Raw genomic sequence first — 72089 nt, 5'->3', positions numbered from 1 at the left:
ATCTGAACCGGCTCAACCACCGGCCCAACCGGAATCAACAAACCATTATTTCTTTTATTATTCTTCGTATTATCATCTTCATTAGGGCTATTTACAACACCACCACAATCCATTCTTGCTTTGCAGTCAATGTACAGCTGTCCGTCTGGTCCAGCCGACCGGTAAAACCGAACCGCATCACCAGCCCGGAGGCTCTTCTCCTTAACGAACCGGCTCCACCCTTTCGTGAGCACGTAGCTCTGGCTACTGTTCCAATACGAGTAACGGAACCGCCACACTTTCCCTCCAACGTCTTCGAAATTCAACAGCACTCCTTTCGCCGCTGCGGCGCAACCGTTTCCCTGTATCGGAAAGTGCTTCTCCGCGTGCTGTTTCGGTATAACTAACCGATTCAGTTTACCAACATCGCTAGGCGTAACCGTTTTCTCGAACAGCTGTTCACGCGCGCGAAGATTGCACGCGCCCTCAAAGCCGAAGGAGGACTCGTCGAAGTTGTCGCCGTTGCCTCGTCGGTGCCTCTTTCCGCCGCACGCGCCACCTCGCTTGCTCTGACGAAGCTCTTCCTCGTAGGTGTGCTTCCTCAGCATGTCCACGATCTCGGACTTGGAATGCGAATTCAGAAACTCGGTTTCTGAGCCGTCGTCGGATTCGTCGGAGTCACCGTCGGCTACGGTGAGGTGCTTGAAGTTGGTGACGGCGTCCTTGCCGCGGAATCTGACCGCCGCGATGTCGTAGGCCCTGGCGGCTTCGTCCTCCTCGTTGAAGGTACCAAGCCACACGCGCTGGTGCTTCTCGTAAATCTGCGCGCCCCAGCGGCCGTTGGGCTGAGGCACCACGCCTTTGTACTTGGACGACGGTAGCTTCCGGGATTCAACCTCGGCGGCGACGCCGCATCCGTCGGCAGTATTGTTGTTGGCTGTCGGCGGCGGAGGAGGAGATTTAGCCGGGGATAGGGTTATGGAAAGTGAGTCGCTGGTTGTGGCGGTTTCCTCAGTTGAAGTAGTAACTGCTTCCATTTTGTTTTTCTGTTAGGTTTTCGTAACTAACTTTGGTTTTTCTGTGTGGAGAAAGAGGGAGTTATGGGTTTTTTTAAGGATGCTATAGCTTCATGAAATGTGTGAGAGAGTAAAGGAAAGAAAGAAAGAGTGCTAAGGGGTTCTTTTGAGGGTGGAGAGATATATATAGAAAGAAATTTACTTATCTACCTGTGGTGTGTTGTTTGTATGGAAAAGGAAAAATGGCATAATTTTTGGGATAATCTAATTATTTTGAATTAAAGGAAGATGGGTCATGAGTGGGTAATTACAATTGATTTTAATTTTTGTTGTTATTTATTTGAGTATGATGCTGTGGGGGAAATGATGTGGGCACATAACATACATATAGTGGGTCAACTCAATATATATAGGAGATGGAAGGAAGATTCATGGTGCGTGCCACCAGTATATGAGGGAGAGAGGGAGCAGTTATAAATCCACAAGAAAAATAAAATTAAATAAGAAATTCTTATGTTCTCTCAGTTTCACATATATATTAGTCATATTAATAAGTAATTATTTTTGTTTTATGCTAAATTTTTAAAATTTTTATAAAAATATTACTTACAATTTAAAATAATAAATTTATATTACTGATATATCAAACAATAAATAACATATATAGAGCAAATAACTTAATTTAATTCAAAACATATTAAAATTTTTCAAAATGAATATACATAAGAGATTTACTTCACACCTACATGCGGTGTATGTGAACTATATATGAAGCTAGCTAAGGCATTTTTTTTATCTTATAAACTTGTACATACTATTCCTTTGATTATAAAATAGAAAATAACTAGCTGTAACTCGTAATTTTATATTCACCACATGCATGTTCACGTGAGATATAAATGTACACACACACATTATATTTTGACAAGTTGTGATGAGGTATTAACATACAAATATTAGCTATAAATAATGAAATAAATTTAAACTTTAAATGTGCACATTATGAATAATGTATATGGAAAAAAATAGATAAAGGTATGGATAGAGGTGCATGGGTGATAATAAGTGATGGATGAGTTGGGGGGTATGTTATGTATGTAAAGTAGGACCCACATATAAGCAAGTTGATGAAGGAAAGAGAAAGAGAGGGTGTAGGTGGAGCTGCTTATTCATCCCCCCTGAGCATTGCTGCTACTGCACAACCCTCAGCATGGTCTCCCCTCTTGCCATCTTAATATTTTTTTATTATATAAATTAAATTATATGGGTATATCAGATACTGTTGTATATGTGTATCGTTCATCAAAATGTACTCTATTATTATTATTTATTATTATTATTATTATTATTTGGTGCTGCTTGATTAGAATCCAGATTTTCATATTATTATATTCATTTTTCCCAAAGGAGAATGAAGGTCTTGATTTGTTTCCCCCGGCCCCTTTTTATTATATAAATATATTTAGGGTTCATATCTATAATCTTAGCTTCAAAGACCTGGATATGGTGGTAAATGGCTAAATTGCTATATGCACCGCCAATTTCTTATGCCCACTTCGAATTTGTCTTATTTGCCAAAACTTCAACTCGCGGTAATTTCCCTATCAAAAATCATTTACACAAATAAATAATAAACAAATCCTATTGGTTGCAATATTTTAAATTTTTAACATCTTAATATAGTTGACCATATTCGAATTTATTTAAGTAAACACACTATTGTACCATGAAAGACGAATTTTTCTTTAAATATTTTTTCATATTTTGCATGAGAAAAGTCTTCTATAGAATTAAATAGGCTGATGAATGATGTAACCCGTTAACTCCTAAACAAACAATAAATAGATTGTACTCTGTCTGCGTAGTATTTGATTCGTGCAATGCCTTTCTTCTATTTCTTTGTAAACAATAACGTATGATAAATCATACAAAAGTCTAAAATGATCTTATTTTATATTTAATATTTATTATAATATTATTATATATAATTATAAATGATATCTATAAAATTATAGATGATAAATTAAATAAAGTAATTTAGATTATTATTATGTTAGCATTACTATTTATAAATTACTACTAGTATTTAAACTTTATTATATAATCTAATAATTTAGCTAGGTAATTAAATAGGAATGCAGTCAATTAGTAGAAAAATAGATCCATTAATAAAAAAGAAAGCATATTCAAGGTCAAAAGAATCAAACCAAAAAAATATTTAAAATCTAAAATTAAATAAAAATAAATATCTAAAATTATTGTAAAAAAATATTTAAAACATAATAAAAAGAAACATTTAAAATTTAATAAAAAATAGTTTTCTAAAATCATTTAAAAAAATTCAAAATCTAAAAAAAACGAGACATTAAAAAAATATTTTTAAAAAAATTTGAAAATTAAAAAAAATCTAAAATCATTAAAAAAATAATCCAAAACTTAAAAAAAACACATAAAAATATCTAACATATAAAAAAGATACGTTCGAAATTTAAAAAAAGAACGTCGTTATAAAAATATATCTAAAACCTAATAAAAAGAAACATTCAAAATTTAACAAAAACGAGATATCCAAAATCATTTTAAAAAATTCAAAACTAATAAAACGAGACATCTAAAATAATTGAAAAAAAAAACATCTAAAAACTAAAAAAACAATTAAAACTATTAAAAAATTATCTAAAAAAAAACATAAAAAACATAAAAAATCTAAAACTTATTAAAAAAATCTAAAATTAATAAAAAAAATCATCTAAAATTAAAAAGATGTTGATGATGCAAGGAGCGCAGCGCGGTACGACAGTAGAGCGCGCGGCTGGTGAGCAGTGGCACGATCGACAAGCAAAAAACACCAGGAGTAAAGTCGCGGGTTGTGGACTCGAATACCATGCGCGACAATGGCGCAAGAGAAAGGTCGCAGCAAGGAGATGCGCTGCGCGGCAGGGAGGGAGGGAATGAGAGATTATAGCGTTGCAGCTTATAAATTGGGACATGAGACTTAGTTTTTGAGTTTTTGAGCGCAAAACTAATTTTTTTGAATTTCAGGTTTAGAATGTTAGAAGTTGGTTGAGTTGGTTGCACAATGTGTTAGCTAGATAGACCTTTTCATAATCTAACTCAAATTGCAGTTTAACAATGTAGTTGAACTCATGGGCCACTTAATTAATGAATAAGTTTCTCGCACATCTCATTTATGAGAGTGTAAATCTAAGCATTTGACTCATATTTCTATAATTTTTTAATAAAAATATTACATATATATATAAAATTAATTAATAAATTAATTATTATTTATTTATATTACAGTAAAGTGACAATTAGATTCTTGAAAATTTTGACTTTAGATTAATCGATCCTTAAAAAAAATATCATCAACTTGATTTTTAGAATAGCAAACGGTGGACATATAATATTTTTCTATCAATTTATCAATTAAAATTTAACAATGATGTTTATATATGTACATGTCTATCTATGAAAGATAGTTATGTAAATAACAATTTTTTGAACGAAATTTCACTTATTTTGATAGTATTTATGATAAATAAAGAACAGTTAATAAAGGATATACAAAAACTCAAAAAATAATAAATGTTTCACGGTCTAAAATTAGTAAATTACATCATTTTCTTACTCCTATGACAATAACGAAACATGCACAACTGTAAATAACGAAATACATAAACAATTCCATTCGTTTCGTACTGTTTATTGATAGAAAAATATACATGTCTACTGTTTATTATCTTGGAGAACTTAATTGATATTTTTTTTTAAAGTCTAATTAATCCAAAATCAATATTTTTAAAGATCTAATTACCACTTTACTTTATTTATTATGTATTTTATACAGTCTATATTACGTATACACTAATATTAGCTACTAAAATTAACTACACATATTAAAATATAAATATACATTAAAAATAAATTAAATTATATATATTTATACACAAATATATTAATGATTAATTTTAATGAATGAATAATATTTTTAATTTTATACTAATAACTAATTTGGTTAGTTATCTTTAGTATTTGGTAGTACGATTGTTTTTTTAATCCCCTTGCTAAGAATCGCGGTTTGATCTATTACGTATTACATTCGGTCGTCGTCGTAATTTTACTCATGGTAACATTAATTAGGTTTTTTCATTTCTAATTTTTTTTTTACATTTTAGAGTTTTGATTATTTAATTTTATGATGTACAAACACTAGCATAAATATAAAATACGACATAATACAAGATATGTTGATATACGAATTTTAAAATTTTATAAGACATTGGATATATATATATATATATATATATATATATAATATTTTTTAGATAAATTATAATAATTTTTTAATTATTTTTAATGTCTTATTTTAATTATATAAAGTATTTAAAATATTTTTTATTTTAATAAATAATAATATATTATTTTTAAATTTATTTTAAAAATATATGTTAAGAATAAAGTTGGATATACTGATACGTAATAGTATTTACGTGTGTTCAAACATGTTTGGAGTAGAACTTTTTATTTTTTATTAAGACAACATTGAACACAGCAGACACACATATTGGACGAATGTTGATGAGTATCGTGTCCAAAATATATCTGACGCGTAAATATAGCAACTCAATGAAATGTCTGTACTTCATAGATTTAATTAAATGTTTATTTTATGCACTAATTCTAAAATCTATTACTAAAAGAAATTATTAAAAATATCGTAAAATTACTTTTTTCAAAAGTTTAAATTAATAAAAAGAGATAATATAAAAATTTATATCTCTAACACACTTCCTTAAAAAAGTATTTTTAAGGTTTGTTAGATTTTTCTCATAGATTTTCTTTTCTAATTTTTTTTTACCTTACGCTATTTTTTTACTTTTAAAATTCACCAATAATTAAAATCTAGACCTTTTGGATATAAAATTTTAAAATCAATTTTATGGTGCTTATGAGTTGGTGCCTAAATTTTGCCTAATTTATCTTTTGTAGTAAGTTTTAATTTTTTTAAATTTATTTATTGTTATATCTTTCAAATTAAATATTATTTTTTAATTTTTTTAATAAATAGACACCATAGCATTTACTAAATTTTAATACTATATTGTAAAATTATTTTTTTTAAAAAATTAAATAAATAAAAAAATAATATAAATAATTATATCACTACTAAAAAAATATTTTAATTAAAAAAATAGTACTCAAATTTCATCTTTTGCAACTAATAGTGAATGAATATATATTAGGATATTAACCGCTATATCTTATACAAATTGTTAAAAGAAGAATGTTAAAAAAGTCAGTAAATTTTATAATTTATAATTATTAATTAATTATTATTAATATTTTTTAATGATATAAAATTATATTTAATAATATAAAATTATTTATTTTTTTATTAATTAAATATTTATCAAATTTTAATAAAAATATTTATGTCCTAAATTTTCTCTAATAATTGCAAGGTACTTAAATGTGACATTTACATACTTAACATAGAGACACAGTCATACAGATTATACAGGGTGCGGAGACCTACTGATAAGAACCACTTGCTTGTAATAAATAAAATATATAAAAATAAAAAATTATTAACAAATAGTTAAATAAAATTAATTATTTTCTAATATCGAAATAGGATAATATACTGGACTATTATTGGAGCATTTGTGTACGGACGAGTCCTTTGAACCTTGACATACATAGATTGATGGACCCACATATACACAACTTGACCAAAAACCGAGCGCCCAAGATGGTGGTCTACTGGTTTCTAGTTTCTTTTTCTTTTCTTTTTCTTCCGGTGGTTCTTGGTTTGGTTTTGGTTCTTTGTGTGTTTAATTTGTGGACCCTTACTTTCCTCTCTCTTCTAATATCAGAATAAAAAAAAATCTAGAGACCAGCAATTTTATTGTATTTTGGCCAGCATATAACTAGCAGAGAAATATGAGTCATTAGATAAAATCTCACACTATCAAATTATTATTAATGGCTAGTTGATGACTACCAATCACAAATATTACTGCCCCTAGCATTGCTCTCAGAATAATTCCACTAATAGAATTTTTCAATTATGGCATACAAGAATCTTTTTTTTTTAAATAAAAATTATGTCTTGATCCATGCATGCTGGATATTTCATATTTGTGACCAATTAATGGTATATTCTGCCTCTTGAAAAAAATGGTACGGACAAAAATTATTGCCCATGGTTTAGCCCTCGCTCGTTCCTGTCTCAATCAAATTCGTCCATCTAATTAACCAAACAACCAATTACATTTCTTCCCTTCAATTTCGATCGTCAAAAACATATATAGATATATAATTGAGTTGAAAAAAAGGTACCTATTTAGATGCCATTTTGTTTTGAAACCTGGTGTCATATATATATATATATATATATATATATATATATATATATATATATATATATAAATGATAAAAAAATCAGTAATATATAAAAGTGTGAATTAAAAATATTTTATTAAACTGTGACAATAAATAAAAATATTGACTAAAAAATAATAAATTCTGTTAATTCTTTAATTTTTCTCATAAATTCAATTTTGCTATTTCTACCACCTATCTAAACAACTTAAATACAACTCGTTATATACAGCCCTACCTATTATTGTTTTATACGGCATGTGTGGGGATCAAAATTATAATTTGAATGAGCTTATCTCATAAAATCACTTATTCTAAAAAATTAAATTATTATATATCTAACATATTAGGTTAAACTTGTACTATGAATAATTATGGATGTGAATTTCTGGAATGAGTTGCGAAAAACGTTTCTGTATATAAATAGAAACACACCTAGCATTGGGTGCGAATCGGACCCCAAATCTTAATGGAGATTGGTAAGAAAGGATTTCGATTATACGTTAGACCAATCATAAAATGGCAAATGGCCAAGAGTATCTTTTATTACATACATGATAAGAGTCAGGATTCAAGGCCTTAAATTGGATTCATCCAAGTTGCAAATGAATTACTAGTGAAATGATGCATAGAAATTCAAAATATTATTTAAAAATTAAAATTAACTACTAAAAATAATTATTAATATATTTATATATAAATATATAATTTAATTTATTTTTAATATATATTTTATGTTAATAACTAATTTTAATAATTAATTTTAATCTACATGTAAGATAGTTGATATAAATTATAAAGTCGATCCATATCTGACCATACGTGAAGTATTGCTGTGGGTTAATATATGTGGCCCGTGGGACATTAAATTCTCATATATCTAGTGAAATAATTCGGATGGATAATAATTAAAGAAAACAAATTAAACACACTTTATATTTTGAAATTTAAATTGCATAAAAATATTTTCCCGACTCAAATCAACTATTTCATAATTTTGTCAAATAATTGGTATATATACTTCTAAGTCCATTGTTATTCGAGTATCTTCTAAAAAGTGAGGATAAATCATTTTCTTTGATGTATTATTATATAATAGGAATTTTAGTTTTAATAAATGAAACAACTTTTGTTCATAGAAAAGTAAAATCGTACTTATTACATATATATAGCATAAAACTTATATAAGATTTTTTATTTAAAAAAAATAAATATTCAGTATGATGTAGGAACAGAACTAGATAAAATATTAAAGAAGACCAAAAATATTTATACAATAAAATAAAATTAAAATAAAATTTTAAGAAGAATTAAACTAAAATTTATATATAATTTATATATAAAAAATTAAAATTAAGAGTATTATTGTCTTTTTTCTATTATATGGCTCCGCTACTAGTATGATACTAAAAAATTTTAAATAGTAAAAACAAAAATAATAAAATTAATTTTTTTTAAATCTGCACAGATGTCAGATGTACTACAATATAATGGAATATCTGTTTTTCTTCTTAAAATAAATTTAAATATTTTTAAATTTAAAAAAAATTATATATAATAAATTTTTTTCAAATTTAAAAAATCTGTACTATTAAAGTCAAAATATCCATAAAAAAGCATTACAATTACGAAAAGAGAAAAATAAACCATAAGAAGATTATTGAGATTTAAATGTAAAATTTAAAATTAAAAAAAAATTAAATAAAAATAAGTTTAGAAATAAAATCAACAACATAAATAGAAAGGAGAACAAAAGGAAGAAAAAGAATCGGAGAGAAAAAGGTAAGTGGAGAAAGGCAAGAAAAAAAAAAGAAAAGAAAGAAAGACAACTAAAAAAACAAGGGATTTTTTAATAAATAAAAAAATATTTTATTTATTGAAATAAATAATTTATAAAATAATTATAAAAATACATAGTATGTCTTATCTTGTTTATCCTGTAAATAAAATATATCGAATAATACGTGTATATGTAAATAAGATATGTATAACGTTTACACTGTAAACGAGATAAGCTTTGGGGCGACCTATATATACATGTCGTTAACAACAACGTTTCAGGTCTCATTTTCAATTTTTCGACCATTTTTTTTTCTCTTCTATTATTTTCTAACCATATTATTGAGTAACTTTAAAATGGCGCGCGCAGATGCATGTGATCCGGATATCAATCGACTGAACACGACATGGCACGTCGTCGGGACAGCCGACTTCACAGTTAATTTTGTTATCTTTGTCACGTTTATGTTATCGCATATATATATAGTCATGGTTATAATACTTGCCAGAAATTAGTATATAATTTATTGTTTAGATGGCTGAATATATCGTTAGCAATGATTCACTGATAAGGTACGATTTTAGGAATATGGTTCTAATTTTTTTTTTTTGTAATTAAGTTATTAAGCACATAATTATTAATTTAGATATTAAATGTTGTGGTAGATATTTTTTTAAGTTAACTTATTAATTATATGTTTCTTAATTTATTAGTTTAGTTATTAACCATCCAAGTAAAAGTTATTTTTTAAGTAAATAATTATGTAATTTTGTTTTTGCTTAAATTAAATTATTAAGTAAAAGTTTGTTAATTATATTATTAATTATTTTAGTAAATATTTTTATTTTAATTAATGTATTGAGGAGATGTTTATTAATTAACTTAGTAATTATTAACGTAAAAAATTTTATTTAAATAACTTCAGTTAGTAATATTTGTAAATTTTTATTAAATAAATGTATATAATAGTTAACTCAGTTTTTGTTATGTTAATCTTCATGAAAATTTTATTTTTCTAATTCTGATAATTTATTTTTTGTCAGAGGTCTCACCTACTCCTTCTTCAGTGAGTGAGTCACACACTTGCATCACCAGACGTCCCGTATTTGAGGGAGGCTGGTTTCGGCAACACAGTGTCTCTCAAGGACTTCGTCTTTGACAACTCCCTGATCATGTCATTCGTGGAGTGCTGGCGTCCGGAGATCCACAGGTTTCATCTGTCGTGGGGTGAGTGCATCATCACCCTGCAAGACGTTGCGTACCATCTCGAACTATGCGCACATGGGAAGCCAATTGGGAATGCTTCCATGATTTCTATAGATGCTACGATACCGAGACTTGGGAGTTGGTAGAGCGACTATTTGATGCCAGACCTCTAATGGTTCAGTAGCAAGAGGCGCAGAGAAAGGAGTCTTTCTCATTGAAGATGACATAGTTTCGAGAGCGAGTCCGACATATGTCCGATACCACTAATTCAAACACCTTCCAATAGTATGCAAGGTATTATATCATGTTACTGATTGAGGGTTACCTGATGACGGACAAGTCAAACAATCTGGTCTATTTTCGGTGACTGCCACTATTTGCCGACTTTCAGACGTGCCGTGGTCTGTCTTGGGGTTTGGCGATACTTGCATGGATCTACCATTCTCTGTGCTCTGCAGCACACTAAGGCATGACAGACATAGCTGGCTGCACTCCGCTATCAATGCCTTGGATATACCAAAAAATTTTGCAGTGGTGTCCACCTGACCGATAGGTTTACATGTACTCTATGGCAGCGAGGTAACCATCTTTTTATGGTTTACTTGTGTTTCAAATTTGTAATTCATTATAATGTTCCATAAATTGAATTCGTGTTATTTTTGCAACTGTTCACAAGTTGATAGGGCTACCGCAGTAGAATAGGGACCAGCACGAGCACAAAGAATTATCCGATGGTGTCTGTCGTTAGATCAGTTACTGATGAATGAAAATTTTACTCTCTTGTAGTTCCATGAATTACTTATCCTTCAATTTTGCTTGTATCAGTGTTGATTACTTCATAACTTATGTTGCAGTTTGTGGATGCTGTACGACAACCCTACATTGCAAGCTATGTACCCGTCATGGATGCTGGATGAGGTAGAGCGGAGACATGGATGTCTGTTATTACTTTCGCATGCTTTAACATTGTCGAGTTTCACCAAGATGACTGGGTGATGCGCCAGTTTAATGGCAAGCAGCCGGTGCCTGAGGCTCCGGTTAACGTCGACAAGTTCCTGACATTCATAGGATGAGGCGAGGATGTCTGGTGGCCTGAGAGACTTGTCGACCGGTATGATAGCTGGAGGGCACGATTTATAAAGGACCACGGGATCTCCGTTCAGTCATGTTTCGACTGTAGATAAGTTTACACATATACACTGTAAATGAGATAAGACATGTTACGTATTTTTGTAATGATTCTACAAATTATTTATTTAAAAAATCCAAGAAAGAAAGGAGAAGAAGGAAAAAAGAAAATAAAAAGTAGGTAAATGGAGAGCGAGAGTAGAAAAAGGAAGAGAAAGGGAGGCAAAGAGAAAGAGGGCCACCACTCTGCCAACTATGGACAGTGATGAGAACCTTCTATTGTTGTATCGTTAGTCTTCATAGATAGAGAGAATAATTCTTTTCTTATGTAAAATAAAGATTTAATTAGTCCGACGATTCTTATAGTTTTACATCATTTTTAGTTAGATTTTTATATTATTATTTTTTTTAATTAGATTCTTATATTATATTAAATTTTTTAATTAGGTCCTTATCATAGCAAAAACGTTGAAATTAACGGAAGAGAATATTTAGTTAAGTGTTAGGCATATTATTTTGTTTAATAGAATATTATATTAATTTCAATATTTTTGTCATAGTAAGAATTTAATTATAAAATTTGATATGATACAAGAGCTCAATTAAAAAAAATATAGAGACCTAACTCAAAATTTAGTAAAATTATAAGACAAATTTCATATAAAACTAGAAGTTCAATAGGAGTGCGACAAACTTTACAAAAATAATAGAGTTTGTCGAAAGTGCAACAAATTTATCTAAAATGCCAAAAGAAATGTATTTTGAAATTTAAAGTTTAAATAATTTTTTTGGAAAAATAATAATTTTTTTATTTTATAATAAAAAATCCTCTTTGTTATTCCTTCTAAGTTCTAAGATCATCGACAAATCACATTGTGAAATTCTCTTTCCTAACTCTTTTTTAAATAAATAAATAAATAAAACAAAATAAAAATCGTGAAATTTATTTTGAACAAATCAAAATTAAAAAGGTACGCATCGTATGCAGAATGACTTGAATATACGTGTAAAAGAATAGAGTAGTTAATCTAGTAATTATTTTTCAAGAGAAATTTTTTAAAGTATTCAATAACATTGTATAACCAATCAATACTAAAAAAAAAAACATGATATAATCAATAAGATTAAACAAACTGTCCAGGATTCCCGGTAATAATGCTACTTTCACTTCCAAGTAAAGAAAACTGTTGTGTATATTTCATTTAATTTATTATTTTAAGTTGCTGTTTGGAAATTGAATCAAGAGATATATAGCCTGGCACGTAACACCGCCATAGGGGTATAGCTGTTTAGTGCACCTCAAGTCATTAATGGGTTAATTACGATTTTGGTTTCTAATATAGAAGTTAAAAATTTATTTTAGAATAATGTTAGGAAACCAAAAAGATATTAGTCAAAAACTAGCCAAATATGTTTGAGTGAATCTAAAATCTCTACGAATTAATATATATAGATGTTTCTACTAAGTATCAGAATGTTTTTTTTTCATACTAAATGGATGTTCTTTTATATATTTTTCGAATTTTTTTATTATAAATGTGAATGTCTCTATTTCTTTAAAATTTTATAATTTTTTTTAAATTATAACTGGATATTTTTTTGTTAAGTATTAGGATATTTTTTTATATTAAATGAATATTTTTTTTATATTTATGTAATTGTTTAAAAATTCCTTTTGACTAAGATCAAGTGTGTAATTTGCAGCCAACACCCTTCTCTTCAACCACCCATTCATCCTTTCAAAACCACATCCGAAACCAAATCCTCACCCCAACCGAGAGCCCCCTCCTCTGTCCGTCCACCTCCCTTCATCTCTTATACTTCTTCTTTTGTTTAGTCCAGTTAAGAAAAAACAAAAAAACAAAAATAAAAAAAATAGAAACGAAAAAAAAAAAAATTTAGCATTATTTTTTATTTTCTTTTATTTAAATTTCTGTATTTCTTTCTTGATTGCTGGCGGTGTCCGGGGCACACAGTTGCAGTGCTGGCAGCAAGTTCTATATGCTCTGCGGTAGAGATTTGGAGATGATAACAAGCACCTTGCAGCACATACTTCGTTACAGAGGAGTGGGTTCCGATAAGGAGGCAGAGAGAGCCTGAGAGAGAGAGAGAGATTTGTGTGTGTGATTGTTTGAGGTGAGTAGGTTAATATGAGAGAGAAGATGAAGGTTTTTATAGTTTTAATTAGGTTTTAATTAAGATTTAAATTTTAAATTTTAAAAATTTAAAATTAATTAATTATTAATATAAATTAATGTGGTTTTGTTTAGTTTTTGACTCGTAACTTTTTGGTTTCATGTACTTTTTATTTATTTTATTTTTGGTATTTTTTTCGCTACAAAATAATCTTGAAAATTTCAGTTTATTTTAATTTCGGACAAAAATACCATTCTCCCTTCTTCCCCAAATCAACCAAAAGCAGAAGCTAAACCAGAAGCTGAAGCAGAACAGAAGCAGAAACAGAACAAAAGCAACACCAGTGAACTCAGAACTCTGAAAATCATCATCATCATCAAAACTCGGAAAATTATCTAAATTCAAAAGAACAACAACAACAAAAGCAGCTAGAAGCAGAAGAACAACAACAACAAAAGAACAACAAGAACCCATAACTTAGAAAATCATCATCATCATCAAAACTCAGAACCCAAAACTTAGAAAAACCAAATCCATAACTCAGAACTCATAAAAAACAATCGATAAGGGAATTAGAAGAACAACAACAAAAGAATAGAAACCAGAAGAATTAATAATCAGAAGCAGAAGCAACAGAACCAGAAGAAACCAAAAACCGGCGAGGAGCAGCGATGACTGGCGGCCGAGCGAGGAGGGGGAGCAAAAACGGCGAGCGCACAATGTCCACCCTCGCGAATCTGCTGGCGCGACGTCGAGCCAGAAAGAGGAGCAATGACAAGATCTGGCGGTGAGATCCAACGGAGATGACGAGGACCGAACGACGTGGAGCAGCGGCAACGGCGGCGAAGAACGGCGGCTGCGAGGGCCCTTCCCCTTCCTTTTCCCCTCTTCTTCCCGAAATCCCCTTCCCCCCTCTTCTCCCTTCGCGTTTTCCCTTCCTTCTTTCCCCTTTACGTGTTTTCTTCCCTCTTTTTTAATTTTTTTCTTTTTTTTTTAATTTTTTAGTTAGGGGTAAAATAGTAAAAAAATAAAAAATTTGGTAAAAATGACGAAATTAATTAAACTGAAACTTTTGAGACCATTTTGTAGCGAAAAAAAGGCCAAAAATAAAATAAATATTTGGCCTCTATGTTAGGACTAAAATCATATTTAACCCCATTAATTTTAAGAGTTTATTATACTTCTTATTATTTTATTTGTTGAGAAGTGCCACATCGTCATCACATTATAAGTTTATAACAAACAAATTAAAAATTACAAATCCAAAAGATTTTGATAATTAGTTTAAATTTAACAAAAATTAATTTTATTAGTAAAAATATAAATATACGTTTCAACTCTTCAGTAATTAACGTGAACGTAAATATTTATATTTTTATGATTTTTCTTTTTTTTTTGCGTTTTTTTTACATTCCTCTTCTTCACGTATTTTTTCTTTATCATCGTTCTTTTATTATTGTTGTTGTTGCTGCATTTTTTTCTTTCTTTTCTTTTTAGTAATTTTACCGTATTAATTTTTTCTTCTCTTTATTTTGGTTTTATCCCTTTTAAAAGGTTAAAACAAAAACAACTATGAAAAAATGAAATAAAAAGAAGAAGAAGAAGAAGAAGCAGTGCAGAACTTATCAAAACAAATAACACCAAAGTTTTTTAACAGTATATAACACATAAAATTTTTTATTTTACACAGAAATTTTACTACAAAAATACAAAAATATCTTCTTTAATATTGTATTTTTTCTTCTTTCTTTCTTTCTTTTTTCCTTTATTTCTTTCTGTTGCTCTTATTTCTTTTTTTTAGGAGCATTGCTTCTCATATTAGATTTGAATAAACATGTTTGTAATGTATTGCAATCTTATTTAGTTGAACGAATGTAGATTCATCATCTTCCTAGTAATTTTACAATATTATGTGTTTTTTCTTCTTCTTTGTTTGATTTTGTCTTGTTTTTATTCTTGTTAAGAGAGTTAAATGAGAAAAAACATGAGAAAGTAAAACAAGAAGAAAAAGATGAATAAGAAAAAAGATGTTGATGATGAAAACGATAAAAAAGAAGAAGAAGCAACAAAAGATTAGGAGGAGAAAGAGAAAGAGTTTCAAATTATGCAAAACTTATCAGAATAAATAACACCGAAATTTTTTAACAATAACACATAAATTTATTAGTTTTTACACTGAAATTTTACTACAAAAGCACAAAAATGTATTCTTTAATGCTGTATTTTTTCTTTGTTTTTTGTTGTTCTTATTTCTTTTTTTAGGAGCATTGTTTCTCATATTCAACTTGAATGAATATGTTTATAATGTATTGCAATATTATTTAGTTGAATGAATGTAGGTTTATCATCTTCCTAGTAATTTTGCTGCATTATATATTTCTTCTTCTTTTTTTTATTTTTTCTTATTTTTATTTTTGTTAAAAGAGTAAAAAACAAAGAAAAAATATGAGAAGGTAAAACAAAAAATAAAAGATGAATAAGGAAAAAAAAGATAACGATGATAAAAAAAGATGAAAAAGATGAAGCAACAGAAGATGAGGAGGAGAAGCAGTAAGAGTTTTGAATTATGCAGAATTTATCAGAATAAATAACATAAAAAATTTGTAACAATGACACATAAATTTTTTAATTTTTACACCGAAATTTTGCTACAAAAATACAAAATGTCTTGTTTAATGCTGTATTTTTCTTCTTCTTCTTCTTCTTCTTCTTCTTCTTCTTTCCTGTTGCTCTTATTTCTTCTTTTAGAAATATTACTTCTCATATTAGATTTGAATGAATGTGTTTGTAATTTATTACAATTTTATTTAGTTGAATGAATATAAGTTCATTATCTTCCTTGTAATTCTACAACATTATGAATTTTTTCTTCTTTTCTGTTTGATTTTTTTGTTTTTATTTTTTCTAAGAGAGTAAAATAAGAAGAAACATGAGAAGGTCAAACAGAAAAAAAAGATGAATAAGAAAAAAAGAAGACGATGATAAAAAAGATGAAAAAGAAGAAAAAGAAGTAGCAGAAGATGAGGCGGAAGAAGAGGAAGAGTTTTGAATTATATAGAACTTATTAGAATAAATAATACCTGAATTTCTTAACAATAACACATAAATTTCTTAGTTTTTACACTGAAATTATTCAACTAAAGGATCATAAACTACTATCGAATTACATTAACTTGATTCGAACTACACTTCAGCCACTTGATTCGATTCAAAATAATCATCCAATTCGCTCTAGTTCAATTGACAGTCTGAACTTGAATAATTCATTGTCTTTGAAAACGAAATACTTGTTCAAACCTGATTTCACTGCTTGATTTCAAAAAATTTGATCCAAATCTTTAAATAAGATAAAAGAGCATTGATCTTGAACGAAGAGAATGTAGAGAACGAAGAGAACATAGAGAATACAAAGAACGTAAAGGAAGAAAAGAACGTAGAAAATGCTGAAAACGCAGAAAAAAATTCAAAAAAGAAAACGAAATACGGTTGAAAAAGACAGTTATATATTTGCGCGTTACTTCAAAAGTTTGTTAGAGATAATAGCAGGGGTGGCAAAACGGATCGAACCCACTAAAAAATGTGGGTCGGGCTTGGATTTGGATCCCGTTAAATTAAAAAAATCTGCCAAACCCGCACTGCCAAATTTGCCCCGCCTCACCGGGTCAAAGATTTTTATTTTTTATTTTTTTTATTAAATAAAAGAGTGATTACTACTATAAAAATAATAATTATATAATTTTCGAACACTTTTTTATTTTTTATTTTTATTCTTCTTTTAGTTATTTACTTTATTTATTTTATTTTACAATTTCGTATATATGCTCAAATTATGTGACTTATTTTTTAAAATAAAGATGGTTCTATTGACCAATATTATTTTAAACAATTTTATTGAAGTTAAAAATAAAAAAAATAGTGAAAAAATTATATTATAATTTGACTATTTTTTATTTGTATTTATTTTTTTAAATATTATTTTTGGTTAATTTTAATGAATTTATTTTTCAAAAAAAAAAGAGTCAAACGGGTTAGCCCGTCAACTCACCAATCCGCCATAAAATAGAACGGATTAGCATTTTGAATCCACTTTAATTAGGGGAGCGGGTTAACATTTTGAAACCCTAAATAATAGTGCGTAGAAATAAATTAGATTAAAAACTATTTGGTTGGTTAAATGATTTGGACGTAAAGATTAATTGTTTGATTTTTTTTCTTAATGTTTATAAATGTGAGAAATTTTTTATTTTTTAAATTAATATAATTTTTAAGATTGAATCAGATTTTCTTAATTATAAAAGTACTGAAATAAAATCTACCATAAAATTTTTTTTTTCTTTTCTTTTTTTCACTTCATTGGTTTGAAATGGAGTGAATTTTTTGACATTTTTTTTTTTGTCTCAGCAAATATGTATACTTTTGTGTCATGAGTTAGTTAATATGCTTGCTTACGAAACAACACTATATATTTATAGAAACGTGGAACACGATGTGGCGTGAATTCACCTGGTTCCATCAGCCATATTATATTTATGTCATGTCCTATTGTTTTTTATTTTTTCAATCACTTCTGAAGATAAACAGAAAAAAAATTTTAGATGTGTCTGGTTTACGTTTTTATTTTTTATTTTTATTTTTAGTATTTTTATTTTTTTGAATTTTATGAAAAAAAATAAAAATATATTATTTTTATTATTTTTATTTTTTTTACAAAATTAAAAAATAAAAAATATTAAAAATAGACACAAAAATAAAAATACAAACTAAATGCATCTTTAATTATTGACTTCATGCAACAAAGAAAAAAAAAGAAGAAAACTACTAAATTTATGTGGTATGTAATATATTTATAAGCAATTTAATTTATTCACTTAAAAATAAACATTTTAAATCATAGAAAAAAACTAATCAACCATTTTTTGCACATTTTTTTCTCATTAATATTGCAACCTAGCTCTCTACTAATGTTTTATAGTTTCTGGAGCGGCCAAAAAATGTTCACTATCAATCATCTATATAATAATATTCAAGTAAATAGTTTAATGAATTAAACCTTTCAAGATTCTTTTAATAGATCTGTAATTAATAATTATATTCTTTACCAAATATTATGTCTACAAAATTTGCTCATTAAAATAAACGCCTTCAATATTAATAACAAGTTAAATCTTAAATTCGTTGAAGAACACTTATCAACATTATTGATTGACACCTATCCTAATGAAAATGTTCAAAATATTTTTTTATGAAAATATTTGTTTAGTTACACTTTAAAAGTGTGATTTATAAAAAAATAACAATTATAAAAAATAAATTATTTTAAATAAAAAATAATACTTTTATAATTTATTAAAATTAAACTTTATAATTTATTATTTAATAGTTGAAAAGAAGCATTTTGATATGAAAACAATTAATATTTATCATTATTGTGATGAAAATAAAATATTTGTACAATTTGTACAAATATGCATATTATGTACTATAAAATTCTTAAAAATTAAAGAAATAAATACTGCAGCCAGCTGGCAGGCGGTCCCCTGAGCAATGTATTGTTGTTTGTAAAAGCAACAAATAATGAATGGATAGTGTCTCACACACACACCCACTTGTTCGGAAAAAAGGAGAGTCCTGCTGCCACTCTTCTTGTTACCTTTCATACAAACTACCTACTCTTCATTTATTAAGAGCTCAATATTTATTTCAAAAATTTAATTAGTTTGTATTTTAGAATTAACTTGAGTTAATTAGGTGGTTAGTTTATTTGTTTGTTTAAATAAGTGATGGGAGTTTAAATTCTATCTTATTTGTAATAGATTAATTCTTAATTTATCAAGTTGAAAGATACCGTTTTAGACAAAAAAATTATATTTTAATTAAGGATATACTTTAAAAATATAATAATGTTTTTTAAAATTTAATAAAAAAATTTATCTTCTAATATTTTTAAAATATCTTCTTAAAACATATGTTAGTAAAATTCTTATTTCGATAATAATTAAGCTAATTAAGGAAACTAACTTAAAAACCATATATAGATAATTATGAACATTTTATATTATTGGCGCAAAACAATTATTATTATATCATAAAGTTCAAGTGTTTTTTAGATTTATTCTCTTACCAGCAGTATTTTAAATTTTGGAGTGCTAAGTACTTATTATTATTATTATTATTATTATTATTATTATTATTATTATTATTATTATTAGAATAATACTAAAACAATACAAGTTAATAATGGATTTGTCTACTAAAATAGTAAGCATATCACTTTTTTTTATTACTACTAGTATTTTATCCATAATACTATTATGAAAATATAAATCTTTTAAAATTATGTCGGTTCTGATATTATAGATTATGATACGAAAAATTTATAGTATTAAACTACTTTTATAAAATGATTATAAGGGACAAAAGTCTCCATCGACTATAAAGACCAAAGTCTTAAACAAAATTAAATAATAAATTTTTTAGTTATTATTTTCAAATGAAAGAGTTTAATTTTTTTTACTTAATTTTAATATTCGTTATCTAAAATTTGAAAGAATTTAATGTGTATATTTTTATATTTGATTAGATATTAAATTTGTTACACAAATAAAAATAATTAATTTTTATACTTACTATTTAAAAATAATTTTTTATATATATATAAAAATATAATTAGATATTAACACAAAAAAATTATATTAATAGTTGTAAAATTAACTCATTTTTTTATATAATTGAATCTTGATTCTAACTTCTAATCATAACATTAATATTATTTTAAAATTATATGTAATAAATATTTTAAAAAAATAAGTGAAAATATATATTAAAAAGATAAAGAGTAAAAATTTAAAATTAAATAAAAAATATGTATATAATAATATTTTTTATTTAAATTATATTATGTTGTTAATTTTATTTTTTGTGTAGAGAAAAATAAAGAATGAGAGAAAAGAGAGAGAAAGATAAAGAAGAAGAATGAGAGAGATAGAGTGAGTGAAAATGTTATGTTGTATATTTTGATTGTCAAATTTGTAATTAGTCATTGATAATGATATATATAAGAGAGATAGAGTGAGTGAAGGAATGAGAGAGATAGAAAAAGAAAGAGAGAAGAGGGGAGAGTTTTTTAATTTTAGAGAAAAAATTTGATTTTAAGTGCAATGAAAGAGTGACATGCAGTGACGGATCCAGAAAATTTTGGTAGTGGGGGCAAAATTTATATAACATCATAATTATTTTTATAATAAAAATAATATATGTATATAAAAAATTAAATATTAAATTATTTATTAATTATTATATATCTGTGTATAAATATATGTATTATTTAACTTATTTTTAATGTGTATTTTATATTTTAATATATATTTTATACAAATAATTATTTTTTATGTACATATAACATAATTATTGTTATGATTATATTTTATTATTGTAAAATATGATTAGCCTTCAAAATATATAATATATAAATTACACTATTAAAACAGTAATTTAAATAATAATATATAATTTAAATTTCTATTATTTTAGGTTTTATATTTTAAAAAATTAAATAATTTTTCTGTTAACTACCATCAAAATTTTTCTCTTTTTATATATATTACTAAATAATTATTTAAAAATTCACTTCCTAACACAATTAGAAGTCGACTCTTATTTATATTTGGCCAATTCTATAGTGCCTATGAGTTTTTGCCTAAATGTTGCCTAACTTACTTTTTGTAGTAGATTTTGAGTTTTTAAAAATTATTTATTTTTATATCTTTTAAATAAAATAATAACTTTTAACTTTTTTTAGTAAATAGGCACTACATTATAGGCACCATAGCATTCACCTTTATATTTATAGTTAAAAAAATTCTTTCAATTAATATAGTTGCTATGCAAAAATTAAAGCTAATTTAAAAAGAATATAAATAATATTCTTTTGAGTTGATTTTTAAAAAAGAACATTAATTTCGTTTAAATTTGAGAATTTATCATTCTAAGTTCTAACAAATTTCTAATATAAAATTTTTAAATTGACGATTAAGTATCAAAAGTTGAATAAAAATTTATTGTGGGGTCAAATTTAATAATCTAATGGAGGCAAATAAATATTATTATCATATACTACTCAAAAAAATCTCAAATTGTAGTGGGGGCGCTTGCCCCCACAACAATGTATGTAGAATCGTCTCTAGTGACATGTGATATATTTTATTTTTAAAATTAGTAATATATAATAGATAATAGATTATTAAATGTCTGTGGGTATAATTTATTTATGTTGACCGTGCTAGTTGATAAACGACTAATAATTAATTTGCAGTTAATTAGGGTACGCTAGATGTAAAGCTAAGTTAATTAAGGAGTGATCTAGAATTATTATAGTGGGGCCTAATGTACCTATGTGCCAGATAACATAACTGATCTCATTGGTTGAGTGGAATATGTCAGATTATTAGTGATCAACATCAAATTGTGCAACTGACCCATTGTTTTTTCTGAATTATGCTAAAGGCCTTTAATATTTGATATTTTGTTATTTTCCCAAAACCACGAATAATTTTGAATTTTCTTTGGTGGTTTTTGGTTGGATCCACAGATTGAATCACAACTTGGGCGTCTTACACTGTGTCTGACTTGATCAAAAATGGAATCTCACTCCATTCTAATTGACTTTAGAACCATTTTAATTCCATTTCCTTTTTTATATTATATTTTTTATATTTAAAAACAATTTTGGGACTTTTATTGCTCTTGAATTCTATTCCTAGCTATTTCCACACGTTCTTCATTTAATTTCTACTATTTTAATAGCTTCCAAACAAATTAACTTTCAAAACTTTGCCACTTTAATTTGTTTGTGTGTTTGATGTGTTTGTCTTTCAAATTAATTAAAGTCCACATAATTAATAAAAATTAGCATCAATTTATTAAGCAATAGATAAGAGTGTCTAATATAATTCTGCATAACTACTTTCCTACTTAACAAATGACAAAAAAAAAAAAAAAAACTGAAACTCACTTGTTGCTATACCTAAAACAAATAGAATTATGAGTAATAAATCTATATAACTAATATTATAGTAACCAATTTCAGTTAATATTAGAGAAGGTTATTAAATAAGTACATCGTGAAATTAATTAAAGATGAGTTTATATTGAGTTTGAATTTTAATAGAACAATTCAGATGTTTTTGGTTTTAAAATTTCTAGATTTTTTTGTTATGTTAAATATTGGCTGTACAATGGTAGTTCTGATGAAAATTGTTTTTAGAATTATTATTGAATGGTAAAATAAAATATTTGGATGGAATGGTAAAAAACTGATAGATACAAGAACATGCATAATGATGAAAAGAAGTACAAATTAAACGTGTTTAATTTAATTTGGATAAAAGTCAAATAAAATTGTGACAAGTGGGAGCTAGGTGCCATAATTGGCCACCATTTATAACTGTTGCATTGTTTGATATATTACACCACACATGACTTGGACTTGGTTTGGTCTTTCTTGTAGATAGATAGATAAAGCCTCATTACTTTCTTAGTTTCTTATCATATCACTTGGTCATTGCCATAGTTGTCATCTGACACCTAATTCTTTTCAAGTTGCCAATTGCCAAATCATTAATGTGTGCTACAATTTGTACAAATAATTAATTCTTTAGGAAAATTTAATTTAATTTAATTTCCAAAATGAATATCTTATATGTATGTATTGAGTATAGTGTATGTTCGACTATAGGAGACTTTTTATGGAGAGAGCATGGATTTGAGGTCAACCATGTCAACACAGGGTTTAGTATTGTTCTACACTCGCTTTTCCATAATTGTTTATAATAAGAACATAGAATTGTAAGCACAGGGTAATATAAATCTTGCTACTTTGCTAGCCCCATAAGTGAGACTATGAGATAGTAAAAAAATGTGTCTAAACAAAAAGCGTCACCTTCTCTAATCACGGATCCTATTCGTAGTAGAAATGCCATTGCCACGGTATTTTCAGATATTACACGGTTTTTTTCCGTGGCTAAAACCGACTTCTCTTGTGTAGTAGTAGTATATATTTTCTTAATGGTTTATTCTAATAAAACTAATAAAAAAAGGTCAGCAAAGTTTGATGGTTTTATGTTTTAAAGAAGATTGATAAATTGGAGAATGAATCTTCTTAATTTTTTAAATTATTTAATAAAGTGTAATTTTTTATTTTTTATTTTTTAAGTATGATTAAAAAAATATATAAAAAATATTAAATGATAAAAGACTAAATAGTTAAAAAAATGAGAGGATTCACCTTCGATAAATTGGATGCGATTATTTTTTTTTTTTAGAGCTAAGGAGGATATGGATTGGTTTTTATTGGAACATACTTGTGTTGAACGGTTGAAAATATTAAATAAGTAATAATAATTAATCTTTACCAGAAAGAAAGGAGAAAAGCGAAAAAAAAAAATTAAAAGTCGTGTTGGGCAACGATAACGCTTAACCACACAAATTTTAATTAAATTAGTTAAAGTAAATAGTCAACAAATATTTTCAGCGGCTGCCTAAGCTACTAGGCCATCCATGCCTAATCACCAAATAATTGATTATAACAACAAGTACATTATTACTTGTTTTTTTAATGGATTTAACTAATTTCTGTCTTTAGTATATACGTTAAAATTGTAAATAAAAAGTTTTTTTTAAAATATAAAAAAATTTAAGATTTTAATATATGTATTTTGTATTTATTAAAAAAATATTTAAAAACTTTTATTAATAATTTTTTTATGTGTCTTTAACACATTAACTAAACCCTTTTTTAATTATGCTGCTCTAAGAGTGAGGATTACTTGCACTGCTATTCATATAATTACTGAAAGGGCAAGAAAACACAATTTAATATGTATAAAGTAATGTAAAATTAACAGTTACTTATTAAGGGAGAATTAACGAAAGTCTATAAATGGGTTTATTTTTTTTTATAGAGTATGATAGTGTAACTAACTTTTATTATAAATAAAGAAAAGAGTGTCAAGAGATCTTGTAATAAAGGGTATAGGGAGAGTATTTTAAAACTGACTTGAGTTGAATTATACCAATTAATCAAATATAACATCATTTCCAGTATTCCACCTAACATCATCAATTAATTATTGATTTCCGAACGTTATCATTGGAATTGCATAGTTAAGCCAGCGCACCAAAGACTTTGACGCATTAGAAAAGCGTAATATATATACATATAAATGGGTTTCAGAGTTTCAAGTTTACGAGGCACATTTCTTGCTATTTTATTAGATCAACATTGTTATTATAATTTATAATAATAATGGTGATGATTAAGTTATTCACTCGTTGGTGTATTTGAAATTTGAATTCGTCCTTTTCAGTCAATGTGTTGAGGCATAATGAATATAAACAAAACAAAATTAAAAGCAATATGTGTATGTATGAACTCGTTGCATTGCATGCATGCTCTTTAAAGTCAAATTTCCACTACTCTACATACCACATCATTACTTTTATTTTGTATTTCGTACGTTTTTTATGTATAGAGGGAAGACTCAGTGGAATGGTATTGCCAATTATTATTATTATATTTATATATTGCCAAATCTGACCCATCTGATATTTCATATTTTTTATGCCTAGGCATGAGATAATTGACTTTATGACTTGATATCATGTGGAATAATAACATCTAGAACCCTTTTTTGGTGCATGCTATGTGGGAGACAGCTATTTTAGAAGAAACTTTAATATTACTTCTTGAACCATTAATTATATTAATACGTAATCTTCATATGTTTGATTTTCGTTTAATTTTGGTGCTAAAATAGATTATTCGAGACTAACAATAATTTTTATAGGAATTCTTATATAAATCGACTTAACTAAAGACAAAATGATCGGTCAACTATCAAAGTGGTTCATGGTGTATCTTCATGCATTCATACTCTCCCGTTGGAAACTCCAACAATGTAGATTGATTTTCGAGTCTTATTTGGCCTCCTTTTTTATCGTTGAATGTGCTTCACTGTTTAATTTTTGTCGGTACACTAGTGTTTATAGACCGAGTATAGTGTAACATGTAATTTTTTGAGTGCCGAAACGTGGAATCATTTAAAGCTGCGACAATTGTTTCTTACTTCTAAGATTTTTTTTTTCTCATTTTCTACTTTCTATGCTTTTGGTTAAGTGTCAGCTTTTACGCAACGCATCTTCTTTCACCAAATGTCTGTTGCTTGGTTTGTACATGCAGCTAATCTCATTTCACACACACAAACACAAACACACCGTATGGATCTTCTATTGTCTCTTCAAACTGTTCAATCCTTTTTCTTGACATATTTGACAATTGAATACAGTGACGTAGATATAATTATTAGCAATCTTTAATCATTCTTAATACAAAGGTAGTAGAAGTAACTAAGGAAAAGTTCTTGTATCCATGCAATTTTCATTATATTTACTTGGTATAAATGTGTGAAAAAACTAGCTAGTACATTGGACAATGTAGGTCGCTCACTGACTGATGCTTGGCAACAATACATAAATCAGTATACAGTGTTAAGAGTCAAGCAGTATTGATGTAACAGGTAAAAGTGGACACTATCTTGAGGCTCAAATTGTATAGTACATTGATGGGGTTGTTACTCTTTTCCTATTTGTATTTATCAAAAGGTACAACAAGGATGGATTTGGATGTTACTGGGAATATGCCTTTGCAACTTTGTACGATGATTCAGGAAATAATGTGTCACACTGCATGGCAATAAGTATCACGCAGAATCCTTGCCCTGAAGAAAAACTGGTGGGAGAAAAGCCAACCCCAGAAGCCATTTTTTTACTTTTCCAAAAGTTGGATTGCTATCAAATCTTGGCTCAGCATTGATGCTGCAAACCACATTCAATAACTATAAGTTTCTCTAAGCAGTAATAGTGTATGTTTAGTCGTAAACTACGTATATCAATCTTCCATTTCCATTGAGAAATAGTTATTGTGGAGTAAAAGGTGAAGGTAATCCCTTGGCATGTTGACTTTCGAGCTCAAGAAGCATCAATGATTTCTGCCTCACGTATCGGTTTCTCTTGGCTGCTAATGCTGCAGAAGGTGCACAATAATGAACAATTAATACCAGAAACTCTGCACAAACCAAATACTTGTAGAGAAAGCCAACAGAAATATGACGTATGATTCCATTTGTTTCTCTTTGTTTACAATTTCAATTTTCATGCCAAGGGCAGTTATATATGAAGAGAATACTGCAGTAAAAAGCAAATCCCATATGAATTAGTTTAAATTCTGCAATACAAGGGTAACACAAAAATGCATGCAGCTACTAGTCTAGTAAAGCAATTAAAGGAACATTATGCAGAATATATAAACGTGTATGAACAGAGTATCAGTCTGATACCATAAACAATGCTTGATGAAAACAGAATCTCGAAGGAAAAATTCTTACACATTAATTCGTGGGGCAGGCCAAAGTCATAGTCATTTCTTTTTCTCCTGATGTAGATATATACCAGCAGCAGTAACACGAACAAAACAAAAACACAGGACAGGCTTATTGCAATTTTACCACGAGAAGATAATCTTCCATGATTCCAAAACATAGGACATGAAGGCAGAGATGGTGCACCGCACAGCCCTTTGTTCCCAGAGAGACTGAATGAAATATCAAAATAATTTGTTAAAGATTATTTCTCATGGGATTATAAACAATTGCAATTTAGTTGCAGCTTCAATAAATCTACAATATCACAAATCCTTCGGAGAATTTATTTTGTCCCTTTTGTCTGCTATAATAGGCATAGTATGAGAACAACTAATGCTGCCAATTTCCTGAACTGAGCAATTTAACTGAAACAACGATGAAAAACTGAGATTTTCCATGGGTTACAATCAATTTATGCCACTTTATAAGCATATATTTTCCAGCAAAACTAGGCAGCCACACAACTTGAAATTTATTTCAGCTCCCAAGAATTATGCAACTTGGATAGCCATACGCCACACAAAGGACAGAGCATAGAAGAAGGAAGAAGCAACGTGGATAATGGAGAGACAGAAGAGAATGATCCTCATGTAAGAACAGGTGAATAAGGCGGATTTTAGCATTCAATACCGATAAGGGATGACATATTGACATATACACACAGACAGTGAGAGGGAGAGAATGAGAGAGAGAAAAATAGACCCAATTATAGGCCAAACACGGAGTATGCTATACACAAAGTTATAAGATATTCCATCTGAATACACATTATGCAGAACCAGATAGAGAAGAGCTAAGAGATTAAAGTGACATACTCAATAGCTCCGCCATGCACACCAACTGAAATAAGTTGATCTGGCACTCGTCCTTCCAATAAATTATCGTTTAATAGCCTGGCATAAAAAAGATGGATTAGAAAAACAAACTGAAATAAGTTACTTGTATAAGCTTGCTCTAGAAGTCAAGTACTATCAAACATTACAATCTAAAACAATGCCAAATGTCAAGGACTTAAGGCTGCTGAAGTGGTAATAAGATACTAAATTAGAAAATGAGAAAAATCACTAGATACTGAAAAAATACATTGATATTTAGAATATACTAGCAAATTAACAAAACAAAATGACTAGGAAAGATGACTTGAAAGTTGAAATCAGAATATCAGATCACAAAATTGAGGGAAAATAAGTGGAAAAACTAGAGGAAGGACAACACGTCTTGGCCTTACAAACAGAAGAAGGTAAAGAACGAGGATTATAGATACAGAACCATTGTTTAGTTGTCATGACTATGATTACAGATACAGAACGATTGTTTAGTTGTCATGACTATGAGATTATCTAAGTGAAGGATAAGGATGCTTACACAAGCTGCAAACTTGAAGATGCTAAACTATCTGGTATGGAGCCTATCAACTGATTGTTGGATAAATCACTACAGCATACATTAGAATAAAAAAAAAGAATATTATTGATAACAGATCGTTAGTTAAAACCAAGTCAGTGGAATAAGTGTAACTAACAGAGATAGTATTTTATCTTACAGCTTTATCAGGGATTTTTGGGCAAGTCCAGAAGGTATTTCACCCTCCAACGAGTTAGAACTGAGGTTCCTGTAAAATTCAAGGGAAGGTACGAATTTTTACCAAAAAAAGAAAAAAAAAAGAGAACCTACCAATTACAAGATACTCAAAAAATGCACTGAATATAACAATAACGATGAAAATGTATGTAAGATTGGGCCTTTCACTAGGACACGTCAGCAATTCCAATGTCAATATTAAGCACATCCTCCACCCCAACCCCAAGAGCCCAAAATAGAAAAAGTAAAAAAAAATTGAGACCCAACTTACTAATTACTAATAAACAAACAAAAGTAATTGCCTAATGAAGATTAGGGCTAATGCAGGAACCAGTAAGCCAGAGTACTACTAAGCATGGGAAGAAATAACAATTCTTAGTTAATTATTTTTTCTCATTCCATAGAAATAATAGAATGATATAAACTTCAAAACACGTAATCCGCGTGAAGTTCTAGATTTGTAGTATAAAAACATGTGGCAGCTGATACTTACAGGCTTACCAAGTCAGACAAAAGACTAATTTTGTCGCTTATGTATCCTTTCAAGCCTTGACTGGCGAGATCTCTGAAATGAAAATTGAAAAAGTATTTCAGAAAGAATGGGAAAGGAAAATAAATGAGAGAAAACAACTCGTGTGTGAAAAAGGAAACTGCATCTGCATGTTATTTCAATGTTTTCCATTTCTGTTTCTGGTTCATTGATTTGAATTAGCCATTGTTGAGAAGGGATTAAACCCTTGATTTTAGCAGGAATACAAATTGATAAGCCAAAAGTCATTTTGCAGAACAATTGCTAAGAAGGTAACTACAATGTTTTTACACTATAATTGGTAAGCAAGGAAAATGGCACAGCCAAATAATAGACACCTTATGTGCTCTGCACTAGTACTTCAATGAATTGAAACTCATGGAAAGTGAGTATATGGGAAATGCTATACGCAGAAAAAAGGCATTAAAACCTTTCTAATGGAATGAACATATGGCTACAAGATATCATACATGCTTTAGATTGACCAACCAATTGTATATTTAGCAAATGGAACCAACCTCTGTTCTCTACCTTTAACCTTACACATAGAGCAGCATCTCATTGATATAACAATTATAAGATAGATTTTATAGTAAGACTAAGACTCGTGCATAAGCAGCACCAATATTTGTTGCATAAAGCCAAATACATATAACTTTGTTTGGATGCTTACATCGCACTTATGACGAGAGACGTTTTGTCCTTATTCATCCGGCAGGTGACTCCCTCCCAAGCATCCCAAGAAGTAGGAGCACAAGGGTCACCATTCCAACCCATTCTGCCCGGAACTCGAAGCGACTCTTTCAATGCTTTCATCGCACTCGCTGCAAAATGCCAGCCCGGTCAAGTTAAGTCAACACAGACACAGTGAGCCACCCCTAAAATTACCAACTTACTAAATATATGTTCCAACAATTAATAAACAAAGTAGAGAACTTACTATTAGTTGCTCACTATAGTAATGATCCTCTGTGATTTTTTCACGTGACTGAGCAATGTGTGATTTCTTATAAATATTCTTGATTAACATCATTTAACATGTGTATCAACATCAATATATTAAACAATAGAAATACTTTGCTTTACACTTGTCAAAATCCCATGATATATATAGCACATGCTTAAATGAGAATAACTCAACAATCATACCCATGATTGATTTTCAAAATTCTGCTCGAGCCAAACGAATGAATTAACAGCAACAATGTAAAAAATCTAAACAATTTTGTGCAAAATAAGCAGAAACACACAAACCTTGTTGAGGAAGAGTGGAAGGATCAATGGGGACCAATGCGTAATTCTCAATGCCACTGATGATAGGAACACCAACAGCCGCCACAAGCTTCACCCTCAAAGAACTGTCACTCAAATTCTTCACAGTGTAGTGCCAATCAAACGCCGCGAACCTTCCAACCTCCTTGTATATATCAACCCTGCTCACGTTCCTCTCATTGATGAACACATCGACGACCCTCTCCCCTTCCTTCCTCACGCTCGAATCGATCTCTGCAAAGTGCAGCCACACCATGTAGTCCATCTTCGCGTCCACAGTAAATTCGTACTCTAAATTGCCCTCCGCCGTCACCGCCGACTGGTACACTTTCATCGGGAAGTAATTAGGGCTCAAATCAGCGCCACTGACGTCGTTCTGCGTGAACACCACGCGCGCCTCGGATTCCTTATCCGGCAAGATCCGGAACGCGAAGTCCGGTTGCCACGACCTCCCGAAACGGTCTTCGTCGGCGGTAAATCCCGGTCCCCAGTGCTCGTCGGAGCCGCAGGAGACGCGGCCGTAGTTGACCAGCACAACGTCTTTTCCGGTGGAAGCGGCGTCGTATGAAGCAGGATCGATCTCGAAGAGCTCGACAGAGGAAACTACCGGTGCGTCTGTCGCGTAGCCGTAGAAGCAGAGGTCAATAGTGGCTTCTCCGACGGAGAAATTATGGGCGGCGGTGGAGAATGCAAGTAGATCGGCATAGGCGCCATCAGAGGCAGTGGAGGCTGGCCATGGGGAGCGCCAGCTGAAGAGGATGGTGGAGGAGAGAGAGACGTCGAAGGAAGGAGGGCGGGACTTGGCGTCGTAGTTGTCGTAAAGAGTGAAGGTGCGGAGGAGGAAGCGGGAGGATGAGATGGAGGGGAGGGAGTAGCAATTCTTCTTGCCGTAGGAGGAAGGAGGAAAGAAGCGGAGAGTCTTCTCGGAAGGGAGGTGGAATCGGAGAGGCTCGGAGATGAGGGAGTCAGTGCCACCGGAGAAGTAGCGGTCGGAGAGCCATGTAGTGTTGTAGGGATCGGTGGCGTTGGTGGAGGAGCCGCAGTTTATGTGGATGGAGTAACCTGCATAGTATAGCCGCAGTCAACATGTTAAACATCATTGCCAGATGCATGTGAGGAGAGAGAGAGAGAGCGTGTGTTACTTACCGTAGTTGTATGGTTGTGGTGGCGGCGGCGACGATGAAGTTGTGATAATGCAGGTGAAGAAGAAGAAAAAGAGAAGGGTGCGGTTTAACGGCGTCATTGTTTCTGTTAGTTATGAGAGTGAGGACATGAGTACATCAAGAAACGTATGTAGTGTTGATGATGTGAAAAAAGCGAGGGAGAAATGGCGAGATTGGCGGAAGAAGAAAGTAGTCGTTAATTAGTGCAGCAAAAGTAGTTGTTATTTGTTAATGCACAGTTACTACTTACTGCTTGCTACGCTAATTTTGGTGCCAAAATTTCAAATGCTTTCTAGGGGAGTGAATCCTCTCCAGTGGAAAAAAAATTGGATAATATCCAGTGGAAGATCTCACCATTCAATACATTTTCTCTCTCATTTATTGCTGGTCCCACTTATAAAATTAAAGGTGGGAGATTACACTTTATTCTCTCTAGTGACAAAAAAAATGGAGAGGATCTATTACAGTTTTTTTTTTGAATATTTTAAAAATTAATTTAGTGTGATTTTATTGAGTTTAAAATGAGATAAAAATCTTAAAAATAGATTCTATCATTATTTATGATTGGATTCGAAGTCAAGACGAATTTGATTTCACCTGTTTTATGTATACTCTAAAAAAACTAAAAGAATATATATGTTTTAATTAATTTTAATATTATATTATATAAATTATAAATTTATTATTTTATTTTTAATCAGATTTGATAAATTAAAAAATAAATAAAAAATATAAAATTAAAATTTATGAAAATTTTTAAATTTAAATATAAATATCAATTTACAATAATAAATATATATTTTTTTATAAATAAATGCATCATAATTTTTTAATATAAAATTTATCAAAATTCAAATTTTGTCGATTTAAATTTGATTTTAGTGTAACTAAAAAATAATATAATTTTATCAAATCTAAAATCGAATAAAAATATTAAAAAAAATCTAATTATTATGGAAAAGTATAGGGTACCAACATATTATCCGCCAACTTCTGCCAACTCTTATTTATATTTGTGTTTTATGGAAGTATCTTCGTAGATGTGTCTAATAATTAATATATTTTAAATACATATATAAAGAGACACATCCATAAAATATATCTATAAAGACACTTCTATTAAACACAGTTATAAAAAAGACATTTTTATTAGACACATCCACGAACACACTTCCATGAAACACAATTATAAATAAGAGTTGGCAGAAGTTGGCAGATATGCTGTTGGTACTGTAGTGGAAGCGATTATTATTTAAAGTAAAATTCAAATAAAGATGAACCTGATTTCATTCACCTATTTACACACTCCTAATGCTATATATTAATTTCATATATCAATTATATAACAGATCTTGTAGTAGTTGGTATTTGGTAAGGATATTTAATGTGATAATGTTATGCTTTGTAGGTTGTAGCCGAACAAGTTCCTTTTTAAAATTAATTAAATTCTCTAAACAATCAGCAAACTAATTAAGGCTAAGGTCAATCCTTCTCATGTGAAAGGATAGAACGTGGATACATGATTGACCCCTCCCCCCTGCATAGTATAGGCATGGCGTTCAAATGTCAATGAAAGAATTAGAAGTGACGTGGAAATGTATATATCATAGTAACTACCCCTTTTGTTTTCTTGCCTTTTAATGATAATAATATAACTAGGTTAATTTATTCAAGTGTTTTCTGCTGCGCCCATATCCCTAAACAGCTAGCAACGCCATTCATTTTTAATGCATCATTTAACTCGGTAAACATTGAAGAAGTTTGGTCCAACCAAAACAAGTACCTCATAATTCAGATATGAGTGACACAACTGCGCCATATATTTACTAACCGTAGCAAGTTTGGTAAGGTTGCAGCAAGTAGGGGTGGAAGCGAGCTGACTATTCACTGGGATTTCTCGTCGCATTTTATTAAATAACCCTAAATTTTTTTATAAAACCTATTAATTAAAAAATCATGTTATAAGTTTTAAAAAAGACAATTTACCTAAATAAATAGAATGACAGAATCCTTTACTTAAATGTGCAAAACTGATTGTTGTTACGTGCATGTGCAAAAACGTATTCTATGTAATTCGTGGCAACCCACCACGGTTTACGAAACGTGCATAAACTGTAGCAGATCACAACAGTTTAGGGGCAAAAAATATTGAGTGTAAACCGTGGTAAGTCACCACGGTTTACGAAGGATGGATGGCATGCATAAACCGTGGTAAGTCACCACGGTTTATGAGAAAAGTGGCTTACACGTAAAACCCGGTAACCCACCGCAGTTTATGTGTGTGTAGCTATATAAATAATCTTGTCTAAATTTTTGTTAACAAGGTAATTATTTAATATAGAAAATCCAAATACAACATTTATTTTTTTCCAAAGATAGTACTACTATATACATTTTTTCACAAAAATCCTGTAATTAAATATTTTGTTAGTACACTTTGTATCATGTTACATTAAAAATAATAAAAAAAAATTAACAATAAGGTATTAAACATATATATAGGATAGCATGTTACCAAAAATAGTATAAAGGATATAACAATATAATATAAGCTATAGCATGATCACCAAAAAATAATATGGGCATGAGTAATGGCAGAAAAATACAGAATCAAGAGTACAGAACTAAGAAAAATTCTAAAATGTAAATCTCCATCTGTAAAGTAAAAATAAAAAAATAAAATAATAATCTCAATTCGAGACCATATAAAAAAAATAGTATATAGTAATACATAGCAATATATATGGCATATATTGTACTATTAGTAATTATAATGAACAATAGTTATAATAAGCACCAAAGAATTATGATTTATAACTTGAGCCTGAACTTGCAGCTACTGCTCTTAATTCTAATGGAGTTATTAGCATTAAGATTATCCACAACAATCCAGCACCTAATCCTGAAGGTGATCTTGAATAGCTTCAACTTCCCAAACTTAATTCTCACCGGTTGCTTGGCCTTCAACTGAAGAGGAACACTTCCACTTTGCTGCAGTTGTTGCTTGAATAGCCAATGGAGGGTGAGAATCGCTTGTACCGACTAAATGGCGTCACTCACGTGGCAGGATATATCGACGAAATGTGAGGCGTTTATTATGTGTAAGTTACTTATATAGCTACACACATAAACCGACCCGGTGGGTTACCGGGTTTTATGTGTAAGCCACTTTTCTCATAAACCGTGGTGACTTACCACGGTTTATGCATGTCATCCATCCTTCGTAAACCGTGGTGACTTACCACGGTTTACACTCAATATTTTTTGCCCCTAAACCGTTGTGACCTGCCACGGTTTATGCACGTTTCGTAAACCGTGGTGGGTTGCCACGGATTACATAGAGTACGTTTTTGCACATGCACGTAACAACAATCAGTTTTGCACATTTAGGTAAAGGATTTTGCCATTCTATTTATTTAGGTAAATTGCCCTTTTAAAAACATTTATGAAATTGTTGGGCAAATTCATTAAAATATTTTTTATAAAAATAAATTATTTTTAATATAAACTTTTAACTATTTGACTAATATTAAAAAAACCCGAAAAATAAATTAATAATGTACTGTCCTATTATTAGAGTTTGTTGAGTGTTCTATTAAAATTTTTGGAGTAATTCTAATTTTGTGAGATCTCATACACTGTGTGCCAATCGATTCACCATGGCAGCAATCGCTATACTTACTAATCAGCACCATAGTGCGATTAAAGATGAGGAGGAACATATAATTTATTTCGGGAATGAAGATATCCAAGAAGAATTAGAGAGATTCTCTTGAAGTTTGGTAGGAAGACTACTAGCAGATAAATAATTCAGTGCTAAAATGCTAGAATCAACAACGTATACTATCTAGAGGCAGCCAGAGAGATTCAAGATACTAGATCATGGTGGTAATATGTTTCAATTTTTTTTAAGAAAGGAGATTGATCTATTGAAAGTTGAAAAAGGAGTGCCATGGTTCTTCCATTCCAAGTTTCAAACAAGAAATAGGAAGAATAAAATTCAAACTTTGGAGAATGAAGATGGCACAACTGCACCTCTTTGTAAAGAAACAAGATAAACAATTCTTTGTAAAGAAACACATGCTTAATGATTTCCTGCCATAAAGTATAGCAATTTTTGAGAAAAATAGAAAGTATACAAAATAAAAATTATAAAATAAAGTGAATTGATAACACTGGTCGGGCAACCATCATTGTAAAGATTAAAATGCAAATCAGAAGACATATCTTTACGGATTTATATATATCTTCAAACAACAAGCTAAGATCACACTAACCCGATTTTGATATCTTTCAATACAATATTTATTAGGTTTCGAGAACCTTAGCTAATTTGATTATTAGCTAATGAAGCTACCGAATTCATATATAGAAAAAATTTTCTTAGGACAAGAAAAAAAAGTAACGATTCCTTCAATGCCGGCGCGAATTGAAACATGAAAGAAAGAGGAGAAGAACCTGAAAATTGAAACACGAAAACAACGATTCCTTCAACAAGGGCAAGACCGACATTGACACCGAGCAAGAGACACGGAAAATAGTTGTCGCCTCCGAGCTCCGACATCTTCCCACATTGTTCCTTGTCGTATTCGCTTTTGGAAGGAATTGGTTAAAAGAGGTGGCGCTGACGCTGACGGTAAGGATGCTGGTAATGGCGACGAGGAGACGAGACGGAGAGGGAGCGGAGGCTAACGGCGCAGCGAGGGTGGTGCTAGTGACGGCGGGGATGTGAGCTCTTCCAGGGTAGCCAGGGTGAAAGAGCCCGATTAGGGTAGCCAGGGTGAAAGAGTTGGGGGACTGGGTTGAAAGAGCTCGATTAGGGTTGGGGACGGGTTGCGGGCCGAGTCATTAGGATTTTTTTTTTAAAAAACACCTTTTGGCCACGCTTTTAAAGCGTGCCAAAAGAGTACCAGGATATGACTACGTTTTGTAAGTGTGGCTGTAATGAAACCATGTCGCCACGCTTTTAAAATGTCCCTGTTTCTCTCTATGGCCACGCTTTTGAAGCGAGGCAGAAAAAAACTTTTTGGCGACGCTTTTAAAGCGTGCCAAAAGAATACCAGGATATGGCCACGTTTTGTAAGCGTGGCCGTAATGAAACTCTGTCGCCATGCTTTTAAAACGTCCCTCTTTCTCTCTATGGCTACGCTTTTGAAGCGTGGCAGAAAAAAACATGGCCGTTTCTCTAATCAATTGCCACCCTTCCAAAAGCGTGGCCGTTCACCCTTTTTGCCACGTTTTTTTAGCGTGACAAGAAAAAATGTGGCCAAATCTCTATTCAATCACCACCCTCACAAAGGCGTGACCATTGACCACTTTAGGCCACGCTTTAAAAGCGTGAAAAAAAAGCGTGGCCATAAGCCTTTTTTCTTATAGTGATCCCTCCCTGGTTGCTGAAGAAGCGTGAGCTACAGTGAATGAACTCTACCACATCATATGAACTTTCCCATTTTTTAGGTTGTCTTTAGATATTTTAATTGGATCTTTACAATTCTACCCCCTTGCTGTAGTCTAAATTTGGACCGATTATTTCTTTGGAAATAAAATTAACTACCTTGGAAAAAAAACTATAGTCTTTTTGTTCAAAGAAAAAGTTTATGGATTGTATGGTTATAGTATGTGACATTTTAGAATACATTTAATATTAATTTAGATTTTTTAAGTTTATTGTTTTGAATTCTAATTCATAAAATGGACTTTTTAAATAGGCTCGTGGGCTTGTCAGACTTTAAACAGGTAGGGACCGAATCTGAAAAAAAGCTTATGAAAAGTAACAGGTTTAAACTTGGCCATCTATTACCACATGGACTAAACTCGTCAAAGCTAAAGTTCCGCTCGGCTTGACCCATTTCTACCCTTAGTAGCAATTATTAGTGTATTAGCCAATCAAAATTAAACATTATTTCCAAATTCTTTTGGTTTTCCACGGTGTTTCATAGTTTCAGCAGACTAAAGACTAATTTGTCGTAGATTGGAGTTCTATTTAAGAGTTTGTCGTTAGCCAATGAGTTACTACTTGTACAAGATAGCTGCAGAACAATAAACCCTGATGTAGATGATTTAAACTACAATGTGAAACAATGAAAACTATAAAACACTAATTTTCTTTTTGTCATATACACATCGCCCCACTCACTCGCACACTAATTTTAACTACAACCAGGGACGGATTTATGCATAAGCCAGTGGGGGCAATTGCCCCACGTGAAATTTCAAATAATAGAGAGTAGTTCTTAGTGAAATGTCAAGATTGCTCCCACTATATAATTACTTTTGCCCCCAGGCCCCAGCCCAAAGCCCCAAATCCCTAAATTGTTCTTCTTCTCCCTTTCTCTCCAAATCCCTAACTACTCCAGCCTCCAGCCTCTAACCTTCAATCCCTAAAATTACTGCCGCGGTGCCACCAGACCGCTACTTCGTGTTTTTGCCGCTCCGCGACTCCGCCAGTGTGGGCTGTGTGGCAATGTCACTAACTCCCTATCACTCCGCATTTCTGCTCCCCACGACTCCGTGACTCCTTGTATCGCCAAGATTCTCCCGCGTGGCTCCGTCCTCCGTCGGTTTCTCCTTGCATCGCCGCGATGCCACGTCTAGTGGTTCTCAGGTTCTACCTTCTTTTGCGTCACTACTTATGATTTGTATGGATCTGCTGCTGTGCTCCTCTTCTGCGTTTCTTCCTTTGGCACTCAGCAATTCGGCATCTGATTCTGCGGTTCTGCCTTCTTCTTCAACAAATATCAATTTCTTCTGGACTTATGGAGTTCTGGTTCATCTTTTTTATTCTACAATCCTCTTCTCTGTTGTCGCTGGCGCCGCACCGCTACTGGGTCATCCTTCTGGAGTTTAGTCTTGGACTCTTGCCTCTTGGTACATGATTGGGAACCCAAATCAACCTATCAACTTATCAAGAGTGGTAAACAACAAAAAATTCTCAAGTCTACCAAGTAACCAATTAATTATAGCATATATATATTATAAATAAATAAGCTTTTGGGGTGGGGAATGGACGAATGGGGATTTAGAATAAAGAAATGGTTTGTGACTGAATAAGAATCAATAGGTCTTAGGTCAGGCGGTATTGTGTTGGTTTTCTTGTTAAGTTGAAACAAGAAATTATGAGCAACTAATCAAATTCATTATGTTTATTGAGATTCAAGTTCTGTTAGAGTGTTATATTTTTATGTGACTGAATAATAATCAATCATTAGCACATAGGTCATATACTTAATTCACTTAGTTGCTTCATTCATTTTTTTTCTCATTTGTTTCATTGTTTGATAAATGATAATTTGATATATTTGGTTTATGAATTGTGAATTTGTGATTGAATTTGTTCTGATATAATTGATACTTTAGTTTCATTAATTTATTTGTTAATTATTTTTGTGTATTGAGTTATTTTGAATTTGAAATTTGGGATATTATTAATTGCTAGTTTGCTGCTGTTGTTAATGGATCAATTTTTTATTTATAATTTTATACTGAACTTCTCAATTTGAGAAGAATTGTAAATTAATTTTATTAATTAATTAATTTAGGTTTATAATTTTATTCTATTAGTAATGGAAAAATATTTCAAAAGAACTTCATCATTAAAGATTGGATCCCAAAACAATTCATCGACCTCTTCTAACAAGAGGAGGTATTTAGAATTTAAAGTAGAAAGTCTCATAGCAGATCTAGGACGACGACCAAAGATTTCAAGTTATCATCCGAACGACAGAGACAAAGTTAGATGTGCATATTTGCAAAAAGGTCCTTGTCAACTAGGGACTCATGATTTTTTGCAAACTGCTTGTGGTTCTTTTTTTCGAAGATTTAATCCTAGTTGGTTTAATGATTATGGCAATTGGTTAGAGTATAGTATATCAAAGGATGTTATTTTTTGTCTTTGTTGTTATCTTATGAAACCTGAGAATGAAGGTGGCGATGCTTTTGTAACCAATGGCTTTTCAAATTGAAAAAAAAAGGAGAGATTACAAACTCATGTTGGAATTCATGATAGTGCTCATAATCAAGCTTGGCGAAAATGTGAAGCACTTATGAAGACAAAACAACACATTAGTGCTGCTATTGAAAAATAATCTGAGCAGGCTAAAAATACTTATCAAATTCACTTAACAGCCACAATTGATTGTATTAGATTTCTTTTGCGACAAGGATTGGTCTTTCGTGGTAATGATGAGACAAATGATTTTATTAATCAAGGAAATTTTTTAGAACTTCTAAATTTTCTTACACAACTTAATGAAGAGATTGATCGTACTTTTAAAAATGCTCATGGAAATTTTAAACTAAGAGCTCCCTCAATTCAAAAAAATATTATAAGAGCAGCTACAAGTGAAATGACAAAAGTTATTGTTAATGATCTTGGGGATGAATTATTTGCTGTTTTGGTTGATGAAGCTCGCGATATTTCTATTAAGGAGCAAATGTCAGTTTGTTTAAGGTATGTGAATAAAGAAGGGCAAGTTAGGGAGTATTTTTTTGGTCTTGTTCATGTTTCTAATACTAATGCTTATCTCTAAAATTAGCATTAGAGTCATTATTAGAAACATATAATTGAAGTTTATCAAGAGTACGTGGCCAAGGATATGATGGTGCAAGTAATATGCAAGGAGAATTTAATGGTTTGAAAAATTTGATATTGAAAAAAAAATTCTTATGCTTTCTATGTACATTGCTTTACCCACCAACTTCAGTTAGCTCTTGTAACGGTTGCAAAAAAATATGTTAAAATTGCTTTGCTTTTTAATTTGTTAACCAATTTGTGCAATGTTGTTGGAACTTCGTATAAACGACGAGATATGCTTCGTGATAGTCAAATGACTAAGACAATTGAAGCATTACAAAGTAAAGAAATTTCTAGTGAAAGTGGTTTGAATCAAGAAATAGCTTTGAAAAGAGCTGGAGATACCAGATGGGGTTCACATTATGGAACTATACTTCAATTAATTTCTTTGTTTTCTTCTGTGGTCAATGTTTTTGAATATGTTGAGGAAGATGGAAATAATTCAGAACAAAGAGCTGAAGCATGTCATTTATTGAATGTCATTCAATCATTTGAATTCATTTTCAACTTACACTTGATGAAAAATATCTTAGAAATTACTAATGAATTATCTCAAGCGTTACAAAGGAATGATCAAGACATTATAAATGCTATGGCATTGGTTAAAGTGTCTAAGCAATGGTTGCAAACTATAAGAGATGATGGTTGGTCTCTTTTACTTGATGAAGTCTCATTGTTTTGTGACAAACATAATATTACCGATCCAAAAATTGATGATATATTTGTGCCACAAGGAAGATCAAGACGCAAAGCTCAAAAGATCTCAAATTTGCATCCATTTCAAGTTGAGAAATTCTATCAAGTAGTTGATAGACAACTTCAAGAACTCAACAATCGTTTTACAGAGGTGAATAATGAATTGCTTCTCTGTATAGCTTGTCTGAATCCAAGACACTCATTTCTTGTGTTTGATAAGGAGAAGTTGATCCAATTAGCTCAATTCTATCCATTAGAATTTTCTTCAACTCAACTTTTGGTTCTTGATAGTCAACTTGAGAATTTCATATTAGATGTGCGTTCTGATGATCAATTCTCAAACTTAAATGAGATTGGTGCTCTTTTTTAGAAATTGGTTGAGACTTGAAAAAATATTGTTTATCCATTAGTGTTTCTTCTTTTGAAGTTAGCTTTAGTTTTGCTTGTAGCAATTGCATCAGTTGAAAGAATTTTTTTCTGCTATGAACATCATAAAAAGTCGGTTTCGCAACCGTATGAAAGATGAATTTTTAAATGATTGTTTAGTGACATATATAAAAAGAGAGACATTTGATTGTATTGATAATGAAAAAATTATTCAATTTTTTCAAAATATGAAATCTAGAAGAATGAAATTTTAAATTATTTTATTATTTTAATTTATTAATTAAATAATTTGAGAAGTAATCATATTTTATGATACTATAGTATAATTATAAAAATTATTATTATTATACTATATATATTTTGTCCCCACTCATAAAATTTTTTAAATCTTTCACTGACTACAACCTAACTCGTGTTAGGTATCGAACCCTCTGCGGCTATTTAAGAGGCCAATACATCAGGCGGAAATTAATTTAGTTATGGAGAGGTTGTTGGTGTTGGACGGCGTTATGGAGGGGAGGAGAGCTTTACATGCGTATGGTGTCAGTTCACAAACAAATCGGACCCAGGGACTTGCCAGAAGCAAATCGGACCGAGGGACTTGACAGAAGCAAATCGGACCGAAGGACTTGTAGTAACCATGCAGACCAAGTTTTCCTTAACAAACAAAACAGACCAGGCGATTACCTTTAAGAATTATAAAAATAAACTATCCGTATGTACAAGTTGTAGAGTTCGATTTTCTTGTCTCCTCTCCATGCAAAACGGACCTTCCGATTTGCTCAGGGAAAGCTGAAAGAGAAAATCGTTGGGTCCGATTTCTCATCAACAACTCTGACAAAAAAAACCGTCCCACATATTAGTCTAACTCCTCTTCATCCCATAACCTAGGACAACACACCCATCACTTCCATAACCAAATTAATCAGCCTACATCAGGCACTCTTACAGATGCCTCAGCCAGTGATATTTTTGGTCATGTCAGCCACTAATTTAAGATGACAAAGTCATATCAAAGCCTTTTTGTAAATACACTACATACAACATATCTGTAACAAGAAAAACCCTGATGCAAGTTTTCCTTAACAAACAAAACAGACCAGGCGATTACCTTTAAGAATTATAAAAATAAACTATCCGTATGTACAAGTTGTAGAGTTCGATTTTCTTGTCTCCTCTCCATGCAAAACGGACCTTCCGATTTGCTCAGGGAAAGCTGAAAGAGAAAATCGTTGGGTCCGATTTCTCATCAACAACTCTGACAAAAAAAACCGTCCCACATATTAGTCTAACTCCTCTTCATCCCATAACCTAGGACAACACACCCATCACTTCCATAACCAAATTAATCAGCCTACATCAGGCACTCTTACAGATGCCTCAGCCAGTGATATTTTTGGTCATGTCAGCCACTAATTTAAGATGACAAAGTCATATCAAAGCCTTTTTGTAAATACACTACATACAACATATCTGTAACAAGAAAAACCCTGATGCTCTTTTTGGAGATGGTTTGGGCCGGACAAACCCAAGCAAACCAAAACCGAGCTGCATTCAACCTGGTGCTTTTTTAATCCAAAATTTGTGGGTCCAAGTGGGCTTCTCCTCAACAAGAAAAATTCGCTCCTAACGCTTCTGCGTCATCGAGTTTGCTCTCGCACGAAAACATAGCGTGATAATGTATATGTTAACCAACCTTATCAACAAAGTCGTTGTAGTATAGTGGTAAGTATTTCCGCCTGTCACGCGGACGACCCGGGTTCGATCCCCGGCAACGGCGTTTTACTTTTTTGGGTTAGTTTCTTTCCTCCAGCTAACACCTGTTAAGCACATACTTGGGAGTGGTTGTTCATTACTAAGACACTATTCGATTCATTTGATATGTTTCTCTTGAAACCAATTATATACATGTCAATGGTTCAATTCCTTGATAATTTAAAGACACCAAGACAAAAAATGTTGTGTATGAATTGTTATGGAATCCATGCCTGATGAAATAATAGCTTCCCTTATACAATGCTTGATTTATATAATGTAGCTTAGTGTATTCAATTGATGGTGGAGTAATGTGTGACAGTGACTTATATGGAAAGAGGGATATAGAGCGTTGATCTTGATGTGGCCCTGAAATCAGGAATAGGCTTTGAACTTTGGTATAATTTTGGACTCAGATACATAAATGGGGATACAATAGAATAGGATGCTATCTTCTGACACCAAAAGCTGCATTCTTATTCAATGCAAAAGCTGATGGATGATGGCTGCAGCAGCAACACTAAGCTCTGAGGTGTTGCTTATTAAGCTAATGAGGCAAAGTTATTATGAAGACACAAAAATTGTGCTGCATCTTACTCATTCTGCTTCACCAACCCTATCTCAGTATATATCTTCTCTTTTTTTTCTTTTTCTTTATATTTAAATATATATGTTGTCAATTAGTGAACATAACTCAAGTGAATTATGATATTTTATTGCATGGACTTGATTCATTGTGGGGTGTTTTGTTTTCCTTTTTCTTTTTCTTTTTCTCCTTGATTTGAAAGAAGGAAAATTGATGTTGTATATATTAAACTCCATCCTCAAGAAAAGCCATTGATGATGAGATGGATAGCCATGCGTGAGAGTGTAATCTTTTTGTCCATTAATGAAATTAATTATCTTTGATTAGATAGAAGCCAGTGTATATACATAGCATTTCCTATATATAGTAGCTAGAATGTGATGGAGATGTAAGTGGAATCTTTCAACCACACGTGTAGAATCTACTTTATGATGTGAGATATTCTGATTTCACTGATTTAGGTTTTGAATGGTGACACTAACATAACATTATCTTAGAATTGCACGCACATTCCTTGATGCTGCTGCTTCCACTTTTATTTTATCATTTTTATTTATTTCATTTCATTGAGTCATATATGGACAATCAAAATTTGATTTACTCAGCTTTAAGATAAGATCTAGCTCCGGATCTGTACAAGTTTTGGATTATGAAGTTTCATGATTATCATTGAAGAATGAATACAATTTACATTATGCCTAAGTGTTCATATTATTATATAGGAAAAATATATATTAATCAAAATCAACAAATAAAATTATTAAAATATAAATATTTCAAAAACATTTGATATTTTTTTATGAGGAGTGCTAGGGCCAGCAACTTTTGTGTTTTGTAACTATTAATTAGCCATCAATAGTGTTTTTAATGGTGTGAGATTAAATCCAATAGTGTGAAATTATTCAATTTTCTTTTGATAGTTAAATATTGGCCAACTTTTTAAAAAATTGCTGCCCCAAGACTTTCCTTTTTTTTATTATATATACACTTGATATGTTTCCTAATAGTGAAATCACTATAAAGTATAAACTGGTGGAATTAATTAGATTACATAATTATTTACATATATAATTTTCTATTAAGGCAATAATTGTTCTTAAATGAATTTAACTTACTAATGCAATATATTATTACTTCATTCAATATCATGCAAAACCTTGTTTTTGCTGGCAATGGATATAGTCGTATATGCTGAGAGATTGTTATGTTGGTTAATTACTTAGTGAATAATTAACACTTGATTAATCCATTAAAGCTGTACGTACAATTAGTAGTAGTATACTTAACTATATATATATAGTAATCCACTAATAAGGTATAATTAATGTTGCTGAGAACATAAGTCAAAGGTATTTGCCATGTAAATATATACATTATTCCCATTATGGCATACATATAGCATTATTCTTTTAACACTAAAATCCTTTAACAGAGAGGTGGCTATTTGAACATCTCAAAAGCCTCTCTAATACTATGCGTATATGTGCATGTGACATTGTGACCGGTGAGTTTGTTCCTTCAGAAACAAGCATAAATTTGAGGAATTGAGATTATGGGGTTGTGGATCAAGTATTCAAGTATATATATTAATTAACAACTATATTAGGTGATGATGTTGATTATATTGCAGGCAATGGGAGTGTTGTGAATCACGAGAACTTCACGTGCGATTCTGACTTCCTTGTTTAGTACAACAGACCCAAATTAATCTTATTTTAATTATTTAAGTTTCAGGTTGTAATTAAGTGGTAACAAAACCATGCGCTAAGATATATAATAAGAAAAAGTATTAGAGATACATTGGTGTAAACTTAAATAAACTTCCCCTTGTTAAATTGGACCACTTTGATCACAGTGTATTTCAGACATTAATGTTACCTTCTCTATCTCCAATGTTAAAGGCTCACACGGTAATTTGTCCAAATTTTAAACGAACAAAAGAACTAGTGCTAATAACTATCTACCTCTATTCATCATCAAATCAATGGATACCATGAATACTGGTTTATGAATGTTAATAATTTTGTGTTACCATGGTCATCACTTAGCTTATTATATTATTTCTTTAAATTAAATTCAATAGTTGAAGTTGGGATTGGTTAGTGATTGATGTTTATTTTAGACTTTTAACCAATAAAGGGAAGACAGACCTTACACTATACTCTCTCTAGTCTCTAGTAGTGAAATAAAGAAAGGAAATTTATATAGCATGCATTATATTGTAAAGAATCTTAGATATTTTTGCAAGTTTCTACGGCAGGATCATGTAGAATTTCTTGTCAAGTGTTGAACGAGATTTCTTCAAAAATTACGATAAAGGACAATTTTGTGTAATTCGATAACATTGATAAAAGAAATATTAATACTATTTATTCTAAAATTTGAAAGACTAAATAAAAACTTCACACAAAATATTGTAACAGAAATACAGAATCATAGGTAGTAGTATGTATTTTTAAACAAAAATAACTTCCAATTATTAATATATATTTTTTCTGTTAAAATATTTTTTTCATCTTATATTATTTATTTACAAGGTTCAATTTATTGATTATAAAAATTCAAAAGTATTATTCGTACGTAAAAAAATTCGTCATCAAATCAATTATTATGTATTTATTTATCAATATATATTATTTAAATTATTTTTAATATATTTTATATTTTTTCATATATTTTATACTATAGTTTATAATTTTTTTACGTACATGTAATTTTACATTGTTGATCTGAATTAAAGAAAATAAATGATAAGCCACTTAATTAGCTTCAACTGATCAAAGTCAAATAAAATAAGTGAAGGTGAGAATAGCAAAGCCTAATTACAAAGGAGATGTTAAAAGAAGCAACAAATTACTGACACAAAGCACCTAATTCCATATTAAGTGTTTAAAATTGCAGAACCTGGAAGACAAGATAGAACAACAAACAATTAAGTAGTTATTTAATTAATAAGGTGTATTTTTATAACAAGAATTTATTTATTATGTGCTTTATCGATATAGGTTAAAATTACAAATTAAATCTTTTTTATTAAAAATACAATCCATTTAAATTTTCATGTATGTATTTATTATTTTTTATTTATTAAATAAAAATATTTAAAATATTTTACTAATAATAGTTTTTATGTGTCTTTAGAACATATATTAACTAAATTCTGGTAACAATTTCATTTAAAAGAAAAAAAGAAAAAAAAGTTGTCAATGTAAGTGATTAGGGAAAAGCACGAGGTTAACCAAGTGGGTGCTCGTGCTGCATTTGCCTCAAAATCATTAATCTATCATTAGTTTAATTAATCACTTAGCTGGCTGGCTCTTCTAATCATATCATTGTTTATTACTTTATTATAAATAAAAACTTTATGTCGCTTCCTATGGAATCTTAGTCAAAAGCTTGAAACTTACGTAGTCTTTGCCTACTTTTTTTTTTTTTTTTCTTATTAGGCCTTTTGTGATGCTGTCCAAGAAAAATAAAAAATGAGTAAAGTGGCATTTAAGTATTTTAGCACGGTTGAATTAAATTCTAATTTTAATCTTTAATATTTTAAATATTTTATTTTTAGTCTAAAAATTTTTTAACAGTTTTATGTAATTATATCGTTAAATTTGATACCAATAATTAATAATATTATTAATTAAGTTATATACTCTTTTATATGTTAAAAAATATCATTAAAATTTTTTTGTAACATTTTTTTCAATTTTTTTGTACAAAACTATAAATCCTAACAATCAATTATCAATGCTTTAAAATTAAAGTAAAATTTTTTATATTAAATATCGTTGGCGGATCAATTTTACTTGTATGCTGAAATTGAATACGACTCTTCAATATGCAAACTGTTTGTATCAAATTTAATGGCGTGACAATATTAAATCAGTTTAAAAATCTTTTAAGATTGAAATAAGACGTTTAAAAATTTTTGGAATTAAAATAAAACGTCTAAACTTTAAAGACTAAATTAAAATTCGACTCAAAGGTTGGAAATCAAAATAATATTTTGTAATATTATTATTATTGTTATTAAGTTTTGATCCTTTACATAATTAATTATTGCTTGCATGGTTATGCAAATAAAAGGCACTTTATTTGCTTAAATTTTAATTACCCTTTTTGGGAAAGTTATTGGATTTTGCAGTTAAAGAGAAAGAAAACACAACATGAAGGGGTCAGAAAATTCTTGGCCTATTGTTGATGTGTAAGAATCTTGTGTGGTTCAAAGCCATGGCTGGCTCTCATGCAAATAATCTCATTACTGCTTCCATATTCTTGTTGTCTCCTCTAAAGCTGTCAGAACCCTTTAACATATATAATTATATATACATATACATATATTCCCATATTCATTCAGTTTGTTTTTTCATATCTATTTTGCAGCTTTTTTTGCCTACTCTTTCTAAACTAATATCAACACAAGAATATCTCCTATCTAAACTAACAAATAATTATTCCAAACGAAAGCATATGTAGTCAGAATCAATATCAAAGACGAAGTTGATTTGATGCAGATTTTATAGATCACCTAATTTAGTATTTTTCTTGTTATTCATCTCTCATTGTCTAGTCATTCAGGTAAATTACTACACTTTTTTTATTTTAAATTAAGGAATCATGTGTTGTTGAAATCATTAACAATTCTCTTTAGAGTTATAAGAAGTGGATCTTTTTGTTGTTGATAGCAATGACGAAAATGGCAATGAGATAAATTTTTTTGGTTATGTCTTTTTTGTTTTTTTTGTTACTTTAGTTTTTGTTATATCTTTTTGTTTCACTTGTTGTGTTCAGCTTCTTTGCTCAAAAAAAAAATATCTACTCTTTAAAATAATTATATATTAAATTATAAGTACCTTATTATATATTCTCAAATTTTTCAAAATAGAATCTATCATTAAATAGATAAAACTAAAAATTCAAAAGTTTAAAAATTCAACTGATAATTAACTGAGATTATACCAAATATTAAATATATGCGTGTGTATTTTTTAAAAGATATTTTTTGTACTCTATTATTTTAAATCCATTAAACATTAAAAAAAGAGCAATGCTAGGGGGCCAGCAATATTTGTGATTGATAGCCATCAACTAGCCATCAATGATGATTTAATGGTGTGAGATTGGTGTGAGATTTCATCCAATGGCTCACATTTCTCTGCTGGTTACATGCTGGCCAAAATGCAATAAAATTGCTGGCCCCCTAGACTTTTCCAAAATCAAAACAGTTATATTAATTTATTGAATTTTTAACTGATTTTTTGGTTTTTTTATCAATTTGGTAACAAGTCTCTGAATTAGACCTATCTAATGATCGGTTTTTAGTAAACCCAATCGAATCGACTAGTTCGATGATTCTCAAAAGCATGCATTTTCCTTAGCTTTCTCAACAAGCCAAAGTCTTTTTTTTTTTCTTTGTGATGGGATTAGGCACTGAAGATTTTAATTTTGATGAGGTTAGGCTCACCAAATTCAGTATCTTGTTTTATTGAGTGATCAATAATTTCTTCACTTTGTACTGTTGGGATATGAACAATTTTAACCATGGCATATGCAAAATTTGACACTAATAACTGGGGCCCTAAGACTGAGTATCTTTATTCTATATAGAGTCAAAGTAGTGATAATTAATTAAGTTAGATGCCATTGTGATTATGATTGTGATCTAATCTTAAACACCCCCTCTCTCTTTTTTTCTCTTAATGGTGGTTGTTAACCTGTTACATATGAATTGAATTTTTATGCATGATTCAACTTAAGCAACCCTCTATCCATCAGTCGTCATTTCCCTGATTATGTGGATCCAACTTAAGATAAGGCAGAAACAACAAAACAATAAGCATTATTATAAAGAATTAAAAAAAAAAAAAGAAAAGGCTTTTGTCTTCATAGACAACCAGAAACTCACCTATCATGCACAAATTAAGGGCATGCACCTTATTATTTTAAAGAAGAAAAAGATTGGTATGTTTCCAAGTTCAATAAGTTTGTAAAGAAATAATTTTTTTGGATAAATCACATAAATAATAAATTGTTGTAGCCTGTAATAACGATTTACCAATGGGTAATAAACCATGATAAATTAATTTAGAATGGGAGAGGAATTATGCTGGTAGTTGGTGGCTACAATACATAGGCAATGTATAGAGTGTGAGATAGGAAATGAAAATGAGAGAGTTGGTTGTTTTATATGAATAAGAAATGGTGGAGTGATATTCACAAGTGGTGAGAGTAGTGGGGTCCAATACCCTGTGTTGTCTGGTTGGTTTGGAGGCACTGCACACCCTTTCATGCCCCATCAGTCCCCTATGTGTGTTTGGACCACACCCTTCCCCTTCTTCTATAAGAACCCTCTCTTACTCTCTCACACTTCATCATTCATTCATTCATTCATTATCTTATTCTTATTAGAGACTACATACAACATTGCAATAACAATCACATAAGATGAAGATGGGGAGTGCTAGTGCTACCATGGGAGGATCAAAGAGAAGGATCTCATCATCAAGCAGAGGATTTGGTGGAGTCTTGAGAGAGCAAAGGGCTAGGCTTTACATCATAAGAAGATGTGTTGTCATGCTTCTCTGCTGGCATGACTAGTTCTTCTTTTCTTTTTCTTTTCTATCTTCTTTTGATTCATGGTGGAGTGTATATAGCTCATCAATGATGAGGGATCAAATATTATTATGGTGGAGAGAAAAAGGAAAAGAGAGAGGGAAATGGTAACAATTTTTTGTATGCCTAGGCTTTTATGTACATTAGAATAGCCACCAAAATTATTATTAATGGTAACAATTTTCAATTTTCTCACATCATTCTGTTCTTAACTTCTTCCCTTCTTTCTTTCTTTTATATATTTATATATAGAATATAAGCACATAATTAAGTTACTTTGTTTATGGCCTCTACATTCTTCAGAACCTAGTACCAATTGGATAATGCATTTTTTATTTTCCTTTTCCTTTATATATATATATATATATCATTTGTTCTTCTTTGTATGATCTCAGTCTCTGATGAGATTTTTGAAGAATAATAATTCTGGTTGAGGAGTATGAGTCCCCGTAAATTTTTCCTTCAGGATTTTCATGAGAGGAATATTTAACTTAGTTTTTCACTAAGCACAAAGGGAAGAAAGGATCTAATGAAATGGTGGCTTTTCCTTAGATTTTTTTGGAATATTCAACAGAAAAAAGCAGTTAATAACATTAAGATTATATCTGCAATGACTGAAGTGCTTGTTTCTGTAGTTTCACAGAACTACAGAAATTGTAGAAGTGTTTTATATGAAAATTTTTGTAATTATCTAATATTTATTGAGACAAGACTTTGTTATTGTACAAATTTTTTCTTCAAACAAACATTTTATGGATATCTATATTTATCTTGTAATATTTCTACATTTCTATTGGTTATTAATCGTTAATCTAGTAGGGGCAAAACTTTTGGTTCATAAAATAACTAATTATTTATATCATGATACTTTCATTTTTAAGAAATTCTTATAAGCTCTTTGAACTTTGAAGATTCTTAAAAATATAATTAAAAAAAGGATTACATTGTAATATTCATAAATCATAACTAGTGTATTAAAGTCATGAATAGTATACAAAGTGCCACTTTTCTCCTTGTCCTATATGGGAATCTCTTTTTTCCTAAGAGATAGCACAGTCTATTATCTCTTAAACAAGAGGAATAAAGTTTTAAAGTAATAAAGTAGAGATTATGAAAGAAAAAAACTTTGTATATGAAGATTAGTTCATGGCAAGTGGCATCAATAATTGAACATATATTGTAGGCCCATTAATCATTTGAAGTGAAGATTTTGTTGATGACTCTATAGCATAATGTAACTGCTAGGAAGTAACTTATTTTATTTTTTGGTCAACAAGTTATATAACATTTTATATGGTTTATGGAATCTACCTTTTTTTTTATTTCCCACTTTTACCCAAAAGGGCAATATCAATAAAGTTGTTGCAGCTTGAACCCAAAGAGTGTTTCCCATGGTGAAATGTATCAAGTGCTTGCCTTGCCCTTACAAGGGGGAAATAATGTACTAAATGCATTAAGGAGTTGTAAAATTTTAAAGGTTAAATTACTCTCCACTCCCTGAAATTTCGCTAAATTTATAATTAAATTCTTATATTTTAAAAATTTTTAATTAAATTCCTACATATGTATTAATTTAAAATTACATTCTTTTCATTCTAAAAGTAAATTATTTAAGATAACGTTTGAAAGCAGAGACTAAAACTAAAACTGGAGATTGAGATTTAGTATTGCATTTGATAGTAAAAAATTAGAACTAAAATTTCAATTTTAAAATACAAAATTTTAGTTCTTTCTTAAAAATTTTAAAAACAAAAATTGAAACTTTAATAACATTTATTTTTAAAATGATCCTCTTTCAACTTTTCAAATTTTAAATTTAACCCTATCTTCTCTTTTTTAACAGGATACTTAAATATGACTCAACTATGTATATTTTATACCAAACACAATAGAGAAATTCATTTTAGTCTTTATCTCTCAATTTTTATCATTGTCTCTCAATCTTTACACCAAATATATGCTAGTAATGTGAGATAGATGAAAATATTTGTATAATATTTATCTTAAAAATAATTTAATTATAAATTTAAAATTAATGTAAAAATATAATTAAAAATTTTTAAAATATAAGAAACTAATTATAAATAAAAAAAAATTATAAGAACAAACAAAATAGTTTAACTAATTTTAAACTTTTTACTTTAACTCTTATCCATGATTGGTAATTATAATATCAAATAAATATTTATTTCAATTATTAAGGTTTTTTTTTATTAAAGATAGTATTGGTAAAAAAAAGTGCGAACTAAATAAAAATCTAAACGACATGTACAAATATAAATAAACTAAGGTCAATTCTATGATGAAGAGGATTTTGTATGCATAGAATAAAAAGTACTTAATCTTATTTTAAAAATAAACAAAAAATAAAATGATATCTTTCATGTGATAGCTATTTAACCATCTATTAAAGAATATTTTGATCTCTTTATTATTTTTTCTCTCCACCATAACATGTACCATAAACTAATAGGTCAATTTCATATTAACATACATCAAAGTCGTTAAAGGGACATTTGCTACCACCCAAATAATTTAACCAATAAAGAAAAGTATACTAAATAATAGAAGGGGATATGCATGTATGCATGCGTGTTGAGAAAGAGTCATTAGCCTTTAAACTCTCCCATTTTTTTTTAAATTATTATTTTGTTCATCTCTTTAGAAAAATGAAGCTTAAGAAACTGTTGGGGGAACATGAATATGTGCTCAACTGAGTAACTAAGACAAAGACCTATCTGGTTGGTGTACACTAACACTAGGGGAATGGATCTTGTTGTCTTCCATTCCTTGTGAACTTTTGAATGTGGCTTGATCCTCTTGTCTTCAACCTAACAACACCATCTAACACTTAACTAATTTAAATTATTTTATTTCTCTAATGTGATCAATACTTTATGTGCTTGGTTCATTTCATTCATGCATTCAAGTTAGTCAATTTTTAAATCAAGGTATTAAGAAAAGGGAGATTTAGAAATGCAAGACAGCACCACCGTTTGAGGTGAACCAAGGAACAAAAGTGGTCAAATCTCTTTTGTGTTGAATGTGGGCCTCACTGAATTATTGGATTCCAGCCCATATTCACGTGTGCCACGTCTACACCTTAATGGGCCTACTTACCATCCAATATTACTATCCTCTCCTTTTTCGATATTTTAGGATCAACACACATTTTTTGTTTTTTGTTTTTTTTCTTTGTCGGAGAACAATTTATTTTATAAATATTTATAGTTGTTCACGATCAGAACTGTTAATATATATAAAATAATATTTATGCGAAGTACTACTATTTTGTTAATAATAATACAGAGTTAATAGTTAAAATCGTCTTTGAAAGATACTTCGATCTTTATTTTCGTCCCCAAAAAATAAAATTAATCAAATTCGTCCCCGAAAGATAACAAACTTGATCGCGTTAGTCCTTCCGTCATCTCCTGTGTTGAGGTGGCTAACGCTCGCTGACATGACCTGTTAAATGCCAGCGTGACACTTGCTTAGTGTACCCTCTTGTTGCTGATAAGATAAGTTTATTAAATCAATTCAAATCAGTCCCTAAGTCCATGAACCCTAATCTCAAATTCAATGATTGGCTACCTTGTCGTCCCTCTCCACTCACTTCCATTTCCCCTCTTCCTCTCACTTCCATTGTTGCTCTTGGAGCAATTAATTCAAATTATAGTTATATTAAATCCTCTTCTCAAGCCACAGAGAGTTTATATATAAAATCAGAACATTAAGATGGGTGTCAGTAATGTCTTTTTCTATTATGTTTTGACAACAAGGTTAATATATGATTATGATGATGATGGTTGTGTGAATGATGAGTGATCAAGGCATAAAAAACTTGTTCTATACTTGCAACGCCATGCTTTTGGGCAAGCCATATGATCATATCCGGTTGAACCGACACATAAATCGGTTCGCATGGGCTGTACCACCCACACTTTGACCTGCACGACGACGGCCACGACCCTAGATCCCTCGACTTCTTCTCATCCCCCGCTGTTGTCCTTTTTCCTTCTCTTCCATATGATGTTGCACGTGTTTTTCTGCTACTCCAAAACCTAAATCCAAAAAGCGAAGTTAAACAGTTAGTCAGAGTTGAAAACAGAAGTAGAAAGAGTGTCACGTGATGTTGAAGTATACTATTATGAACTTACTTGGCGCTAGGGGTGGAAGTGAGTCAAGCTAGCTCATGAGCTAGCTCGAGCTCAACTCGTTAATAGCTCGATAAGCTAAGTTCGTGAGCTAGTGAGCCAAGCTTGAGTTTGGAATTGAGCTCATAAATTAAATGAGTCGAGCTTGAGCTTGGATAAGTTCAGCTCATTAGCTCGTGAGCTGACTCGATTATATATATATATATATATATATATATATATATATATATATATATATATAATTATTAATACACATATCCTATATGCATTTAGTCTATATTTTTAATATTATATATATACATATGAAATAGTACTATATAATTATATATATTAATGATCTTAATTATTTAAAATTTTATATTTATTTTTTACATATAATTTTGATGTAGGACATAAATAAAAAAAATTTATAATTTATTGATAGATAACAATATATAAAATTGATCTATTTAAATATTTTTTAAAATATATAAGTTATAATTGATTGATATAGAAATATAGATTATGTATTTATGTTTCTATTATTTGAGCCAGCTCGTGAGCTTTCGGTGAGTCGAGCTTGAACTTAAGAAATAGGCTCGATTGTTAATGAGTCGAGCCGTGAGCCAAGCTCAATTTTCGTAAGCCGAACTTGAGTTTGGTCTAGCTCGGCTAAGTTCAGCTCACTTCCAGCCCTACTTAGCGCTGATGATGCTCTGGTGGTTTGCTGTTTCTGCTGGTCATGGCTGAAACAGCAGAAGAGAACAAGAGAAGAGTGAAGGCCGTCAATGCTAATTTGGGATTAGGGTTCATGGATTTAGGGACTAATTTGAATTGATCTAATGAACTTATCTTATCAGTCACAAGAGGGTATATTAAGCGAGTGCCACATTGACAGGCCATATCAGCGAGCATTAGCTACCTCAGCGCAGGAGATGACAGAAGGACTAATGCGATCAAGTTGGTTATCTTTCAGGGACGAATTTAATTAATTTTTTCTTTTGAAAACAAAAATAGATATCGAAGTATCTTTTATAAACAAATTTGACTATTAACTCTAATAACACAAACTACTATTACATACATTTTACCATTATTTTTTGTGTGAACATAATGTGAAAATTTTGGATATGACGTTTGTGTGCAATTAATAGCTTAACAGGGTCTTTTATGACAATTTATCGAAGAAAACAATTTCTTTCTTTCTTTTTGTTAGAACTTAGAATTCTTAATATTAGTTAAATAAAAGAACTTATATTCTAATATTAGTGAAATGAAATTCATATTAAAAAATGGGTGAAATTAAGTCTTTTATATAAAGTTGACCAAAAAACATTAGTGAAGTATTAAATTCATTGCAAATCTGAATTTAATTTAAAAATTTATCGTTAATCGATAAATTATTACACACATAAAATTAAATCGAATAAAAAATATTCCTTCTTTCTCAAAAAACAGTCTTAAATTTTAAACTCAAATTTAACTTTTTATTTATTATATTTTATGTAAATAATTTAAATTTAAAATTCAGAATTTAATCAATATTTAAAATTTAGAATGTTTCATTTTTTACTTTTATTTTTCTTATATTTAACAACACATTTAATTTTAGAGATCGTTTATTATTTCAATGCATATTAACACACCATATTATATATTATATGAAAAATTTTAAGTATTTTTAAAATATCAATATTCTAATAATTTTAGTCATTATTCTTAATTATAAAAAATATATAATATATATTAATTAAAATATTTGAAATATTTGAAAATTTTCCGGTATTAGAAGGTGTAGAAAAAGGAACTTTTTTTTTTAATATTATATTACTAGAAGTGAAATCCTTCGTTATGAACCAAACTGTGTGTTAAACACAACTATGGCTATTTACAAAACGTCAGTGACGTTTTGTGTTTTTTCAATTAAAATAATATTTTTTTTAACAAAACGTCAGTGACGATTTGTTCTTTCATGATCAAAAAATTTTTTTATTACAAAATGTCAATGACGTTTTGTGCTACTACCACAACTGTGTAAAATACCAAAATGATCAAATACTTTTGTATTTCACATTAAAATTATTCATATATAAAAATTTTAGCCTAGAAAAAGAAATCCAAGTTTAGTGTTTTAGAAAATTAATAATATATATATATATATATATATATATATATATATATATAGTGTTTGTCGGGGAGACAAGATTAGGAGTGAAATGGGAAGGTTATGACAACCACGTGCAAGTCCCTTATCCAAAACCCCACCACCATCACCCTTTTGATTCTTTTCCATTCACACCCCCTGTCCCATCATGTCTTTGCTTTCTTCCTCTTCTCTCTTCTTCTTCTTCTTCAATTCTCATACATCCTCTTCCCCTCTCTTTCATCATATATATGCACTTCTATATTCATCATTCATGCATGCTTATCTTATTCTTATCCATCCATCTTCATTATATTCCCACATATATATATTTGATACCTAGCTAGCATAATAATAATAATAATAATAATAATTGACACTATCTAGTATCTTCGTTTCATCTATGTAGTCGACTTTATCCGTTGTGGAATAGTTACAAATACTTGCATTATTAAGAAACTATTTAACAGACATAAGATAAGGTGATTATATTGTAAAACTGTTTAAACCTTATCTTAAAATAACTACTCATATTTTATTGTCTAACCATGTCTACAACATAACACCCACTTAGCCTGTGACGGTGTTTGAATTTTTCCGTTTAACTCTTTTATTAGTAAAATGATAAATATATTTCTGAAAATTTACACATTAAACAGATTAATCTCTTAAAAAAAGTATAAATAAATTTTTTTAAAATAACAGATGTAGACATATTATCTTTAAATTAACCTATTTAATTAAAGTAAAAAGTTTTAATTTAAACTAATCTGTCCATGTTTATTATTATTGGTATTTTTTCCTAGAAACTAATCGGTACGAAATATAAATTCTCAGAATTTATTTATTATTTTACTCTAATTTTATACTAATAAATTTGTTCTTTTTTTTTTGAAAAAATGAAGGCATGAAAAATATGATATATCCTTTTCCTACATAGTGCATGTCATTATAAAATAAATAGATATTTCTTTTTATTATTATTATTATTTGGAGATTTAGTGAGGATTTCACACAATTTACTATTTAGTGTTTTACAGACATATCATTATATTCATATTCGTGTATGCTTTGAGTTTCACCAACTAATTAATCATTATTAAACACTTTCCTGGAACTTTGAATCAATAATATGAGCACAATCACGTGCTTTCTTTGTTTTGCCATAGTCTCATTTAATTGGACACCAGATATTTTTTTTTTTTGGTAAAAGTGGGAAAATTAAAGAGTGAATCAGGAAATAGAACAAAATTCGATCCACACAAGAATGTTTCAGTGTTGTAGCAGGTTTTGGAACATTATTTCTGTGTTCATTGGTGTATGCGTTAACTGTTAACAATAACATATATAAAAATAAATTCAATTAAATGGGTGATATAATTGTTAAACATGACGCCTATAATTTCGCATTGTTGATGGTTCAGATACCCAACAGGATAACATTCCCTGCAACAATTTGTCTCACACATACAATAACAATAATTATAATAATACAGATGAATAATGATGAACATGATTAGTACTGATTAATTAAAACAATGCAATCAGAATAATTATATTCTCTTTGTTAAAATATTGCTACAGATATTTTTCTTACAATTATATAGAATTAATAGCATAAAACCGTCTAACTTTAGTTGATAAGTAGCATAAGATCAATGATTCAATTATTGATGATAAGATCATAGCAAATAGTTTTAATGTCTAGCATGATTACCTGGACTTGTTTTCCAGAAATGAACCAAGCCAAATTGAAACACATGTCAGAACCAAAACAAGTTGAAAGTTGCAGGCTTTATTTCTGTAAGGCCCCCCTTTGCCTTGTGATGGATTGGACTATGTGAGAGAGAGTGTGTATGTGTGTGTAATAATACAATTTGACTTACCTGGATTGTGTCATTGTAGATGACCCACTTTTCCTACATGGATCCATTATGATGCCTCTCTTCATTTAGAATTATGATACATTTTCTGCAAATTGATGTGAAGGCATCCAATACAAACATTTGCCTTTGCTCTTGTTCTTTCTCTCAACATGCATTTAATGTGGCCAAGACACTTGGTCAATTCAACACAAGTCCTGTTCAATTTTTTAGATTAGCGATCAATTTTGAGGTCAAATTGTCAATATTTCAATCTTTCCAGTACTGAATTGATAGTTTACTTCCAAAGAAACAGGAAAATTCGAAACGGTTTGGCTTATGTTCTTGAGGGATGCACCTTCCTAGCCCTATAGGGAGTGATAGTGTGATGCCAACCTGGAAAATGTTAAGTTCATGGGATCCAATCAGGTTCTATCTCATCATGTTTCATGATCTGTTTAGGATGTAACACACTCAGCATTCATGAATCTGTCGCCACCAAATATACATACAATAGATTTTTATGGGAGACAAGACAACACATTTCAAGATAGGGATATAAAATTATAAATGTACATGTTCATCTTCATATGTTACTTTCAAAATGAAATAAAAACATGTAGTGATTTTTGGACAAGTCAGGTCCACATGCAACTTTCTAGGCAACTTTCTAGAGAACTTGTAAGGAACATACCATGGCTTTCACTACACCAAAAGACAGTATTAATTACACCACTGTTGATCAAATGTTACAACAAAAGTAGTTAGAAATGTGTTTGTTTCCCATATTAGCCGAAGAAGGGCCGGATTAATCGACTGCCTTGCCGCCGCTCAAGGAAACAAAGCTATCCTGTGAACCGAATTCCTATAGCAAATGCGAAACAAGTTATCAGTCAATGACATTCGGCATTCTTGACAAAACAAAAGAATGATTGAGAACATGGGAATACCAGCTGACTTAGTCGAAACTCTGAAGGTGGTGTCTCGAGCTCTACATTTGCAGGATCAAGATTAAGGTTTTGGCACTCTTCAAGATCTTTCTTCAGATGCTCTGGTCCTAGATGAGCATAGATGGAAAGACTCAAGTGCTCCTTGTGTTCTTCATTTTCATCATCCTTATTGGAACACTGGCTATGGAGGAGATCATCACACAAGGCCAATGCTTCAACAAGTTGTTGTGAATCTAACAAATTCTGTGACTCACTGTCCCACCATTTTTGTTCTCCATCAGCATTATTTTCTACATTATCCATTCCTTCATTATTTTGAGCATCTGCCATGGCTACATCAGTTTTCACAATCTCTTCACACTCGGCTTGAATGTCTTCTACACAATCTGTCTCAGGACCCTTTGGTAAAATATATTGCAGAAGACAAAATAGGAGAACAGCATTAATAACCATCACTAATATCATAAGACTACTGAATCATTTGTCAACCTCAAATTGCCTTAAAATGTAAGACATTAAAAATTAGAATGTTAGCTAAGTGGTTAAGTGACATTCCGCAGTACTACTAATAAAAAAGAATGATTAGAAGGGCCACAAATTATTTAAGAGCATCGACTCCAGCCAAGTATGCATTGGTTGCAAGAAAAAGCAATGTCTATCTACACAATTAAGACAATATTTTCGTGAAAGAACGGCACTTAGATTAAGTTATATGCTTTTTAAAAAACATGGTTGGAGGTATTACCTGAGGAATCTGATGTGATTTTTCTCCTATGTCGAGATCTGAACATTGTTTTTCACTATGAGGAGGTTCCGAAGTGACTGGATCATCTTTCACAACAGTTGCTTCATTGGTTCCAGGAACATCATGATCATCTTTTTCACCAAACTTAACTTGTTGCTGGTAAAACACTTTAGAGATAACATACTCTCCTTCCTTTTCATCTTCGTCTGTTCCGAGGTGATATTGATGCATAACCCAGTTAGTTTTCTCAGCTTTTACTCCTCTAACTGAAGTCATATATAGAACCATAATCTTTTTACAGCCTCTCTGAACCCCGTCCGAGATGACAGGTTTAGTTTTTCCAGTCTTGTGCCAACGGACATCACCAGAGTCCTGGTCATTTATTTTCCGACGCTTTCGATTGCCAGTATTATAAGCCTTGATTGATCTGTGGAAAAAGTGTGTAGCACTACCATCTTGCTTGACACCTTTTTAAGGGAAAAAAAATAACATGTTATTATGTTAACAAAAATAATCATCGTATTTGAATGAAAGTCATGATATCCACCTGGTAAATGTTTAGGATGTGTATAACAAATTCCATCATCCACTTCAAGAGTAGCAATAAATTCATCAATGAAAGGGTGAGGCTCTGAACCTGCTGCACCAACTTTTGCAAGCAAGTGTGATATTATTTCTTGATCAGATGGATCAAATTTCACACCTTTTGGTAATCCAGGCCACTCTTGTGCCACCTGACAATAGAAAATTGTCAAGTGTTACTATGTTAGAACATTCATAAGAGCAATACAATGAGACTGAGATAAGAAGAAATTTCACATTTATGTATGTGTTTAAACTTTCAACTTGATAATGCAAATTAAATTTATAGGATACATTTCTATGATACCATATATAAGGCAACAAACAAACTGAAAACAAGTAAAGAAAATACCAAAGTGACAAGCATTTGAAACCATCAACACGCATTGTTCAGAATGTGTGATGTAACGAAAAAATACTTGAACACTCACTGTAGCCCTTTCAAAGATTTTCATGTGTCTAGCTTCGTAGAGAAATATTAGAATCCACAATACAACACTTCCTATGAAATTGGTTGCACCTCCCAAGCCACAGAAACATTATTGTTAACAGAAAGTTATAACAAGAGTGCTCTAATTATAATTAATGCATGAAATCTAACGATGCAATGAAAACTAGAAAGCTTTAAAATCACAAACACACGCAAAAGGTATTTTGATTATTCGGTTGATGATTTCCAAGTATAGTACATCAATTAGGAAAAATTTTATGATAGAAACAGCTTCAACAACTAAATATTTATATGCATAAAGGAAGATGGGGATACCAAAAGGGGGCTATTATTTATTTTGTATTCCATATGACGATATCTCAATGCTCATTCTATCTCATAGAAACAACTGTCAAGAAAAGTGGCAGTCCTTAGATACAGTACAGTTTAAATAGTAATGAATTGCTTTCTTTCATGACTATTTTACATTTAGTTCAATTAGGATAAAACACTTCTATCAATTTTGCTTTCCGTTTATGGTAGTTCAACTACGGTACAACTGATTTCTTTCTTTCTATATATTATCACATGCATGCAATATCACTGACAAAGTGTAACTCAGAACCATATGATACCAGCAAGAGTAACAGAATCATGATCAAAGAAATCATGAAAACTAGAGTAAATGAATGGAACACAAGCACAATAATGAAAACACAAATGTGACGAGGGTGATGGCGAACAAGTGATCGTGAACGCAACCTTACACACACGTGCAATATCCACACAGAAGTACAGAACATATGTGTCAATATATAGAACCTCAAATGAAATGGTACATTGTAAAGATATACATACATCACTGTTATCAATAACATGTTGACAATTCGGACAAGTTCTGGTAGGATTGCTTTTCCATAAAACTTTCCCATTTGCTCCAGATGCACTCTTTATTTTGGTTGCAATTCTACTTTTGTCTACCAACCACGATGATCTGCATAAACAAGAACATATACAGAACCTCAAAGGAAGTTACTATTGTAAAATTTACAAAGACTAATTCAAAAAAGGGAGGAAAATTCCTACTTCTCTGATATCAGTACGAAGATGTCCTAGAAGTTAGAAATTCGTAAGACACAATGGTTGCACAAAAGAACAAAAAACTTATCACAAGTTTCAGTTGTTTGGAACTGCATAAGTCCACTGAGTAATAATTTATATTTATTTATTTATTATTATTATTTTGGAGAATGTAATAAAAACCAGAACCTAGTAGACATTTCCATTATATTTAGAGAACAGTACATAAACATTAAGCTAAATAAGCACAACATTCATTTCAATGGTGAATCCAGCAACTGCATGATAAAAAGGGGGAAGGTACATAGAAACTAAAAATCTCAACTTTCATCTGCTTATGCTCTCATTCAACTTAGTTCTCAACCATAGAACAATCAACAAGGAAGAGGCGAACCCCACCACAAAAATTAAACCCAAAAACAGAAAAAGCTATGATTTTTCAGATGTAAAAGTTAACCCTATTTAGCATTCTAAACATAGAAAGAAAAGTAGATGCCCAAGTTCAGCTTCTACTGGGAAAATGAACTAGTTTGAAGTTGAAGCAGGGAAAGGAAAAGAAAAGTAGTAAAGTACATACCCGGCCATAGAGAGAGAAAGAGAAAGTGGCTGGTGATGCAAGTAGAGAGACGGAGATTCAAAATCATATATTTATGTTCCTGTTCTTATGTTTGAGAATTTGTCTCTTTCTCTGAAACTTCCAAGTACTTCTACACGTGTAATTTTCCTTTAATTTTGTAAATATAACATTAAAAGAAAAAGAAAAAGAAATGCTTATGACGCATGTATTCAACACCCTTTATTTGGACTAATAAGTATTATATAAAAAATCCAAAGCCCAAAAATTGGTTTCTTGGTAAAGAAGTTAGAAGCTTATTACTAGTAATAGTGCATGGTAGATAATAATAAAGTAGTGTGAAATTGTGAATGTTGAACAAAAGAAAAGAAAAGAAAAGTGTCCCCCTCGAAGAAGAGTAGTATTACATTGGTGGTGGCACGGTTGTTAATTTGATGCTATTGACTCTGACTAATCATTTGTCCAAGTCTAAAGGTTCTTGTGGTCTTTCTGCTCATTGTTGATGGTTTTCTGGTTGGCATTTCACAAGGCAGAAAAGGCCAAGTCAATTTTCATAGTCGGTAGTCAGAAATTTTTTATGCCTTAAGAACAGTGTGATATGATTGGTAAATTTTAGTGTTTATACTTTCACTCACCAAAGGCCATATAAGGCTAATTTTTTGTAATATTCGTAAAAAATATGTTACACATCAAGTTATTGGCTTTAGTTGAGTTTTATTCTGTTATGAATTTTTTTAACTTTTTAGAAGATACAAAACGTCATTTTTTGTCTCAATTTTTTAAAATTTAAAAAAGTCATTGACATTATATTTTTTTTAATTATTAAAATAGAAAACGGCATTACTGTTTTATTTTTTTATTTTAGAAAAGAAAAATTAAATTTGCGGCGTTTCCACAATTTAGTACAACACACATAATGAATTATTTTAGGAGATAACACCATCTTAACCCAATATTTAAAAAAAAATCTAAAAACTTCATAGTTATTTTGTTTTTCTTAACGTTGATTCATTACAAGTAGAATAACATGTCATATTTCTTTTATTAAAAGTCAAACTTTATTTTATAAGATATTATTTTTAACAAAAGTTTAACTTGCTCAAGTCATCTAGAATTAGATTTTTAAGGTAACAAACTGCAAACAAGCCTCAATAGTTATGTTGGAATGGATATGAATCCTCAACTGCATGTTATTCTGAATTCATATACACACTTCAACAATGACCTTGACCATGCTTCCCATTTTTTGCTGTATGTATTAAAAAAAAACAATGTTCCTATGAATGGAAATCTTCCTTAATACGAATTGCATCAATGCACTATAACTAAAAAAAGTATATACAACTTCCTTCTGTTCAATGCTCATCATGACTATAACTATGAGGAGAGAAACTGGTACTCCCATGTGTGCTTGTTTCATCTAAAAACACAAGCCAGAATGGTCAACAGGATTAGGATATCTCTCTATACATCTTCATTGAACTCGGTCTACACATCATATACAGGCATCCGTTCTTCGATGTTGACTCGGCATACGGGGCATCTCTTACATTTCTCACAGCAAGTACTGTCATTAACACAAAATCAGTATGTCAATACATAGTAAGTATAAGATATTTTTGTTAAGTAACAACAACATGCAATTTAGTAAATAGATTCTTTATAAAAATAGCATCCTTTTACAAATTCAAAGGCAATATAGTTGTCAAGGAAATAAGTGAGAACATTATAAATTGGAACAGAGGGAATAATTGTTAGAGAAGATTGAGATGTCGTAATATTTTGAAGCAAAGACTATATTCCTTTTCGGTCGGGCTATGGTAAGAGAGTAATTAAATCAAAGTCAGTGATAGAAAGCATAAGAGAGGAGCGAGGACGAGTGATGACATTGCCAGGGATCTTACCTGCAAATAATGTGATGCCTGCAGGGAAGCAAGACAACATTAATCTGCTCTTCAAAGCAAACCCTACATAAGATCTTCTCCTGATAGATTTGTCAAATCAATTCAAAGTGAGATCCTGATATGGTTGAGAAATATTCAAGCATGCTGGAAAAAAATAACCTACTAAATGATAAAAACAATGCTCATCCATCAATATATAACTTCCTTTTAATCTTCAAAGGTTGATTCTGAACTAAACTACTTACACAACTAAGACATGGTGATTTACATATTATAATGCAGAAAATAATAGATCAAGTTTGAGAGTGTTACATTTTGAAGTCTTTCATACTCCTCTTGGCTAAACTTTGTAACTTGTGTCTGCTCACCCAGTGCAGCTTGTAGCCTAAAAATCTGAGTTATAAAGAACTGTTATTACCGAGACGTATGAAAGGGATTCAAGCCTGCTTATATAATTGGTTTAACAAAAAATATAGCGGTTTAATTCATTCTTAAATGAGGAAAATATTGGCAAAAAGATAATGCTGTAAGCCTGTAACTACATATCAGATAAAGGGTTTTCACCTCCTCAACGAGATCTGTTCTAGGCATCTTCTTCACCGTATCAGGGGAGAAAGTATTGTACCTAAATAGTAAATTGAATCCCATATCATAAGAAAGAAATATCTTCAAGCATTTTATATACTACCACTCAAAACAGTGAAGGTATGAGAATTAGGCACAAACACTTGAAGTATAAGAGCCAATTGACGGCACAAAAAGAATAATACACACCTTATTGGAAGCACACACCAATAGTCAAAATAATATAGCTCTAGGTTCTTACCATCACTAATGAACATGAGTGAAACAATGTCTTAAGAACTATTTCAAGTTTTCAAACAGAACTGAGCAAGCTTGTAATTGAGGGGAAATTGGCACACAACCTAAAGATATGCTTTATAAACATGAAGCAGGGTAGTTTACTAACCCAGAAGTGCCGGAAAAATAAAGTCGAGCTTCTTCCTCCCTACTCCCTTCATCTATGGACCACCAACCCAGCAACCTGTTAGGAAATAAATCACAAAAAATAACAATTCTCCAAATCAGTTTGAGCAACATTTTTTTGTTGTTGTTCGGTAGAGATTAGAGAATTGGCGAAAGATGAAAATTTTTTGTAGGCAAACAGATCAAAACCAATACCTTGCCCCACGATGGAAGAACCCGAAACAATCAAAGGCTTTTGATGCTACAGATGAGTAACTTCTAGGAATATCTCCAGTGTAGACTAGAAGAACTATCTTCTCTACTGATCTACACAATGCATATAAAACCCCAACACCTTGCAACAATAAAAGTGGGGAAAAAATGACCCTATTCGATATATCCCTTGCACTCGATGGTGTTCCCTAAAATTTAAATGAAATACATTGAGAAAAGGAATTAGAAGAGGGGGCAAACAATAAAAAAAGAAAAACGAAAGTGAAGGAAATCAACAAATGCTGAGAACATAATGACAAGGTTCGTGATAGAATCTACCATACTTCTAAATGCATGATAAGAAGAATTTGGAAAGCAATGAATGGAATTTTCATAATGTGACCACCAATGTTCTGCCGACTGCATAACCCGTATTGCTGGTCATCTTCATCACAGGAAACTACTAAGCCTCTTCTATTCCAGTCCAGATATGTTATGGAACTGGAGGATGAACATGGTTCTGTAATATGGCAATCTCCATGGATTGTTGGATTATGCCATTTTGTACAAACAAGATAGGCAAAGCACTGTGCAACACTGCAAAAGGGTAAAAGGTTCTTATGAAGTAAAAGGCTCAATACTAAGGCCAATTGCAAAATACTAACACTAGTGCAAAATGTTGATTTTACCAGAAGTTAATAAATAAGTCCCACCAGCCTAAAGCAGCTACATCACCTGCAGGTAATTTAAAGATAGTTTTTAAAAAATAAAATAAAATAAAATAAAAAAAAGATAAACTTAAGTACTAAGTAGTATCAGTTGAACAGTGAGTTTTTTAAGGAGTGCAACAAATGCAACACAAAACAGTATCGATCTGAATATTAAGAACAGTCAACATAAAAAAATATATCAACAAGCTGTGGAAACTCCAAGATAACGGAAAACAAGCTAATTACACTATAAACAACAATTTTCAAGAGAAAATAAAAGACTTACCAGAAATCTTTAGAAGGGTGAATACTGTAGCAGCAATAAGGAAGACCATGGCTATTGAAATCCAGAAGTGCTAGAAAAACAGAAGTATACAATTCATTGTTGTCCGTTTTGGAAAATAAAAACAAAAGCAAGATCACATAATCTACTGAATAAAACACCTTTCTTTCATCACAAGTCAAGTCTTATTAGATGAGAACAAAAGGTTTTGAACATTGAGTCTGTTCAATCATCCTTTTCCTTCCCTACACATCCTTATGTGTCGGAGTTCGGAAGGAGAAAAGAAATACAGAGCAAGCATCATGCTTCTGCCAAAATATTTCTAGATCATCCCAATGCAAGGAACACACAATTCATACACATTACAGATGAGCATGATGAGGCCCTATGATAAAATAGGCCATTAATTGCATAATCTAGTAGTATCACAAGGGGACATTAATTTATTCTAGTTCAGAGCTTGCCACTAATAATATATCAACTAATGAATAGAATCTTACAGGAAGTGTTTCCCATACTGCTTCATCAGTCAAATTTTCGTCATCTCCAGGCATCAAAGCCCTACACATCCTATAAAAAAACATTTTTGTCATCCATGCATCCATTTGATAGATGATCATAAATCGAGTTAACATTTATTTGGGGGGATAGCGAAAGCAATTATTTCAAGAGAATGTACAAAAGTGGATAAGAAATCCTAAGATAGATACAACAAAGATTGCTAAGACCTGAATGGATAGATTATGTAGCAACTCACAAAGAAACAAACTAGTTATGAACTATAAATATTGGTAAACTCAAAAAGAAATAAGATAAAATACCTGATGTTATCAACCAAAATAGCTAGTTCAAAAGCTATCAGGGGCAAGAAGACAATCTTCAAATTTACAACTGCATCGTTTAAAAGCATAATTAATTATCTGATAAAATAATACCACAATTACCTTGATGTGAAGAACATAGTGATCAACAATATCCTTGATGGTTGTGCCACTACAAATGTTGCTTACCATAACTGCTCCCAAGATGTATACACAGAAGAATCTCAAATGCAACAAGTAATGGCATTGCTACGACTGAATGAGAAGGAGCCCACTGTCCATACACAATTTTTATTAACATAAGTTACAAATACCTAGTACAGGCTGAGGTTTCCAATTTCCTACAAAACAAGTAATTTCCAATTTTTGAAAGACAAAAGGATATCTTACTTGGCGACCATGAGGCATTGAAGGAGCAGGCAAGGAAAACCTGCCTCGCGCTATCATGGCATGGAAAAGCCATAGAGGGGAAAATACAATCCTGCCAGAAAGAAACATAAAGATACCAACATGAATACACATGGCAATGCATATTTCCAAGTGTGACAAATTTGACAGTGCTGTTAGTTTGAACCAAGCCAACCCCACTTAGTGGGACAAGGCTTTGTTGTTGTTGTTGTTAGTTTGAACCAAATAGTAAAAAAGCTCAAGAGGAGATCATAAGTAAGAACTGAAGAATGCAATGTCACAATCTTCTCATTATGAGTTAAACTTTCTTCCAATAGCAAGCTGGTCAAAATCTAATTAAATTAGCTCACACATCATAAGAACATTCATTTTTCACATAATGATATCACTTAACCGGTGCAACTGAATCCAGATACGGAAGTAAGTGATTAGTTACCAAGGGCATCACGAAATATGACTCCTAATATGAACACATCATAAATGTAGCATAGTTTTAAGGTTGAAAGCCTTACAACTGTGTGACTAAGAAAGGAACACAAGGGAGAGCAAAATCAAATCTAAGCCAAGGAAAGAGTAATTGATACTCCTCCTTATATTAGCTGAACCAACAACACTCTTTCGACCAGAATAAATGTTTTTAGACCATATTCACGGGATCTGGACTACAATCTGAGCACACATTATTATACCATACAATACAATGCATTTCACAATTTTGGTGAATAAACGTATTCAAGTTTCATTCCCCAATTAAAAAATCATGTATTCTACTACTGGTGGATTATCCTTCTCTTTAATTGGGACACAGGACTTAGGAGTCCTCAACAACATATAGGGGGGGGGGGGTGTGAGAAAAGGAGCCTCAATCTATAAATTCAACCAACAAAATTCTGTGCACCCAACAAAAAAATTTCTTTTTTTACATAAGAATCTCAATCAATGCCATATTCTTCCAGAATTACAACAAAAACGAAAATCCTCCATTCAAGCATTGCATAACAAAAGAGGGGAACAAATTAGCACAGAACCGTGAATAGTCTAAACGCAGAACAAAGTCAAACATTGAAAATATGAAGCTAGACATGAAAATTAAAAAAAAAAAATCTTAAAACAACAAAGCTGAAATCTTGTTGCCACCCCATAATTCGTTCCACAATTTTCTCAAATGGGTCATGGAAAAAAAAAAAAAAAAAAAAAAACCAAATTTACCCAGCTTTAGAAAAGAAAAAGAAAAGACCCAAAAAGCGCAAAAATTGAGAATTGAACTGACCACCATGAAGAGTGAAGAACATGGTCAAGCTTGAGAGCAAGCAGAAGAGAGAAGGTGAATAGCAAGGCATGCGCTAAGAGAGCTTTGAGGGACTTCGCCACCCTCCTCCAACTCATTACCCTCCTCCGAACCAGCATTTTTTCCGGCAACAAAAAAGAAAACGGAGAAGAGAAAACAGAAGGCACTTGTTGCTGCTGACACAAGCTGCTTCCTTTTTGTGTATGAGAGAGAGAGAGAGAGAGAGAGAGAGATGAAATTCCTCGGAGGTTGCAAAGAGAGTGACTTTGGAACAACAAACTGAAGCTGAAAGCGTTAAATACAAAGATACAATACAAAAACAACACGAGATTTTTTCCCTCTTTTCTTTTTTTTTTCCCAGTAATTTCTTTTTATGTTCCTTTCTTTTTCTTTCCCTTTTCTCTGAGTGTGTTTGTTGCTTTGCCTTCTGTTTCACGCCAAAATGTAAAGCAAATGTTTTATTGTGTGTGTGGTGCGTCACTGTGGGCGGGGAATACATACATGTATAAATGCCAATGGACCATAATGCCCATCAACTTTTCTTTTTTTTTTTTCAGGAAAGAAATCTTTAGTTAATCCTAGTGACTAAATTTTTTTCACTTTTGAGATTTTGTTTATTTAAGAATTTGTAGTGATAAAATTGTGAAAGAATAGAAAAAGAAAAAAATAAAAAACTTTTTATTGATTATTAATTAATTGAATTGAATTGAATTATAAATTATGAAGGTACTAAATATATATAGAGCATTTTTTATGAAAGATAAGAATAAAGATAAGATAAGATAAGATAATAAAAAATAAAATTAGAATTGAATTTATGTATTTTGTTGAGTTGTATTTGTGGGTTACGAGATTTTTTTATTGTTGTCATGGATTAAGGTAAAAGAATAATTTAATATGTAATTTTTCATATTTAAGTAGGAGTTTAATTTTAATATACTATAAAATAATTTTACACATATATTTAAGAAATTATATAATATTAAATCAACCATAATAAATACTCTTTGTATTAATTACATAAATAATTATTCAAAAAAAATATAAATCATATAATTATATGACTGTATAAAATATTTAAATAATTAGTTTTTGAAACACGTTATTTAGATTATATTTTTATTTAGATATATAAAAATGTTTAATTAGAAATTAACTTTTTTTTAATATTAACTATTTTTTATTTTAAATTATAAATTTAAATTTTCTATAAATAAAAATTAAAAATTAATTAATATTAATTTATTAAAAGTAATTCCTTATACTTATTAAAAAAATTGCGAAAAGTGAAATATACTTAAAGTGTACCAAAAGATAATACTTTTTTCTTGTTTTTTTTAGAATTTTGTTAACTTGTACTATAAAAATATAGGTTAAGTATACGATAAAAAAATATTTTATAAAAATTATTGCAAAAATTAATTTTTTTATATTTTCAATACATCAAAAGTATTTAAAAATTTATTGTTATATTTTTAAGGCCAAATCTATAATATCTTTAATTTAGTATTTAACTAATTTTTTATAGTAATTTTAAATATTTTAATTTTCTTACTTTTATATTTTAAAATTTGAAATTAATTATTTAACCTTTTTTAGTAATCAAACAATAATTTCTAGATACCATAGTAAATACCTATTTTTAAAATATGTCTCACAAATTAGTTAATTTTTTTTTATTCCAAAATTCAAATCTTAAATGAATATGACTTACCTACTTAAACACTAAATTTGCTAACTTTGATTGGTCAGTAGATAGAGACATTTTAGTCATTGTAAAAGCATGGATCAATTGCCACCAGGTATGTAAATGTAAGAATATTGATTTCATGGAGACTACCAATTTTTTGAAAATGGTGTGAATAAATGGTTTTGGTTTGTTGCCATTAATTATTCTCAACGACTGGGGTGGTTCAAGACTTGAAGCAATTTTAAATGAATGATGTCATTCCAACGTTTATAAAAGATTAGGTGTTTATCATATTTTTCAATAGTATGATTTATAAGAGTGGAAAACTAGAGATCTATACTGTTTGCTGTATTTAACTGAATGGAATTATTCAAATTCTTGCTCAAATCAATAATGAATTGAGTTTTTTTTTCCTTTTTTGTTACATAATTAAAACTCAAATTGTTATCATTATATTTTTTAGGTCTGCTATACATACAAGCCTTTTTGGCTTACAAGCTATACAAGTTGTTCTAAGTCCAAGAAAAAAATACGCGCTCATTCAACAACATGTTCACTCTTCGTCTTCTTCCTCAATTAAAGCGCAAACCATAAAAAAAAAACATGCACCCCTTCCACAACACGTTCACTCTTCTTCAATCAAAACGCAAACCATCAAGATTCAAGTGACATTCAAAACAAACTACAAGATTCTGCAGAAACGTTCCAACTCTTCGCGAAGAGTAGAAGAAATCAAGAAGAAAAGATACGAATTTCCATAAAAAATCACCAGAAAAAAAGAAGAAACATTATTCAAGGTACTGTTTTACTGTTCTTCTAGGTTTTTCTTCTAGATTGTCCCTGCCATGTGTCTCATCCTGCAAAACATTAAAAGATTTAAAGAAGAAATATACTGTCTCCCCCTGTTTTGGGTGTATTTCTTAAATTCTTTGGGTGTATTTCTGTATTCTTTGAGTGTATTTCTGTAACCGTTTGGGTATATTTCTGTAATCCTTTCTGTAACCGTTTGTGTGTATTTTTGTAATCGTTTGGGTGTATTTCTGAAGT

The 72089-nt window shown here is 30.5% G+C and overlaps 6 protein-coding genes and 1 non-coding gene across 10 annotated transcripts in view; 3 read left to right on the top strand and 4 right to left on the bottom strand.

Moving 5' to 3' along the window:
* LOC130950442 (AP2/ERF and B3 domain-containing transcription factor RAV1-like) overlaps nucleotides 1-1295 on the bottom strand; it is a 1827-nt gene extending 532 nt beyond the window's left edge. Inside the window, exon 1 of the mRNA XM_057878932.1 lies at nucleotides 1-1295. This exon is cut by the window's left edge and continues 532 nt beyond it. Coding sequence (XP_057734915.1) covers nucleotides 1-1016 — 1016 coding nt within the window. The 5' untranslated portion in view covers nucleotides 1017-1295.
* Nucleotides 1296-25847: 24552 nt separating this feature from the next.
* LOC130947782 (receptor-like protein 4) lies at nucleotides 25848-31781 on the bottom strand. Its single transcript, XM_057876490.1, has 9 exons — nucleotides 31636-31781; nucleotides 30472-31551; nucleotides 29891-30041; nucleotides 29182-29253; nucleotides 28651-28719; nucleotides 28473-28541; nucleotides 27923-28000; nucleotides 27072-27277; nucleotides 25848-26710 (listed from the first exon to the last, which is right to left on the bottom strand). Exons 1-9 carry the CDS (start codon nucleotides 31730-31732, stop codon nucleotides 26604-26606), a joined length of 1929 nt encoding a protein of 642 aa, XP_057732473.1. The 5' UTR covers nucleotides 31733-31781; the 3' UTR covers nucleotides 25848-26603.
* An 8216-nt stretch (nucleotides 31782-39997) lies between these two features.
* LOC130950415 (uncharacterized) lies at nucleotides 39998-41290 on the top strand. Its single transcript, XM_057878901.1, has 2 exons — nucleotides 39998-40123; nucleotides 40355-41290. Exons 1-2 carry the CDS (start codon nucleotides 39998-40000, stop codon nucleotides 41288-41290), a joined length of 1062 nt encoding a protein of 353 aa, XP_057734884.1.
* A 1725-nt stretch (nucleotides 41291-43015) lies between these two features.
* On the top strand, nucleotides 43016-43087 carry TRNAD-GUC (transfer RNA aspartic acid (anticodon GUC)). The gene has a single exon. It is a non-coding gene; the product is annotated as a tRNA-Asp (tRNA).
* A 6924-nt stretch (nucleotides 43088-50011) lies between these two features.
* Nucleotides 50012-50503, top strand: LOC130951692 (small polypeptide DEVIL 4-like). The gene has a single exon (XM_057880397.1). It carries the CDS (start codon nucleotides 50090-50092, stop codon nucleotides 50240-50242), a length of 153 nt encoding a protein of 50 aa, XP_057736380.1. The 5' UTR covers nucleotides 50012-50089; the 3' UTR covers nucleotides 50243-50503.
* A 7563-nt stretch (nucleotides 50504-58066) lies between these two features.
* Nucleotides 58067-62953, bottom strand: LOC130951842 (SUPPRESSOR OF GAMMA RESPONSE 1-like). 4 transcript variants are annotated; one of them, XR_009074119.1, is made up of 8 exons: nucleotides 62763-62953; nucleotides 61964-62099; nucleotides 60641-60827; nucleotides 60094-60560; nucleotides 59349-59747; nucleotides 59093-59263; nucleotides 58701-58794; nucleotides 58067-58616 (listed from the first exon to the last, which is right to left on the bottom strand). XR_009074119.1 is itself a non-coding variant. In XM_057880583.1 (6 exons), exons 1-6 carry the CDS (start codon nucleotides 62768-62770, stop codon nucleotides 59207-59209), a joined length of 1254 nt encoding a protein of 417 aa, XP_057736566.1. In that variant the 5' UTR covers nucleotides 62771-62953; the 3' UTR covers nucleotides 58942-59206. The 4 variants fall into 4 exon arrangements, 1 of the variants encoding a protein (XP_057736566.1); XR_009074120.1 differs by having other exon boundaries at nucleotides 58067-58887; XR_009074118.1 differs by having other exon boundaries at nucleotides 58067-58794.
* An 888-nt stretch (nucleotides 62954-63841) lies between these two features.
* On the bottom strand, nucleotides 63842-69762 carry LOC130950982 (uncharacterized). Its single transcript, XM_057879586.1, has 14 exons — nucleotides 69335-69762; nucleotides 68047-68137; nucleotides 67846-67930; nucleotides 67657-67726; nucleotides 67336-67405; nucleotides 66839-66908; nucleotides 66532-66577; nucleotides 66187-66439; nucleotides 65846-66051; nucleotides 65634-65708; nucleotides 65228-65288; nucleotides 64976-65056; nucleotides 64664-64743; nucleotides 63842-64326 (listed from the first exon to the last, which is right to left on the bottom strand). The coding sequence occupies exons 1-14, from the start codon at nucleotides 69469-69471 to the stop codon at nucleotides 64248-64250; spliced, it is 1404 nt and encodes a 467-aa protein (XP_057735569.1). The 5' UTR covers nucleotides 69472-69762; the 3' UTR covers nucleotides 63842-64247.
* Nucleotides 69763-72089: the final 2327 nt, after the last annotated feature.

The sequence above is a fragment of the Arachis stenosperma genome, chromosome 9 (assembly GCF_014773155.1).
Source record: "Arachis stenosperma cultivar V10309 chromosome 9, arast.V10309.gnm1.PFL2, whole genome shotgun sequence".
Lineage (NCBI taxonomy): Eukaryota > Viridiplantae > Streptophyta > Magnoliopsida > Fabales > Fabaceae > Arachis > Arachis stenosperma.
The sequence above is the reverse complement of the archived record's forward strand: the minus strand, read 5'-3'. Positions and strand labels throughout refer to the sequence as shown.

What these genes read in the sequence shown, in the direction of transcription:
- LOC130947782 (XM_057876490.1), bottom strand. Translation starts at nt 31,732, where the DNA reads ATGACGCCGTTAAACCGCACCCTTCTCTTTTTCTTCTTCTTCACCTGC. An exon ending in CAAAAATCCCTGATAAAGCT is followed by an intron (nt 28,542 to 28,650) that starts GTAAGATAAAAT and finishes TGTATGCTGTAG; the next exon opens with TGATTTATCCAACAATCAGT. An exon ending in CCTGCCCCACGAATTAATGT is followed by an intron (nt 26,711 to 27,071) that starts GTAAGAATTTTT and finishes CACCTTCTGCAG; the next exon opens with CATTAGCAGCCAAGAGAAAC.
- LOC130950415 (XM_057878901.1), top strand. Translation starts at nt 39,998, where the DNA reads ATGACAAAAGTTATTGTTAATGATCTTGGGGATGAATTATTTGCTGTT. An exon ending in ATGTGAATAAAGAAGGGCAA is followed by an intron (nt 40,124 to 40,354) that starts GTTAGGGAGTAT and finishes CACCAACTTCAG; the next exon opens with TTAGCTCTTGTAACGGTTGC.
- LOC130951692 (XM_057880397.1), top strand. Translation starts at nt 50,090, where the DNA reads ATGAAGATGGGGAGTGCTAGTGCTACCATGGGAGGATCAAAGAGAAGG.
- LOC130951842 (XM_057880583.1), bottom strand. An exon ending in ACATCCTAAACATTTACCAG is followed by an intron (nt 60,561 to 60,640) that starts GTGGATATCATG and finishes TCCCTTAAAAAG; the next exon opens with GTGTCAAGCAAGATGGTAGT. An exon ending in AATCACATCAGATTCCTCAG is followed by an intron (nt 59,748 to 60,093) that starts GTAATACCTCCA and finishes ATTTTACCAAAG; the next exon opens with GGTCCTGAGACAGATTGTGT.
- LOC130950982 (XM_057879586.1), bottom strand. Translation starts at nt 69,471, where the DNA reads ATGCTGGTTCGGAGGAGGGTAATGAGTTGGAGGAGGGTGGCGAAGTCC. An exon ending in GAACAGATCTCGTTGAGGAG is followed by an intron (nt 65,057 to 65,227) that starts GTGAAAACCCTT and finishes TTTATAACTCAG; the next exon opens with ATTTTTAGGCTACAAGCTGC. An exon ending in AGTATGAAAGACTTCAAAAT is followed by an intron (nt 64,744 to 64,975) that starts GTAACACTCTCA and finishes CAAATCTATCAG; the next exon opens with GAGAAGATCTTATGTAGGGT.